General features: G+C 56.6%; 1 protein-coding gene across 1 annotated transcript; it reads left to right on the top strand.

Annotated features, from left to right (window-relative positions):
* Positions 1-30,790: 30,790 nt before the first annotated feature.
* ADRA2C (adrenoceptor alpha 2C) lies at positions 30,791-32,660 on the top strand. The gene has a single exon (XM_057547143.1). It carries the CDS (start codon positions 30,791-30,793, stop codon positions 32,165-32,167), a length of 1,377 nt encoding a protein of 458 aa, XP_057403126.1. The 3' UTR covers positions 32,168-32,660.
* Positions 32,661-70,344: the final 37,684 nt, after the last annotated feature.

Here is a 70,344-nt window from a genome sequence, read left to right as displayed (position 1 = left end):
AGTTTCTTGTTTCATAGAACAAGGGGAGGCTGTGGGCTCCTGCAAACAGCCCTGCGCCCTGCTCCTTGCTGAGCCGTGACCAGCCTCGTGCAGGGGCTCAAACCCAACAGCTCGTGCGCAGCCCCTGGGGTGGGCAGGCCTGGGCACCGGGAGCCGTGGAGGCCCCGGTGGAGGCTGTGCGCCTCCAGGGCGGGAGAAGAGCTGCTGTCATTTCCAAGGGAACTTTGCGGGCACTTCCCCAGGCAGCACTGGCTGTTCACCGTCGTGTCTCCTCCCCGGGCTCACTGAGGACAGAGAGGCAGCAAAACGGAAGATCAATAAGAGTGTGTTTCCGGACGCTGGACTGCTCGCCAGCTCAGCAAGGCGGTCGCCGCAGTCTCAGGGCTGGGTGGGCTGTCTGCCTGGTGGGGCGGCCACACCTGGTCCAAGGGAACGGGGAGGCTCGGACACTGTGGGAGCCTGGGTCCCCTCCAAAGGGCACATGGCCTGGGCTGAGAGTGCAATTCCCAGCTTACCCAGCACGGTCGAGACTGTGAGCCTGGAGGCAGACTGTGGGTAAAAGGTATAAAGGTCGGCTCTACCACTTCCGTGCTGTGTGTCTCCAGGCAAGTTTCTGAACCTCTCTGGGCCTCTCTCCTCATCTGTGAAATCGGGATGATCATAGTATCTACCCCAGAGGGTTGGTTTGAAGGCCAAATGAGTTAATGGACGTACACGACATCCCCTGGTTTAGAATAAATTCTCAATAGAGATTAACCGGGTGCTGAATGAGACAGTTACTGGCCCGTGGGGAGGGTTAAATGTGGGGAGGCTTACAGAGAACTTCCCCGGTACACGTGCACAGTAGGTGTTCCCCTGCCCTCCTGGCTGTTACCTGCCCTCCTGGCTGATACCTGCCCCCCTGGGAGGGTCTCTTGGCAGGATGTCTGGGCAGAGGTGGTTTTGAACCTTGGGGATGGCAGGATGGGCCTCCCGAGTAGTCTGGAATGGAGCTCAAGGGAGCAGGGCCCCGTCTCGGGTGAGGACTTGTCTGAGCAGGGCTGGCCAGTGGGCCCTGTCCTGGGGAAGGAGAGGCTGAAGTCGGGGCCAGGGAACCCTGACACCTGCAGCCCTCACCCACCTGCCAGGGGGCGGGGCTCTGGGTACGTACACAGCGTGCTCAGGACTGGCTCGGCACAGGAGGGGGACCACAGAGATGCTTCAGAAACCAGAGCCGGGCCTGTCCTGGGGTTAGCAGTGGGGGCAGGTCAAGGGCCACCCAAACGCCCCTCCCGCCTCCTCCCCGTCCCCCGCCCCGCCCCCCAAATCTTGCTTCAGACTCAGCACTGACACGTGTCCCAGGACCTCTGGGTGGGCGCCTTTCCGCGGGGGAGGCCCCAGGCCTGGGAGAAGGGCTGCCACCTCCTCCCCAGACAGCCCTGCATCCCCAACTTCTTCACTAAAGAACATAAAGACAATCACATTTAAAAAAAGGAAGATGTTTGCTCCTTCTAAAAGGTCCAAAGGTGTAACTCTGGGGAGGAAATTTGGCAGTTCAAGCATTTCATTTGCCTCTGGAGCGATCTGGCCAAGTAATGAAAAGCAGTTAGGAGCCTGGAGCTGGGACAGAAGCGGCAGGGCTGCAAGCGACCGGAGTGGTTCAGAAGCCATCGATCCGGACGCAGCTCTAACCAGAGCCAGCAGGGTCTTCAGGACGCCTCACACGTCTCGTCACCCAACATCCAGATGAACATCAGTCCCGTTTGCAGCCTCGCAGGTGGATGTCAGAGACAAACCCACTGGTAGAGACGCAGCTGGAGCAAAGCGATCTGGGTTCAAATCCGGCTGAGCCTGTAAGGCGAGTTCCTCACCTGCCTGAGGCCAAGGGGAGGGGTTGCGCCCATCCTGAGGGGCTTTAGGAATTAGATAAGATGAGGTATTTCTGGCTCGGCCACAGCGCGGGTCCCCAAGAGGTGACCGCCGTGCTGGCCTGTAGCCACGGCCAAGATCCCTCGCGGGCAGAGCTGCAATTCCCACGGTGCAGACCTTCGCGTGGCAGTGGGGGACCACGGGGTGACCACGCCCGTCATTCATCCGTCGTGTGCCAGGCTCTGCTTGGCACCCACCGCAGACAGGGACCCGAAGACCTGTGTCATCGCAGCTGGAGTGCGAGGGGCTCTCGTGAAAGGTGGGGATGAGGTGTGGTCCCCCCAGGGAGGGGTGTCCCCCAGCACGTACCCACCAGGACCTCTTGGCTACGAACGCCGAGACCAAACACAGCCTGAGGTTTCACGGGCCCATGTCACTGAGGATCTGGGGACAGGACAGACCCGGGCACAGCAGGACCCTCTCTGTCCCACTGCAGCTGCTGTCCCTTGGGTCACCACGTCACCCCAGCTCAGCAGCACCGTGGCTCTGGAAAGATGCCCTGGGAAGATTCGGTTGACTACACTCAGGGCAGTCACCTTGGGGGGGAGTAAAATCCAGGCCACATGACCAACCAGAGACCTTGGAGCCGTGGGGATCAGCCATCTCCAAAACTAGGGAAACAGAGGTTGATGACCAGAAAAGAGAGCAAAGACCACAAACAAGGTGTCCATTCAAGGTTCCACAAGTGGCAACGGGGGCCACTCCTGGAGGCTCAGCCATGTGGGGGGATGGAAAACTTCACCCCATTCTAGACTAGAGGTGTGGAGATTTCACCCAGTTGTTTTCATAAAACTTGGCTCAAAAACTGGACCCCAATTCCCCCTCAATTAAGGCAAAGTGTAGGGCTTGGAAAGACGATTTCACCAGGTTCTCAGTGGACAAATCCAACTTACTAGAAACTAACGAGTTGGCCGACGGCTTTTGAGCACCGCTTGCTTGCCAGGCACTGCCCTGAGCTCTTAGAAGCCACGAGTCCGGTCTGGTGCCCTTGGGGGGCCCCCAGTCCCCCTAGAGGAGAAGGTCCAGCCATGGGCAGATGGCAAAGGTGAGGCAGTGGGGAGGGGGATCAGGGGAGGCTCACGAGGGGATGTGTGAGGTGCACCTGAAGCAGGGAGCCCAGCGGTGGGTTTGGGTCTTGGGTTTGACTTGGTATCTGGCCTTGTGGTTGTGACCAGCTCCCCACAGATGACCCGGCGGCCGTTGTGCTTGTCCTGTCCTGTCACCCATGAATAGCGGCCAAGCACCCGTCTGGCCCCAGACTCTGTGTGAGGGCCCAGGCAAGAGGGAACCAGGGCTCCTCAATGGGGCTTGTGTTCTGGTGGACAGACAGACAGAAGCCCAAAGACAAGTGCACAAGTGATGAACAAAATCACTGTAAACTGGTGTCCCCGTTCCCTGTGCCCCTTCTGTCAGCAGCACTATTTATTTTTATGCTGTCAAAGTGGTTGACATTCACACCCAACCCCGTGACCACACCTGACCCTAGGTTGGCTTGGAAACGTGAAAATCAGTGAAGAACATTTAGATTGTTCTGATGGTGTAAACACTCTTTGGAGCTGGCCTGGGCCAGTGCTGAGATGACGTCCCCTTTCCACAGGTCCCTTGTCAACAGGCCCTGAATTTCCAAGACTTCCCATGATCCCAGGGCAAATGCATTCTTTCTACTCATAATCCACAATTGCTCAAGGTCACATCTCTTAACTGTTCCCCAACCCTCTAGTACAGCTTTCTTGTTTTCCTGGAGTTTTCAATGGCATTTATTTTTAGATATGTGCTTTATTATATCATCATTTCCTCCCTCAAAATGGTTGCTTCTGCCTTATAACATCCATTCTGCAAGTCGCCTTTTCCAGAGACTTCCATCTCTGCTCCAGTGTGGACCAGTGGCTGGCCAGGCCTGTTCCCGGTGCTGCCTTGGGCCTTCCCTCACCTCCGCACAGAGCCGGGCTCGCTGATTCTCCATTTCCACATCTTCCTCCATCTTGGTCTTACTCCCTGCTTTCACTGGAGTACATCTTTGAGAAACTTCCTTGCACCAGATGCATGAAAAATAGTGTGCTCTTGCAATTCTGAAAATGTTTTGGGCTCCTTCAATAGTCTGTTTCCCTGGGGTCAGTTTTTCCTTTGTAGGCTGTCGGTCCACCTGCCTGCAGATCCTGGTGATATCTTCCTGTTTAGGAGTGACCACCTGAGTGCTTGGTGTCAGGTTCCTCTGCTGTCGTCTCAGTAGCTGTTTTTCCTCTGGGCCAGATGAGCCATGGCCTCTGGAAGCTTGGCTTTAGCAGAATGACAAGAAACCACTTTCAGGACTGGCGATCCCGAGAGCTGGAGTGTGAAAGGCTTTTTGGGGGACCACTAGCGTCTACTGAAAGTTCGTTTTTGTTGTTTGGACATCTTCCCCAGGTAGTATTTTATCACCTGGGCGTGCAAGCGGCCTGACTGCCCTCTGAGTGAGGAAATGGGTGGGGCTGGGGGCAGTGGTCCTCTCCCACCTCTCCCTGCTGTGGACTCTTGAGCCCAGGGCCGTCGTGCACTCCTGTTGGGCAGGTGGGCTCCCCCACCCCTGCGGCTCCTCCTGGAGATTTTAGGCTCTAGATCTCCCTTCTGTATCATCCATCAACCTACTCGCATCCTTTTCATGGTCCAGATGTTTACTGAAACTTCCCATGGTTGGTGACCTGTGTCTCTCCTAAGCTCTTCCCTCCTGAAGGCTTGTTATTGTCAAGCCTGTAGTTCTGTGGGGTCTCATGGGGAGATGGGAGGCAAGCACAGGGCCTGGTCTGCCATCTGGAGCAGGACGTCTCCTGGGGTTTGACAAGCAGGGGAGGGCGTGATGAGGCTCGCATTTTAGGGGGAAGCAGAGTCCCTTGGAGGCCCCTCAGAGAATGGTCTGGATAAAGAGACACTCAGTGGGAGGAGGGCAGGGGGGCTACCCAGGTGTCCAGGGGCACGAGGGTGAAGCTGACCGCGGGCTTGAGAGGGGATCTCAACATGTCGGGTACCGAGGATGGACCGAGGCTGATCTTCCTCACTTTCCCCCTGTCTGGGGCGAGGCTGGGCATAGGCAGGCAAAGAAGTGAAGGAAGAAGGGGGTAAGGGGTCCCCAGCTGGAGGCTCCACGTGGACCCTCCGCAGAAAGGATGGTGAGAGCCGGGGGCAGGGTAGGGGGCCCACACCAGCAGGTGATGGGGAAGGTGAAGTCAAAGGAAACTAGCCGCGGCCAGGATCACCCAGGCCTGAAGAAGGACTGTGGCCAAACCCCAGAGACAGGGCTGACCCGGAAAAGCTGCAGCCTTGGCTAACCGGCCTGGCAGGCAGTGAACCAGGGAATAAACCCCGATCTCTCTCATCCCATCCTGTTCTCTCCGTGGGCTTCCTACTGGCCAAACACAAAGAGAAGCTGGAGGCAAGGGGTCTCTTGAAGTGGCCACACCAGTCAGAGGGCAGGGGCGGGAGGGGCAAGGGGGGGCCAGGCGGGCAGCAGGCAGCTCGCAGCTGAAGCCCTGCTCCTTGGCCCACAGCAGTCAGCTCAACAAGAACCGTGCACAGCCTGTGTGAAAGAAACCATAAAACACTCTTGTGAGACACGAAGAAGACCCAAAATAGAAAGGTTGGGACATTGCAACATCATCAAGATGTCAGCTCTCCCTAATTTAGGGCATAAATTTAATGGACTCCTAATAAAAATTCCAACGAGCACTTTTTCACGAAGCTAGGGTTGATATTAATATTCGTCTGGAAAAATAAACAGGCAAGAATAGCTAAGAGAGTGGCGAAGAGGAGGGACTGAGGGGTGGGCGTTACGACACGCTGGGCAGACCTCTCCTGAAGACAGCGCGGTGATGACACAGGCGCAGACCCACGAGCCACCGAGCCACCGAGCCACGGAGGCAGACCGCGGCAGGGGAGTCTGGCGTGTGATGAAGGATGTCTTTCAATTCCCCACAGCCATCATGATCTGTCAAGTAAAATGGTGCCAGGACAAGAAGATCCTTGTTTGGAAAAAGGTAACATTACATCCATTTCTTACACCAGGCAGAAGAATAAACTCACAAGATCAGAGCTCTAGATGTACGAAGCTTCAATATACAAACACCAGAAGCAAACCCAGGTGAATCCTTCTGTAAGCAAAGTGTAGAGAAAGGCTTTCTAGCTGTGAGTGAAAACCCAGCTCCAATAAAGAAACTAGTGATAAATTTGTCTGCCAGAAAAACCACTTTTGCATGAAAAAATAAGCAAATTAAAAGACAACCTAGGAGAAAACATCTGGAACTTCATAGATAAAAGGTGAATGGCTCTAATATACAAAGAACTTTTAGAAGTTGAGAGACAGAAGCACAAAAATCATGCAGAAAAAAGAGCAAACTACAAGAAAAACAGTTCCCCAAAAAGGGATAAAAAAATGGCCCTTGGAAAAACGAAAAGGCATTCAACTTCTCCATATAAGAGAGATACAGACTGAAGCCAGGCCGAGGTACCATCTCTCATCCATCCAGTTGGCAAGAACGCAGAAGTCTGACAACACGCCCTGCTGGTGAAGCTGCTGGGAAACAGGCAGGCTCAGACACTGCTGGTGACAATGCAAACTGGTGTCCCCTTTGTGGGTGGACAACATCTCACAAATCCACGTGTGCTTTTACTCTTTGACCCGGCAACCCCACTTCTAGGAGCTCATCCCGAAGATATGCCTCTGTCAACACAAAATACAGAGGCATGAGGTATTCATTACAGCATCATTTGTCACTGCAAAGCAGTGAAAGCTACAGGCGCAAGGGGGGACAGGGGACCAAGCGTCACACACTCATAGCGGGGCGGGGCTAGGACACCAGTGAAAGCGGTCTCCTCCAAGCACTTTGGAGTGATTTCTAGGATGTATTATTAAGTGAAAAACATCTAAGTGCAAAACTGCACAAAAGTGTGCTACCTTGTGTGTCATAAAGAAAGGGAACAGGATAAATGTATGCAGACTGCCTGTCTTTACAAGAAGACACTCAGGGCAAATAAACAAGGCAACGATGAGATTTGTCCCCTGCCAGGGGAGGGGTTCAGGGGCCACTCTTCTGACGACACCTTCTGTGCAGTTTGCCTTTGGAAGCAGGTTCATGTTTGACACATTCATCTCAATTCGTTAACGAGGACGAGAAAGGGGAAGATAAAATTGAAAGCAAACTGGTAAAAACCAAACTCCATTGTATTTCACATAAACAACAGAGGCACACTGAAAACCAAAAAGGAAATAAAAACAAATCCAGGTGACTTTTGAACAGAGTGCTGGTCTAGACGCCCTGCGTCTTGGGTGGGTCTGGGGGCGGGGCAGGGAAAAGCAGGAGCAAATCAGAACAGCCTTTCATGCGGCTGCTGAGAAGGGGACCAGGCAGCTCTGGGGATGCTGAGGGCACTTCCCCCAGGGACGCTGCTGTCAGAAGAAGAGACACAACCGTGGAATGGGGAGGGCGTGGTCCAGGTTATCAGTGTGAACTCACCATCTCTAATGGTGTCCATGGAGTGCATTTGCACGTGTGTGTGCCTACTTGTCTACCGGGTACGTACACACGTGCACCTGTGCACTCAGTTCCTATATCTGTCTTTTGACAGGTCTGAGAGTCTGTATCCGTGACCCCTGGCACCCAGACCTTGGTTTGTAAGACATCTTCCACTGAAAGGAAGCAGGCTTCTCGGAGAAATGACTGATTTTAGGGCTGGGGCAGGAAAAGCACACAATGAGCCTGGAACCTCTTGTTCTGCAAGAAAGTAAAGAGATGCTAATAAAAAAAAGGTGGGATATCACAGAGACCCAGGAGCTGGCTAGATGGGACGCTCAGCTGGCCAGAGTCTGGAGTGATTTGAGCATCGAAATAATGAAGGACCCCAATGAATTATAAATGTTCATACTGATAATAGATAGATACCTACGTACCTACCTACATACATGATATATAGATGGATAAATAGGTAGATGGTGGGATAGATCCATCCATCCACACATACATACCTACAAACCTGCATACCTACATACATACATGATAGATAGATGATCTATAGATGGACAGACAGGTGGATAGACGGATGGATGACAGATAGACAAGACATAAGAGCTGTCTCTTTCCTCTAGGACGCTGGATGCCAACTCTTAAATGTGCAGGAAGTGCTGGGTCGGAAAATCGACATTTGTCAATCTAAGATTGGATCAGCAAGTCGTTAATGAATGCTAAATCTAGGGGGAGGTTTTGATGAGAAGCAGATTACTTCCATGGTCTTAAAGTGTCTCCTTTCCAGACTGTGTATTAGTTGCAAGGAAATAAGGAGTATTTATACAGCAGGTAAATCAGACAATTCCTTGACCAGCTCATCAAAAACAACACCACCGGTGAGAGGCAGGTGCATGTGCTCTAGTTTTGGAATCTGGGAAGACACATCATCTATGCGGTACTGCGGCGAGAATCTAATCATGAGGAAACATCAGACAAACCCCAAGGAGCACCGTTCTATTTAAAACAAAACTGGAGTCTTCAAAAATGTCAGTGACATAAAACACAAAGAAAGATTATGGAAATGTACCAGATGAAAGGGAACTAAAGAGACAGACAAATAAATGCAATTCCTGATCCTCGAGTGATCCTGGGCTAGGGAGAGAGGGCAAGAAAGGACTTTGTTGGGTCAATTGGCAAACTGGGAATTTGAGTGGCAGATTAGATAAAGGTATCAGAGCAGTGTTGATAATTTCACTGACGTTATACGAGAGAACATCTGCTCTCGAAGGGTGAAGGGCTGTGATGCCTGCAGCTGGGTCTCAAACAGTTAGAGAAAAATCACACAGTCTCACAGGGAGAGAGAAGGGGGGGGGGGGAGAAAAAAGGAGGAGGGGGAGGAGGAGGAAACAACAAATGAAACAAACGGGTAACACATTAGCAATAACGGAATCCAGGTCAATGGTAGGTGGTGTTCTGTGCTACTTTTATTCTCGTAACTTTTCTGCAGTTTGAGATTATTTCCAAATGAAATTAAAAAAAAAGCAACAAACTGCTCTCTACCAGTATCTAAGTGAGGTGTCTAGATACCGCTTACGTGTAAATCTCTGCTGTTTGCAGCCAACCATACTCCCACCCAGCAGCCCCTTCTAGGAACCCTTCAGATAAACGATGCCAGAACGCCCTGCCATAATAACAGTACAACGTATCTAGTAAAAACAGTAATAATCTACTATAATAATAAACTCCTCTGTGCGTACAGCACTTAACAGTTTATAAAGCACTTACCAGACCCTATATGATCTTCACAGCAGTTCTGAGATACACTTACAATAGCTAAGATTTGTGTTATATAAATTATGCTTCAAAAAAGTTGTTGTAGAACAATTTTTAAAAGGGAGGGTTCATAGCATTTATTTTGCTGGGCTGTGGTAAAGATGAAGTGGAATCACACGGCTGTAAGCCTTGGGAATTCTAAAGCAGTTTCTCCAACTGTGGTCCCTCAGTCCACTTGCGATCAACCAGGGAACTTGTGAAATGCAGATTCCCGGGTGACATCCTTGGATCTCAGGACCGGGGACTGGGGTCTCCACGTTAGCAGGCTTCCCGGAGAAAGCTGGTTCAGAGCAGAGTTGTGGGAAAGACAGAGACCGGGTGCCCCTGCTTCCCCCAGCTGGGGCCTGACCAGTCCCCTGGTTGCCTGGGCTGGAGCTCGGAGCACAGCCCAGGAGCAAGGTTACACACCCTGCATTCCTGCCCCTCCTGCGAGGGGCCGGGTGGCGCTTCCTTCTGTTATTACCAGATTTCTCCACTGAGAAGGTGCCGTCGGCCAGCTGGGGCCCCGCACACCTGTCTGCCAGCTCAGCAGGGCCCAGCGGCAGGGGCCACCCCCCAGAGCCTAGGACCCCTGGCAGCCCTGGTGGAGGCCGGCTGTCAGAGGGGGCGTTCATGCCTCTTCTCACCTGAGACGCAGGGGGCCTTTCCCTTGTATTTTACTTTTAATTGCGGTAAAATACACATCACATAAAATGGACCATTGAAGCCATTTTTCAGTGCGTGGGTCACCTTGTCTGGCATCATGTCCAGAACTCTGCCCTCTTCCCAGTCTTTGGGGTTTTGTTTTGGGGGCCCCAGCAAGCTGACATAGTCTTATAGGAAGCGGGGTCCCTCTGCACAGACGAGGGGGCACGGGATCGCCAAGCCATCGGTGTGGCTGGGGAGTGAGAGAGGCAAAGGACAAAGACGGGAGGCAGGTGGGAGGGAGGGTGTGATCACGCAGGGCTCGCGTACCATCGAGGAGGTGGAGAAAGGCCAGCCACAGCGGAGAAATGGTGACTGTGAGACCTGGCGGCCGGGACAAAACGGGAACAAGAGTACGAAGTCGTCGGGGTCTCATCAGGGAGAGCGGACCCGACCTTTTGGAGAGAAAACTCCTCCTTGGTCCTGAATTCTTCCACGTCCTCCTTATGCCAAAAGGATGAACCCGAACCGGTGGGCATGCGTGTCCAGTGTGTCCCCCGTCCCACCTCATGCTTCAGCTCTTCTGCTCAGCATTGATGGAGTTTTTTTTTTTAATTTATTTTTTTATTTTTATTTTTGGCTGTGTTGGGTCTTCGTTTCTGTGCGAGGGCTTTCTCTAGTTGCAGCAAGCGGGGGCCACTCTTCATCGCGGTGCGCGGGCCTCTCACTATCGCGGCCTCTCTTGTTGCGGAGCACAGGCTCCAGACGCGCAGGCTCAGTAGTTGTGGCTCACAGGCCCAGTTGCTCCGTGGCATGTGGGATCCTCCCAGATCAGGGCTCGAACCTGTGTCCCCTGCATTGGCAGGCAGACTCTCAACCACTGCGCCACCAGGGAAGCCCCTGATGGAGTTTTTTTAAAGGCGAAGTACAGTTGATTTACAATGTTGCATTAGTTTTAAGTGTACAGCCGGGTGGTTCAGTTACACATGTACATATCGCAACCTGTTTTCATTTCATGGCTGCAGTGCCTTCTCTCACCCCTCCGACAGCGTCTGTCTAACTTGGAAGGTCTATTCTGATTGTTCCATTAGCTCCGTTCTCAGGGGGAGTTTGTTAATTCTAGTTCACGGCCTTGCCTTTCTTCAAAAGTCTCCTGATTCTTGGCCCTGCCGTCCTCTGCCTGCGCCGTTCTAATTCCCACGGTGACGTCTAGCTCTGTCTTCACTGCCTGCTCCACGGAGGGCTGAGAGCCGTGACCGCGGCTGCACATCTCAGAGTTCTGGTGAGACTGGGGGACAGACTGGGTATCCCGGTGTCCGGGGCTCCTGGGCAGAGGCTGCTCTTCTGAACGCGAGTGTTCCCTGTCTCTGCTCCGAGCCCCTCTTGGCTTCAGGCTCCGGACTCGTTCCGCCCACCTGGAAGCGTGACCTGCCCTCTCCGCTGCGTGGCCCCGGCGAGGAGGAGGGGGGACAGCCGGTCGGGGTGCCTGAAATGTCCCTCGAGGCACGGTGTGGGTGGGCCGGGCACCTGGCTCCTGGCTTCCCACACCTGGCAGGACAAGGACTTCCTTTGTCCTTTGTGGCAAAAGCCCCAGAAGCGCTGTGTGCCGGGGTTCCCTCCCCAATCCAACCCTGTCACCTTCCCCTCTCGGAGCATCTGGTCCTTGCTGCCAAGCGTGGAATGTACTCACTTGGTTAATACAGCTTTGCCGTTATCTGTGGGATTTGGAGCAGGAGGTAGCGGGGGTGTATGCAGCCTGCGTCTTGAACGGAAGTCGCTGGATGCCAAAGGGCGGGAGTCAGGGTAGAAGTGCCTCTGTGTGGGTCATCCTGTTCCAGACCTGGGCTTCTTAGTTAAAAAAGTCCCACAAGGGCTGCCCTGGTGGCGCAGTGGTTGAGAGTCTGCCTGCCAAGGCAGGGGACACGGGTTCAAGCCCTGGTCTGGGAGGATCCCACATGCCGCGGAGCGGCTGGGCCTGTGAGCCACAACTACTGAGCCTGCGCGTCTGGAGCCTGTGCTCCACAACAAGAGAGGCCGCGATAGTGAGAGGCCAGCGCACCGCGATGAAGAGTGGCCCCCGCTCGCCGCAACTAGAGAAAGCCCTCGCACAGAAACGAAGACCCAACACAGCCATAAATAAATAAATAAATAAATTAATTAAAGAAAACAAAACAAAACAAAACAAAACAAAAAAACCCCACAAAGCAGATGTCCACACGGCAGTCCTTAGAGGTCGTTATTTTTATTCCTACTTGGCCCACAATGACCCTGAGCGGGGAGAGCCCGCTACCACGGGGAGGAGTCAGGATTTGAACCTGGGTTCCACAGCCTGACGGGAGTGCCATCTGAGCCCCGATACATGGTCCAGTCTGCATGGCCTCGTGGGGCTGGTCTGGGGAGAGCCCTGGCCTGTCCCTCTTCCCAGCCACCCCCCCTGGACGTGACTTCATTTCTTCACTGCCCGATTCGATTCAGCTTTCTTCACCTTGATGAGCAAGTCTCCCGTGCCCTCCTTGTACCCCATCATTGAAGGCAGGTGAACACAGGCTGGACCTCACTGGGAGTGGGGCGTTCACGGTTGGGTAGAAGATTGGGCTCCGTGTCCTGGCGGCTCCTCCCAGGCCAGAGGGATGGGCTGAAGGCAAGTGGACGCGTGCCCGCCTCTGAGAAACGTTGGAGCCTCCGTATTTCTCTGCTTTCCCTTTGGGGTCACCTCGATTCTACCCTTTTATGACCTGATTTGTCTTTCCTCAAACTAGTGGCTTTTGAACCATCCCTCGGAAGGGCAGCTCGGAACTGGGGTGCACAGGCGGTGCACAGACCCCAGAGGCAGGGAGAGAAGGCCCTGGCTGTACCCACGGGAGTGTTCGCACCCATCTCTCTAACGACGTGTCTGTCCCGGTGACTTGCTTTTGTCCCAAGCAGCAACGCCGGTGATGAACGAGCAGGACGTGAGTGAACAATGAGACACGAGTGATTTTGTTCCCAAGCTGAGCAGCCAGCCCTTCACGGAGGCTCAGAACAGCTGCTGCCGGGGGGGGACCCGGCCAGGAAGAAGGTTGGGGTCTAGCTAGGAGCAACCCGCCTCTGGTGCTGTGGGCATAGCTCCCCGGGCCCCCAGAGAGATGCAAACCACGCACGCGCACACGGGAGGGACCCCTGCTCAGGCCTTTGTATGGAAATGAGGTGCGCCTGCACTGTGCTGGGGGCGTCCGCACACCCCCGTACAGTGAGGACATCGGGGCTTTGGGCGGTGAAGCAGCAGAGCCAGGACCCAGGCTCTGCCCTGTGACCCCAAATTCTGCTCGGAGGGCCGCCAAGACCGCCTTCAAATAAATGAAGGGACCATGCCCAGGACCTTGCACCTTCTACCGCCAAAGATGGCTTCCCACAAGAGACCCCCAATTCTGGAGGATTTTATGTACCAAACACCACTTGCCAGGTGGTAAGTAGCAACAGTTAAAACGAATGCATTTTCCTTTTACAAAATGTAACCTCGGACCGAGGTCCAGTGCAGAGAGCCCCTGGTCGCTGGAAACGGGGCCCAGCTGGAAAGCGGGCACCCCTCGCCTGTCACACAAGGCGTACCCGGGGGGAGCCAGAAGCCAAACCACTGGTAGACGACCTGCTTCCTATGAAGGAGAGCAGCTCCCGCACCAGGGCGGGCGACTGAGAGCCAGCCCTCGGGGGGCACAGGTGCACACATACAGATATACACAGCGGCACACACGCATGCACACCCATGTACAGTACACCCACAAACATACATGCACACACGCACGCACACACATGCGTGCACGTGCACACGCACACTCCAGCAGCATCTGAACAGCACCTGGGAAGCAGCGAGGTCCCCTGGGAGCACAGCCTGGCATTGGGCACAGCTCAGGCCTCCAGGGGGCCTCGCACTCTGGTAAAAGATGGAATTTTCCGAGAAGTTTCTGATGACCGGTCCCAGCTCCCTGACCCCCACCTGGGCCCCAGGCTGGGATCCCACAGGACATCCCGTTCAAACATGCAGCCACAAATGCAGAATTGCACGCGGGCATAAAGTCCGGAAAGTGTGGATGGGGTGACATGCGCCGCTGGCCTTCACGTGCCGCTGGGAAGAGCATGTCCCGGGGCTGCAGCCGGGCTCCCCTGGGTCCTCATGTAGCACCGGCAGAGCTCCTTCCGTGTACCAGGCTGTGCCAGGCCCGGGACATGCTCCGCCCCGTTGCCCCCGCCACCAGCAGCTTGAGGAGGTCCGGCCATGGTCTTAATGTCTGGCCCCCAGAATTCACAGGTTGAAATCCTAGCCCCCAGTGTGATGGTATTTGTGGCGGGGCCTGGGGGGTGCTCTAATTCACTAATTGTGGATGGGATTAGTGTCCTTGTAGAAGAGGCCCACAAAGCCCCCTCACCCCTTCCGTCTCTCGAGGACTCAGTGAGAAGACGCCGGCTATGACCCAGGAAGAGGGTCCTCACCGGGACGTGACCTCACATGCTGACACCTGGTCCCAGGCTTCCAGCCTCCAGAATTGTGAGCAATAAACGTCTGTGCTTCATAAGCCACCGGGTCTGTGGGATTTTGCTGCAGCTGCCTGGGCAGACCAAGACAGGTACTGTGAATAGGCCCAATCAAGGATGACCCACAGGTCACGGGCAGGTCACTCGACTGCTCAAGGCCACTCGGCCATCGTGTCCAGGCTGTGGGAGTGGGTTTCCCTGCCCCCCATGGGAAGAGCCGCTTGCCCAGCCAGATCATCTGGGGTTCACGTTCAGCCTCTGGGCTTGTGGAGGAGGCCCCACTCCCCTGAACCTTTGTTTGTTCCATACGACGGGGGTGACGGTGACTAGATCGTGTGGGTGAAAGGTCCAGGCCTAGGTGTGTCCTCCCCAAAGTGACTCAGTCTCCCAGGAGCCCCCAGGCTGGTCATGGCAGGAAGCCAAGGTCTCCCTAGCACCCTGCACCCTGTTAATTGAATAAATATTCATCTGCGTCGAGTACCCAAGTACAGTGGTTTCCATGGAGACCCGCTCCTAGTGGCTTAATTAAACAAGGGCACTGGTTTTTCAAGGCCTGCACGAACACCAGCGCTGATGCGAGCATCGCCAGCCCACGGGGCGGTCCCTGCCGACTTCTGTCTAGAAACATCAGAGAGGGGAAGGGGGGAGCCTGCGAGTCCTGGAGCGGAGATGAAACACAGAGAAATCGGTCCCCACCATATGTCGCCTTGGGAATGTTTCCGTTGAACCCGACCCCAGCGCCCTGAGTCACTGGGACCCAGCACCTGTGCCGTCCTGGACGCTGCCTGTCCTGCCTCCCTTCCCCCTGCGGTTGGTTTCCACCATGAGCCCAGCATGTTACATGCTGGGAGCGGGTGGCCCAGAACCCAGGCCTCCTGCTGCCACTGCCCCAGCCGCCCCCAGAGCCTCGGTGTCTGGGGTGGGGGTGGGTAGGACCTGCCCCCTCCAGGCCTCTGGGCGGTATCTGAGGGGTCATCGCCCCACACCGTCCAGTCCTGTTCTGACCTCTGTCCTTGGCCTACCCTGGCTTCTCATGCTGGCCAGTCTTGGATTCTCTCTGTCTGTCTCCTAGCTGACACCAGAACGAGCTGCGTGAATTTGATGGTCAGTGTCAGGGGCTGCAGGAAAGCCCGAGTGCTGGCCGCTGCTGGCATCACCAGGAAGGTGGAGCCAAGGACGTGTCCGGTCCAAACAAACCTGAGAGCCTGCCCACCTCTGCCCAGGGAGCAGACCTGAGCCACGCCCCTCCACCCTCCAGACCTCATCCGAGTACTTGCCCTCGGCAAGATCCCATCAGAGACCAGCTGGGAAGGATGTACGTCTGGGGAGTGCAGGGGAGAGAAGAAAGAATTTTGTGCTGAGGTGCCCACAGACCTTCTCACCCTTGACCCAGGACTGCCCTGGACCTCCGTTTGCCCCTCAGGAAATGAAAGGTGGGAGATCGAGCGTCCTGCCAGCGTGGACGGCCCCTGGGCCGAGGGGGTCTCTTTGCCTGTCTGGAGCAGGTGGTTTGCACTGGCCAGGAGCCTAGCTCGGCTGCCGGTGAGGCCTGCGTGCAGCTAGCGGGCCGGGCAGGTGCCACCGAGTCGGCGAGTGCAGATGCGGGGAGATGGCACCCCAGTCCTTGACCTCTCCCCACGGGCCGGCCCCTGGCAGCGCTGGCTTCCTCATACACAGGCAAGTGCATTTACTGTTTTCACTTAAACAGCGCGGGGCTCAAGCCAGGATGGCCGTGAGCAGGCCAGTCATCTGGAACGCGTCCTCCACCAGGGAAGCTTCCGCAGCAGAATTTATGTTAAACTAAAGCGACAATGGAGAGAGGTTGGTGCAGCCTCCGAATCCGAGCAGGACATTCAGGCGGCCGGGGGTCTACCTCGTGGACCTTGTCTAATCCTCACAGGAGCCTGCAAAACAGGCATCACAGACTCAAGTTCACAGGTCAAGTGCAAGCCCCACGGGCGTGAGAGCCGGTGCCCTTGTGTCTCCAGGAAGCCTGGAAGGCCCTATCGGCCACATCATACATGTTAGGTGTGGATTTAGCTAAATGGGCATTCCTAGCCCAGGCCAGAGTGGGTCAGCAAACAGACAGCACACTCGGGGGCGGGGGGTCACAGGGAGAGGGCAATTGTGCAGAAGGAGGGTCAGCGATGGTGGGGCGGCACCCAGCCTGGGCCGGGAGGGCCGGGTCTGGAGACACACACGTGGGTGGGCTTTTCCTGTGTTCCTCACTAGCTCGCTCACTCATGTATCCATGCAACAGTCGTTCCGAAGGATTCCACCCTGTAACGGACCTGGGATGCTGCAGGTGAAGCACCCGGGTTCCTGCCCCCAGGATCCCTGAGTGCACGAAGGGGCACCCAGGAGAGTGAGATAACGAGCTCTCATGATGGGACCTTGGCAGCCCTTGGGTGTCCTGAGGAGCCCCGGGAGGGCTTCCTGGAGGAGGTGGCTGAGCTAATTTTGATGGATGAGGAAGAAAGGGCTGTGAAGGCCGTGTTGGGAAGGTTTCTCTGGGCAGGCGGCGTCCCACTCATGAAGGTGTGGAGGTGGGGAAGCACGGGGGCCTCAGGGAAGAGCAGAGCAGTTGGCATTCCTGGAGCAAAGTGTGTGAGGCCAGGATGGATGATGGAGGTGCCAGGGCCCAACCACACTGCCAGGTGAGTTCTGGGTACCAGCTCGGACTTCCTCCTGCCCTCGAGGCGGCAGGGAGGGTGTGCTCAGAGTTCCATCTGGAAGGCTCCCTCTGGGGCAGCGGGGAGGCTGGAGGCCGGGCCGCAAATCTGGTCTGGGCTCAGGGCAGCTCCCATGGACGGTTGATGGAGGGTAGGGTGAGAATCGATGGCCAGGCCATCACTGGGGGCTGAGGATGACATCCCAGTCTAAGGCTTGAGACCCACTAATTCTCCTTCTGTCCCCCCAAAGCTTCAAGCGCTGGGACAGGTCCGGAGGGGCGGGGCCTTGAATGTCGCCCCCTCCTGGACACCAGCCCGCCTTGCAACCACACCAAGTGATGATGCTTTAAATGTCCGAAATGCACCTGATTTCCTTATCTCCTCCAAAGCGAAGGGCCGGAGCCGCCGAACCCCCAGGGCCACGCGCCGGGCTTCCTGTTGTTGTGCGGCTGTCCTACCTCAGGAAGGGTGCCTTCTCAGGAATGAAAAGTAGGTATTTGCTTCCTCCTGGGATTCATATATTTTTTCCTGCTGTAATTGAAACAATATCTGGAATGAGGCATCTAATTTCTCCTCTTTCCTCGAAATTGAACGATAACGTGTCCTGTCAATAACAAACCTTTTGTGAAAGTCACACACGGTTTCCCAGGGCAATTCCTGTGAACACGGCAGTAAAAAGTATTTGGGTTTTAAATAATTTCTCTAGGTATAATACCAGAGCCTGACGCTATCTACTTCATCTTTTGTTCTGCTCCATTTTTAAAAGTATCTTTGTACTCATGTGTTCCTGCATAACAATAGCTCACAATTGGAGCCTGGAGAGGATCCTGCCTAATTAGAATTTTTAGAGCTGGGAGGGCCTTGAAGAAATCAGAGCTTAGCCACTCATTCAGAAGGGTAAACTGAGCCGCAGGGTGTGGTGAGACACCAAGGGTTACAGAGCATTCGATCAAGGTAAGACCCGGGTGCTCAGTGGTCGGACCAAGGGAGCTGTGGAGAGACACAGGCTGGTCTCTGCGAGCCGGGGAAGCCACAGCGATGGGCCTGGGTTCCAATCCCAGCTACGCCCTCCTTAACCCCACCTCAGCCCACGCCATCCCTGACCCCCACCTGAACCGAATCCTACTCTTAATCCAAACCGCATCTTAAATACTGGATCTAACCTCAAAATTAACCCTAACCCACCCCAACACAAATTCTCTTTATAAACTTAACCCCAACCAAATCCCAGCTAAACGCCAATCTAAATGCTTAACTTTATACTCACTTTAAACCCTAACTAAATCTTAGCTCCAGCCTTAATTCCAACCCTAACCCTAGCCCTGACCCCAGCCCAACCACCTTCAAAGCAGAGGAAAGCTCACCATCACTGCAGAGCTTTGCACTTTTCTGAGTGCTCTCAGGTCCTTCATAGTTTTCTGTGTCCCCTGGTCCCAGACGGGGCCAGACACACCGTGATCCCTGCATTGTATTTGCCAGTCACCGAGTGAACCAGCATGGCATCAACGGCCACTTGATGTGCACACCGGTTTAGCAGCACCCATGCGGGCAGGCCTTGTCCTATCCCCAGGAAAACTGATTCTCCCCTTTTGCTAGATGAGGAAACTGAGGGTCTGAGAGGACCCAGCAGCACTGCACACAGGCTGCAGCAGAGCAGGAGGGACCTCCGACTATATGTGCTCAACACCAGTCCTGCTCCCGGCCGGGTTCTGGGGGGTGACAGGCTTGGACGGTGGTGACTCGTGACTGGAGTCGTCTGTCTGGCCTGTCTCGCTGTCTCAGTGACCCCAGGTGCAAGGGTCTGACAGCTTTGCATCCACTTTGTGCAGCTGGGATCAAATGACACGCTGACGTCAGACCCACAGACCAGCCCATCAGGCTGGGGGTGTGGGCAGGGGGCTCCAGGAAGCCCCCCAGCCCAGAGACACAGACAGGCGTTGGCCCACTGTATTAGTGCCCCGCAGCTGCTGCACGAAGTACCACAAGCTGGGCGGCTTAAAGCAAGAGAAATTTAAGCTCGCAGTTCTGGAGGCTGGAGGTCAGATCAAGGGGCTGGCAGGGCTGCCTCCCTCTGGAGGCTTTAGGGGAAGGTCCTTCCAGCCTCTTCCAGCTTCTAGGGCCTCCAGGCATTCCTTGGCTTGGGGTTGCATCACCCCAATCTCTGCCTCTGTCTTAGGTGGCCTCTTCACGTGTCTCTTCTTGTAAGGACACCAGCCCTGTCGAATCAGGGCCCATCCCGGTCCAGTACGACGTCATTGAACTTGATTGCATCTGCAAAGACCCTATTTCCAAATAAGGTCACCTTCACAGGTTCCAGGGGTTAGGACTTGAGCGTGTCTTTTTTTTGGGGGGGACACAATTCAATTCATAATGACCATACAGCTTCTTTCATTTTTAAATTAGGTGTCATCAGTAAGCAATTAGGATATTTCGCATGAAAAACTGGCCTTTTCCAGCACGACACTGGCAGAGTGGAACCCAGAGGTAGCTGTCCCCTCCTGATGGGGCTCTCCCCAGCCCAACCCAGCCCTCCTCCTGCCTGCGTGCTGTGAACACTGGAGACTGGAACCCTTGATCTGGCCCAGTGGTTCTCAACTAGGAGTGATTTTGCCCCTGGGGACATCTGACAATGTCTGAGGACATTTTTGGTTGTTGCAACTGGGGGATGCTACTGTCATTGGCAGGTAGAGGCCAGGGTTGCTGCCAAACATCCTGCAATTCACAGGACGGCCCCCATGACAAAGAAATACCCAGCCCCAAATGTCAGTGATGCCCAGGTTGGAAAACCCTCAATACATTCATCTTGGCTCAGGGCTGCCCTGTTAAAGACTACATTTCCCAGTCTCCCTTGCTGTAGGTAAGGCCATGTGACCACGTTCTAAACAATGGGATGTCAGCATAAGGGTTACGTGCAAAATCCAGTTGAGGATGCCTTGTGATTGGCAGACCATGTGCCCTCCCACCCCACTGAGCGAACCATGGATGTGATGGCAATGGCCGGAGCTAGAGCAGCCAACTGAGACCTTGAGGTGGGAGCTGCCTGCTGGGGATGGCCAAGGAAAGGTGTAAGGCACCAGGATCCTGGACCCCATCAGGCTGCCATGCTGGCCCTGCCCAGACCTGTGTGTGGAGAGAAATCAACCCCTCTCTTGTTCAAGGCACTGTGTTTTGGGGTCACCTTGTTTCAGCAGCATCACCTGTACCCTGACTTACTCACAATCCTAAATCCCAGGCCAGTCCCGTTCCCTCCCGTGACAAATTTCTGGTTTCAATCAGAGCCTTTCTGGGAAGGAAAAACTTGAGAAGAAGACATAGCTGATCTTGCTGAGTTTGAGCCCGCAGTCCAGGCTCCAGCACAAACATTCCAGTACTCCGGGCAGTGGTAAGGATTGCTGGGCCTGCCCTCTCCTTCTAGAAATACTTGGGAATCAGGGTCAAGTCAACAGGAGGCTGGAGCAGCTTCACAGGGTCAGGGTGGATGTGAGCATTTCTTAGCTTATTTTCCCAAACATGTCAAGGGCTCTTTTACATTTTCCTATCTGAGAAAAATCAAAGCCAAGCAAAACGAAAAACTCTCTGAACCCCCTCCAGCTCTGAGGCATGTATCCACGGTCAGATTCACAAATCGTGGGCATGAGACTGCTTTCATTTGTCTAATCTTTCCCACCAGGCATGTTCCCCAGATTCTAAGAGGGGGCACTGCGGTAGGAGGTGTCAGGCCTCAGGATGGTGAGGGCAGCCCCTTAGTGAACACAGGGATGCCGGACACGGTACCCAGATACTCCTGGGCGGCCCAGCCTGCGCTTTCCCCTCACGCAGGAGAGCGGGCAGTGTCCCAGGCTCCCGTCACCTCTGGTTACCGTTAGGGACAGGATTTGTGTCATTCCCTCTCCCCCTCTGAACCCTGCATGTATTTGGTGCTCGGCGAACGGGAAGCAGCAAAGCAGAGGGGAAAGGACATGGCTTTAACTGAGAAGTGAGGCTCGCAGTCTCTGGGCCTGGAGCGTCTCAACCATGAAGCAGGAACAAAAGAGCCTTCCTTGCACAGGGGTCTACGGAAGTCCCATTCATTCTTTCATTCATTCATTCATCACCGTTCCAGGTGCTGGGATTAAGGGTTGATTAGCACCGGGGTGCCGGTCCTAAACAGGGGACAGGGAGACAGCAGCCTCCAGCAGTGGGACAGAAGTGGTTAACTGGGAGTCCCCAGAAAGACTACTTTGGGGAGAGAAGCCCCCCAGTGGAGCCAGGCCCCCGGGGGTCTCTATTGGAGTGGGTGGTCACCACGGAGGCGTCCACTGTGGGCAGTGAGGCCGGATGGGGTAGGGGCCTGAGGCTGAGCCCCAGTCCTCCAGGACGCTCCCTGGGGACCTGGGCTGCCACGTCTGCCCCCAGAAGCCTCTGTTTTCTCATCTGTCTGCAAAGTGGGGGTGTTGATGGCGCCCAACTCTTAGAGGTCCCGTGGAGAGTAAGATAAAATGTGAGGCTTTAAATCTGCTGAATATCCTGACATCTCCTTGGAGGCCTCCAGAGAAGAGAGCCTGGATCGGGGGACCTGGTGGTGGCCTGGCCGCTGCAGGAGACCCAGTGCCAACTCCGGGGTCATGCTGGGAGCTGGGAGCATCCTGGCTGAGGTGGGGCAGTGGGGAGAGCTGCCCGGAAGCAATTTGCTTGTTGGAGGAAGTCTCCCCTCTCCTGTCAAGGGCAGGTGCAGATGCCCCCTCTTCAGGGAGCCCCCCTCACTGCTCAGCCCCTCCAGTGACCAAGCACCTCCCTCAACAGCAGGCACGAGGCTGATTTCCCTGCATCCCCAAGGCCAGCATGGAGGGGCACTGGGACCACGTGCTCAACGTTGAAAATAATCAGAGCTACCCTACGATGAACTGGGCTGTTCAGTAGTGAGTTCCCCGTTGTCGGGGTGTGCAAGCAGAGGCTGGGGGCGGGCCTGAAGGGACATCGCAAAGGGGACTCACTCAGCTGAGATACAAGATAAGAGTGATCATCATGGTGATTATATCAATTATAATGTACTGAGAGCTTGCTAAGCGCCAGCAAGGGGAAGATCTTCGTTCTCTTTTGTTAGATTTTTTTTTTAATTTGCCAAAGTAACTCAAGCTCTCAGAAAAAGTTAAACAATACAGAGATATATAAAGAAAAATCTAACATCAGCCCTCCTCCGAGGCCTCCTTCCCTCCCACAAGCCAGGTACCCCAGGCTGACAGGCGAAGGTGTTATCTTTCTAGGCACTCGACATAGAGAATCCCACTTAATTCTTCAGATGCTATTAGGAGGCTCAGAGAGGGGAAGCCATTTGCCCAAAGCCCCCCAGCTGCTTAGAGGTTGCGGGCCAAGCAGGTTTAAGTTGCATCTCCAAGCTCTCCTAGGAGCCCTGAGGTCCCCAGCTCAGCCTGGCTCTCCTCTCCTCTCCTCCCCTCTCCTGGTGGCACCTGCCGGCCTGCAGGAGACACAGACCCGCCCCCCAAGATGCCCTAAGACTCCTGGACCAGCCCAGCCAAGCCACAGCTGACCAGCCCATGTGCCCACAGACCAGCCCCCACCTTCCAACTTGGCTTTGGCAGGGCTGGCATTTTGATCTCCTTCTATTGGACTCTCCGGCTCCAAAAGGGCCCTCCGAGATTCAGGGTGCCTGCGAGGGCCCAGTGAGACCACTGAGTCCTGTCCCTCAACTCACAGGCGGGGCAACTGAGGCTCAGGAAGGGCAGGGGACTTGTAACATCACACGAGGACTCAATGGTTGAAACAGGGCTGTGGTGATGGCAATCCCTTGTGTTTAACTTGATAATTTACGAAGTTCCATTGTATCTACTGCATTCATTCACTCATTCATTCATTCATTCATCCATCCCCAAACACCCATGGGGTCTGTATTCATTTCCCATTGTTGCTCTAACAAATGATCACAAACTTAGGAGCTTATAACAACAAATTTATTCTCTTACAGTTCTGGAGTCCACAAGGGTAAAATGGACTGGCAGGGCTGGTTCCCTTTGGAGACTCTGGGGAGAATCTGTTTCCTTGTCTTTTCCAGCTTCTAGAGGCACCCGCATTCCTCAGCTTGTGGCCCCTTCTTACATCACTCTGCTCTCTGCTTCTGTTATCACCTATCCTCTAACTTTGACCCCCTTGCCTCTCTCTTTCACTTAGAAGGACCCTCGTGATTATGTGATTACATGTAGGGTTCACTCAGATAATCTAGGATAATCCCCCATCTCAAAGTCCTTACCTTAATCTCATCAGCAAAATCCCTTTTGCCATGTAAGGTCACTTAGCCACAGGTTCTGGAGATTAGGGCGTGGATGTCTTTGGGTGTATTATTTTACCTACTGCAGACTTACACGGTGATTCTCAAAGGAGGCAGGATAGGGTTGTGGACAGCAAATCAGCTAGGATGCGTTCAGTTGCAAGTTATAGAATCCTCCTCCCAAAGGGCCTTAAACAGTGAGGCCACTTAGTGTCTCCCTTGGCAGGAAATCTGGCCAAAGGCTGGCTCCATGGTGGGTTCATTTGGAGGCTCAAGAACAACAGCATTAGGGACACAGACTCTTTCCTCCTGTGACTGTCATCTTCATCATCAGCTCCTCCTGGTCCCAAGAGAGCTGCTGCAGCTCCGGGCATCACATCCTCACACATACATGACCGAATAGGAAGGAAGGCAGTGAGTCTTCTTGCACATTTCTCGCTTGTCATCAGGGAGGTCTTATTGGCTGAGACTGGGTCATGTGACCTCTCTCCTCCAGTCACAGGGGAAATGGAAATGGGTCTGTGAAAATAGACTTAGTGGCATCACCATTTTCCCCCAGAACTGGGAAGGGAGGTCCCGCTTTCCTGGGTACATCACTGTTCCTCCACCAGAACAAACTAGGTATGCAGGTGTATTAGTTATCTAGGCTGCGAAACAAAGTACCACAAATTTACCAGCTTAAAACAACACATTTATTATCTCAGTTTCCATGGGCCAGGAGTCCTGGTGTAGGCTAGCTGACTCTCCTGCTCATGGTCTGGAAACTGAAATTAAGATGTCAGCTAAGGCCATGTTCTCAGCCGAGGCCCAGGGAACCCCTCCAGGCTCACACGGCTGTCGGGAGAATTCAGTTCCCTGAGGTTGAGTGGCTGAGATGCGTTTTCTTGCTGTTTGCCGGGGACCACTTGGTCCCTAAAGGCCATATTCATGTCCTCGCCCCGGGGCTGCCTCTCACATCGTTGCTTCATCTTCGTGGCCAGGAGGAGAGCACCTTTGATGCTTCATCACCTTGTAAAGGCTTCACCTGATCAGGTCAGGCCCAGCCAGGAGAATCTGCTTTGATTAACTCAAAGTCAGCCGGTTAGGAGCTTAGCCAGGGCAGCGATGGCCCTGCCAATTCACAGGCCTGGGTCCCTGGGGGCATCTGAGAAGCCTGCGCACCTCAGGGGCGAGGAGGGAGTGAGTGCCTCCTCACCCTCCAGTCTGAGCTGAGCCCTGCTCCTTCCAGAAAGTCCTCCCTGAACCCCCCGGCAGCCCCCCTCGGGCCCCACCAGGTGTTTCTTGCTCTCCCGGCGCCTCCCTGGAGGTCGGGGCCTGCGCCCCGTGCCTTCGGCTGGGCCCGAGGGGTGCCGCACTCTGCACAGACAACGGGCACTGTCCGCACCTGACACAGAGCAGGTCTCAGTAGATGCGCGCCGGATACACGTGGAGTCTTCACGTCACTGGGAGAACCCTGAAGCCTGGAAAAGCGATGGGGGGCAGGCCTAGAATTCTGGGTCCAGGAGGGCAGGGAAGGTCCTCCAGGGGTGGACGGGGCCATCAGGCCCTCCAACGCTCCCCCTTTGGGCCTCTGCTTAACGGTCACTCCCAAGAGCCCTTCCAAGGCCCCCCACTGACTGAAGCCAGAGGCTGGGGAGACGGGAGGCAAAGGCGAGAGGATGGCAGGCAGCGTGGCGACAGTGGGGTGGGGACCACGCTGCCCCAGGCTCATACCCACACGTGATCTTGAGCAGCCTGGGCCCCCACCCTCATCTGCGGAATGGGACGGCCACACAGCACACACCCTGAAGGGACGCCAAGAGGGTGAGGTGGGCCCACCTCCCACGGACTGCTCAGGACAGGACACGGCCTAAGGGTGGCTCCCATGGGCACTGCTGATGGGCAGGGGCCAAGGGACGGGAGGGTGGCCGGAGTGGAAGCTGCATCGTGACGCTTCCCGGGGAAGTGACTTCAGGAGATGCTAAGGGTGCCCGTGGGTGCTGCAGACCGTGGAACCCTGTGCGCCATTCCTAGGAGGAGCCTGGTGCCGAGGGGCATGGAGCTGCGTCTCCCACCTGCTCAGGTGGGTGACAGGCAGAGGCGGGAGCAGGTGTTCTAGGTCCAGAGGTGGCAGAATGCCTGGGCACACAGGGCTGAAGGCTCTGCGCACATCACTCCGGAGAGCCTGCACTTCTGCCGTACGGGAGGGGCTCCGTCATCCCCGTTCACGGGCTCGGATAGGGAAGCTCATGTAGGGACACCTGATTGGTCTGAGCCCAGAGTCCAGGGTCGAGGCCAGGCTTAGGAGGGCCTCGAATGCCAGGCTCAGGCATCTGGGCAGCAGCAAGGCCCCGGAGGGAGGACGGGTCCAGCTTGCAGCGGCCGGCAGACGGGAGCCCTGAGGAGGCCACGTGGTAGCCAGGACAGGTGATGGGTGGGTGCAAGCTTGAACCCCAACAGGCCCCGGGCTGAGCGAGGTACACAGCTGGTGCTCAGAAAGACAGGCTGAGCCACTGCTGCAATCTATTACACCCACTGCAAGTCAAAGACGGTCCCCAAAGCAGTTCTTTCCCCAGAGTTCCTCCAGCTCGGGAAGAACTCAGCAGTGCCAAGTCCATCAGTGTGATCAATATTGCAGTGGAGTTAGTACACGGAGAGCCAGCCTCCACAGGCGGATCCCAGCCACTTTCTCACAAGACCAAGCGGTTCTGGAATTCTTCAGGGAGGGACAGGGAGAGAAGCAAGCCTCATTTTCCCCTGCCTCAGCTTTAAAAATGAAATTTCAAATAAAGTGGGGCAAAAGATATCCTCAGCCCAGTTGAGGAGAAAACAAGTCCCTGGGTCCGAGACTGGGACGCCAGGCCAGTTCTCCTCTGTTCCGCACCAGCCAGCTGAGTGGAAGGGCTCTTCCCCTTCCCTGCAGGTATCCACCAAGGGCAAAGACAGCAGGCAGACACATCACCAGCCCCAGGAGCTCGAAGCCAAGTGGGGGCGGAGCCGGCACTGACCTTAGAACCATCCAGTCAATCTTCCCACCTTATGGATGGGAAAACTGAGGCCCCTGGAGGCCCCTAAGGCTGCCTGACAGAAGGTAAGGGGATAAGTGGGAGCTTAAGTCCAGAACCTCCACACAACGGATGCAGAAAGGGCCTGGTGGGGGAATGCCGGGTCTGGCTCTGGGCGAGGTACCACTGTGCTCTGCCGGGCCCCACCTGTACCGGCTACACCGCAGGCATCCAGTGTGGCTGCGGAGGATGGAGGATACCAGGCCCTTCGTACCACCCATCCCTCCCCCACGCTTTGATTGAGCTCCTACTGTGAGCCGTGAGCTGGTCCCCGCACCAGACTGTGGGACAGAGATATGGCCTGTCTGCAAGAGCCCACAGCAGAGACGTGGTCTGATAATGGCTCGCCCCCGAGGGGCACACAGGAGGCCAGTGAAGGGGGCCCTACCCCAGGCTGGGAGAGCAGGGAGGCCTCCCAGGGAGGAATCTCATGCCACATGTTTTCAAGGAAGAGGAGAGCCCTAGGGATGGACAGGGCAGAGTTGCCAGCCTGGAGAACACCATGTGCCTGGCCCGGAGTCCATGGCAGGCAGTGACAAATGGGCTCCCAGCCTGGAGGGAGCAGGCCGAGGAGGCGAAGCAGAACCTAGCCTGAAATCTGGCAAGAGCTGCTCGCATTGGGGTAGCAGAAATACACCCTCCCTGCAGCCTGAGAGGGTGAGCGAGGCCACAGGCACGTGTGCATGTGTGGGTGTGCGCACGTGTGCTGGCACATGGGTGGGTGTGTGCAGCAACGTGTGTGCACATGTGGACATGCACGCCTGTGTGCTGGATGCTTGTATATGCACAAGTGAGGTGTGCAAACTCATGCATGCATGCACATAGCATGTGTATGTGATTTTGTGTGTGGATATGCGTGTGCCTGGACACATGCACGAGCATAGTGTGTGCGACATGTGTACACATGTGGGTGGGTGTGCATGCATGCTGCTTACAGGTGCACGTACAAGTGAGTGCACGCATTGTGTGTACACGTGGATACTTGTGTTAACGCACTGTCACGTATGTCTGTGCGTCTCATGGTACGTATTCCTGGATGCATGTGTGAGGATGCGAGCATAGGTGTGCGTGGGTATGTGTGCATGCATGTGTGGCTACGTGTGCGTGTGTGCGCACATATAACTGTGCACGCGGGGAGGTGGCTCAAGGAGACAAGCCCCTCTCTACCTGAGCTGAGGCCACTCGTGGAGCACGGGGCACTGCACCCAGCAGGTGTGCATCCAAATTCCTCCTCTCAGCGGTGGGCCCAGGACCCAGTGTCCCAAGGCTGTGGGTCACGGGTGGGATGAAGGCGAGTACACCCTGGTAGCCCTAGGATGCTCACTTCCGTATGATTTCCTTCTGAGATGGCCTACACCCCCTCCCCAACGACCCCACCCCCTACCAGTGCAGCCTGACTCCCCGAAGCGCCCTCCCATCATCCCTCCTGGTCCCGCCAAGCCCAGGCCTGGCCGGCAGCGACTCCTCAGCACGAGCATTCTTCCCGGGCACGTGGTGTTTTGTCTGTTCCAGGGCAGTTGGGAGCAGTTTGTCAAGCCTAATCTCCAGCGTCGGGGTAAGAGGCCTCTCCAGCTCCTCTGTGAACAGCTTGGTCCCTGGGGCCTCTGGTGCACGTGAGCAGGCGTGTATGTGGTGCTGCCCTGAAGCCCAGACAAGGGCTCTCTACCCAAGGACTCCTCAGGGGCCCAGCCCTCTGCCGCCCCTCAGCTCTGGGCCCTGGACCCACAGGAGAGGCGCTTCTTTCTGCTTCCTCCTGGGCGAGGCCAGCTGGGGTAGGCGTCCCCAGGGGCCTGGGTCACTTGGCTGGCCAGGCACTCCAAATGTCCCCAGTTTGGCCTGGCCAGAGAGTCACTGCCTGGGCAGTGGGACGTCCTGTCTGCTTTGGGCCCCCTGGAGCTCTGGGTCCTTTTCCTTCAAATCCCTCATGCTAGACTGGCCTGGCTTGTGAGCTTGTGAGGCATCAGGATCCTTGGATGCATCCCCCAAAGTGCTTTTCGAAAGTTAAGAACCACCCAAGGTCAGGAGGAGGCCCACATGGCTGTCCAGCTGCTGGCAGAAGGACAGATCTCTCCAAAACCTACATCTGACCACGGCCATGTCCCTTGTTTGGACATACCCACCAGGACAAAGCCCACCCCAACCCCAGGGAGCACAACCAACAGGGGCCTCTCACTCCCTAATAACTCCTCTCACTCTCCAAACACAGCCCAGAGGTCACCTCCTCCAGGAAGCCTTCCTTGATAACCCCACTCCCAGGCTGGAAGAGGAGCGCCAGGGCATTGATGGCATTTACTGCACCCATCTCAGTGTGTGGTACCATCCACCTCCCTGGGTTACACACGGTCATGGCTTTGCTCCCAAAATTGCATAAATGCCAAGGATTGGCTCTTGTTGGGCAGGTCTGCCATCTGGAGTGTTTGATTTCCAGTCTGGTCCTGGCCTCCTCCTTGGTGTAACGTTGTTAACAAGGATGTCAGAGCTCCACGTGGGCATCTCTGCTAAGAGAGCATGCTCTCCTGGTAAGGCCTCTGAGCCCTTCCAGAGCTCAGAGAAGAAAGAAGCGGCCCCCAAGCCACGCACGTTTCTAGGCATCGCTGGGGGTGTGTGGCTCTAATCCCTCCCTGAGACACTCTCTTAGTACCCAGAGGCTTCCCACAACCACAGCTCCCCCCGCCGACCCCCGCCACCTGAGGATGCAGGGAGAGCTGCGGGCCAGCCTGGGTGCGGTTCTGCTTTGCTGGGAGGAAAGGTCCTCCGGCTGGTCTTAGTGAGAAATGCCAGGCCTGGGGACTCCAACCTCCTCCCCAGGGTCTGTCTCCCACAGACCTCAGGGTGTCTGGAGGCGGGGACCAGCACCTGACACGGCTGGGAGCAACAGTGCACGTCTGCAGAACGAATGCACTGGGACGTGGGACAGGGGTAAGCGGGGGTTACCCCAATAGCTCGCCCCTAAGCAGGAATGAGGCTCCCACGCCAAACCGCCCCTCATCCGGCAATTCAGTTTGGGGCGTTTGTCAGAGGCGGTGATGCTGAACATCCCCCAGCCTTTAAAAGCAGGGCCACAGAGCATAAGAATTAAACTTCAATAATTGTCAACATGGGTGCAGAGCCTGGGAGCCTGCCCAGGGCTTCCACAGGCACTGCCGTCATGATTCACGCTCCAGCAGCGCTTGGAACTGAGGCCGGGGGTGGGGAGGTGGTTCTGCGCCGGAGAATCCACCAGAGATGGGAGCCGGAGCCGGACCCGCACTCGGCAGCCCCGGTGCGCACCCAAGCAGCGACGCGTCCTCCGCCAGGCTGCGAGTGGCTGGCTCTCCAATCAGGCCGCGGACCCCGAGCCGCCCGTCCGGCACGCGAGTGTGCGCGCCCGCGTGTTCGTGTGTCCGGGGGAGGTGAGGAGGCTCCTGCCTTAGAAAGAGCAGGCTTCTGGAACTCACCGCCCAGGCCAGCTGGCACTCGGTCCAGTCTCGCAGGCTGCAGACGGCCCTGGAGGGGGCGCCCTCGCCGAGCGCGCGCGCCCCACGCCACCGCCCCGGGCTCCTCCCCGGCGCCGCGCGGGCAGGTTCGCCGAGGCGGCCGCGGGCTCCGGCTCCCGGGCCCGCTCCCCACGGGCCGGCGGCGCTGGCCTGCCCGCCAGGCCGCCCCCGCCCGTCCGCGCCCCGCCCCGCTGCGCGACTCTACCCAAGTTGGAAGCCGAGCCCGAGCGGCGACACTCGCGCCGAGCGCACGGCGGCGGTGGAGGAGGCGGCGGCGGTGGCGGCGCAGCTCAGGCGAGCCGAGGCAGGCGAGGCGGCGCCCGCACGGCCGAGCGCGGACCGCGGGGGGCGCCCGCGCCGGAGGCAGCGGGAGGAGGAGCAGGAGGAGGACGCGCGGCGGCGCCGGCGCCCTGCCCGGGAAAGTAAAGTTGGAGCCGGAGGCGGCGCGCGGGCGCGGGGGCCCCAAGGAGCGGCGGCCCGCGCCCCGGCGCGCCGAGCCCTAGCCGGCCGGATGGGAGGTGGAGCGCCCGGGCCGCCGCTGCCGCCGTCTGCAGCCTGCGCCCCGGCCGCGCGCTGGGGCCGCCGGGCCGCCCGGTCACGCCCGCTCGGGCGCCGAGTCGCCGTGGGCTCGCGGCCGGGGCGCTCCCCGTGAGCGGGGCCAAGGGCGGGGCCGCGCGAGTACCCCGGGACCTGTCCCCTCCCCCCCACCCCCCCCGCCGCCGCCGCCGCCGCGTCGCCGCTCTCTCCGGGCGCCTCCTGCTCTGCACTTACGCGTGCGGCAGCGGCGGGGAGCCAGGCAGCCACGCTCTCGGGAGCGCCGCTCGCCCGCTGAGCCGCCACGGCCGAGGGCCGGCTGCGGGGTGCCGCGGTCCCCGGCGGGCGCGCCCGAGGAGCAGGCGGCGATGCGGGCGCCGACCCGGGCTGGGGGGCGCCCGAGCTGCCGCGGCTGCGCCCCGGCTCCAGGCGGGACCGCGTAGCTTGCGGGAGGACCATGGCGTCCCCGGCGCTGGCGGCGGCGCTGGCGGCGGCGGCGGGCCCCAACGTGAGCGGCGCCGGCGAGGGGGGCAGCGGCGGGTCCGCCAACGCCTCGGGGGCTGCCTGGGGGCCGCCCCCGGGCCAGTACTCGGCGGGCGCCGTGGCGGGGCTAGCGGCCGTGGTGGGCTTCCTCATCGTCTTCACCGTGGTGGGCAACGTGCTGGTGGTGATCGCTGTGCTGACCAGCCGCGCGCTGCGTGCGCCGCAGAACCTCTTCCTGGTGTCGCTGGCCTCGGCTGACATCCTGGTGGCCACGCTGGTCATGCCCTTCTCGCTGGCCAACGAGCTCATGGCCTACTGGTACTTTGGGCAGGTGTGGTGCGGCGTGTACCTGGCGCTCGACGTGCTCTTCTGCACCTCGTCCATTGTGCACCTGTGCGCCATCAGCTTGGACCGCTACTGGTCCGTGACGCAGGCTGTCGAGTACAACCTGAAGCGCACGCCGCGCCGCGTCAAGGCCACCATCGTGGCCGTGTGGCTCATCTCGGCCGTCATCTCCTTCCCGCCGCTCGTCTCGCTCTACCGCCAGCCCGACGGTGCCGCCTACCCGCAGTGTGGCCTCAATGACGAGACCTGGTACATCTTGTCCTCCTGCATCGGCTCCTTCTTCGCGCCCTGCCTCATCATGGGCCTGGTCTACGCGCGCATCTACCGGGTGGCCAAGCTGCGCACGCGCACGCTTAGCGAGAAGCGCGAGCCCGCGGGCCCCGACGGCGTGTCCCCGACCACGGAGAACGGGCTTGGCGCGGGCGAGAACGGGCACTGCGCGACCCCGCGCCGCCCGTGCGCCGATGTGGAGCCGGAGGACAGCAGCGTGGCGGCCGAGAGGCGGCGGCGCCGAGGCGCGCTGCGGCGGGGCGGGCGGCGGCGCGCGAGCGGCGAGGGGGCCTCGGACGGCGAGGGGTCGGGGCCCGGGACGGGGACGGCCGAGCCGGGCACAATGGCCGCCGCGAGGTCCCCGGGCCCCAGCTGGCGCCTGTCGCGCGCCAGCTCGCGCTCCGTCGAGTTCTTCCTGTCGCGCCGGCGCCGGGCGCGCAGCAGCGTGTGCCGCCGCAAGGTGGCCCAGGCTCGCGAGAAGCGCTTCACCTTCGTGCTGGCGGTGGTCATGGGCGTGTTTGTGCTCTGCTGGTTCCCCTTCTTCTTCAGCTACAGCCTGTACGGCATCTGCCGCGAGGCCTGCCAGGTGCCCGGCCCGCTCTTCAAGTTCTTCTTCTGGATCGGCTACTGCAACAGCTCGCTCAACCCGGTCATCTACACCGTCTTCAATCAGGACTTCCGGCGCTCTTTCAAGCACATCCTCTTCCGACGGAGGAGAAAGGGCTTCAGGCAGTGACCCGCGCACCCTACCCGGCGCAGAGACCTTGGACAGCTCCAGTGGAGGGGGCGGGCAGGCGTGGCCTCCCAGGAGAAAGTGGGAGCAACTTTCCCGGGGGACCCAGGGATGGATAGGCCTTCAAGGCGCAGGGGAGGGCGCTGCACGGCCGGAGGGAGGGCTGAGAGACTGCGGGGCCCCCGGGGAGGGGGAAGGAGAGAGGGGAGACCCCTCTGCCTTCCCGTCTCAGCAAGGGGCTGCTTCTGGCGCTGCAGGCCTGGCTCCAACTCCGGGGGCCGCGCCAAGGTGGGGCTGTGAGCTGGCACACGCATCCTCCCAAGCTGGTGAGAAAGGAGCGTGCCCTGTCCCCCACCACAGGCCGCCACCCCATCCACCTCTGAGCAAGGGCTGACTTCCCGGGACCTCGCGGGGTGGCTTTTCTGGGGGAGGAAGGAGGGCACTGACCATCTTTGGTTACTGAAAGTATTTAAATGTTTGCCAAAAATGACTGACAGCCAAAATAACCAAACTCTTTTCTAAATAAACCTTTGTAATCTAAGTGGTGGGTGCAATAGTCAGTCCTTCAGACCCTCACCCTGCCCGACCTCCCACCAGAGGTGGCAGAAGGGCACTCCAGGTCGCCAGATTCCATCCTCCCCTCTTGCATGAGAAGGAGGGGGTCTTTGCTTAAGGGTGACTGTTTTACAGACTTACAAAATATATACTCAGAATTCTTGTGCTATAACTGGCCGAGAGACCAAGGAAATCAAAAGGCTCTAAATTAACTCCAAATTTAGATGCTGGAGGGCTGTCCTCCCTTCATAACCCCCTCCGCCCCCCGATCTGAGTCTAGGCTTCCCCCAGTGTAGCCCAGCCTTGCCCCCTTGCTCAGCCCTGACCACCCCCAGGGAGTCCATGCTCACCCCGCACTAAGGCTTGAGGAGAGAAGGAGGGAGAGTCAGGTATCAGAGAGGGTCCCTCCCTGGCTCTTCCAGCCCTCATCACAGAGCCCAGAAGCTCCTGGGATAGCTGGGGGGAGGGGCAGGAACAGGACCCCTGAGACACACACATACACACACAAGCTTAGTGGGCCGGGGGGGCTCACGCCAGGGATCCCTGCTGTGAACGTCCAACGCTCCTGTCCCTCTCTGTGCCCCTCCTGGCCTTCCTGTATGTCACCCCTGTCTGCCAGCCTAGCTCTCTCCTGGATCACCACTCACCTGTCTTTGGCCTGGGGTGGCCATGGGTCTCTCTCTCGAGGAGAAGTCAGCCCTGGGTTCTGCATTTCAAGCCCCCGTGCCCTGAATCAGCAGGCCCCTCTCCTGGTCTGACTTGTCAGGGCTGTCCATTGGAGAAGTCCTCCCCTGCAGCTGCCTGGCCTTATCACCCCAAGTTATGGGTCCTCAGGACACCCCGACTGGGAAGAGCTCTCCCAGACTCGGGCAATGGTGGGGAAAGCGGTGGAGGAAACGGCCGGCCAAGGCCGACAGGAGCATCCCTGACCTCCTGCCAATGGGCAGGGGCCTGGACACGGTGTCCGTGTCGTAGGCCCGGCTCTGTTGCAGGATTACTGAGCTAGCTCAGATAAACCCCTGCCCTCTCTGGGCCTCAGCACCCTTCCGGTGAAGTGGGACAGGGGCTGAAACCTCAGGCCCTGCCTGGCCTGTAGCCTGTGGTCCAACTTGCCAGCTGAATGGGGGGGAGCAAAGAGGGGGAACTTTCCTTCAGGGAGAGCCTGGCCAACACTGGTATTGCCTCCCCGGGGCAATGGGGTAATGCCATACCCTCCCCACGGCTCTTGGGGGATGAACCCCGGGACTCCAGCAGGATCACGTAGCTTGGAACACGGCTCACGGAAGAATGTCAGCAAACCTCCTTTCTCTCGCCTAATCCCGAGAATTGCACCTTCCAGGGCTGTGGCTGGGACTGCAGCCGCCCGGTGCTTAATACCCCATTCAGCCAACAGATGTTCACCACTTCATCGTAATTGCTGCCTGGAAAGACTTTCTTTTCAGCTGGATAAACAGAGACAGAACCTGGCTTCTCACCCCTCCTGCCGCAGGAAACGGGCCAGTCGCCTTGCTCTGAGTCTCTGGCTCCATCGACGAAGCGGGGGCGCTGACACCCCCGAGGATGCCCGTTGGCGCTGACTGCTCCCAGCGCGGTCCGGGAGGCGTCGTGCAGGGGGATCTCTCGGGGGTACAGAGGAGGGGCCCGGACCTCTGCCCACCCTCGTCCAGCGGGTCCGTCCACTGCGCACCATCACTCGCGCAGGGCTCTCCTCTTTTAGGCGCGTCTTCGTGTCTACTCCACAGTGCCATCACTCTCAACCCCGTCTGTGGCTGAGGAAATGGAGGCCCAGAACTGACCACCTGGGCCAGGACCCACAGGCGTGAAGGGGCAGAGCCAGCCACGAGCCCAGAATCGCCCAGGTCGGGAGAGCTCTGCCCCGAGCACCCCGGCTCCAGTCCTATGAGCACCGGCGATCTCTGGGCCTCGCTGATGGAGAAGCATTGTACACAGCCGCCTTCCTGCCTCAGGCTTCCCCTTGGCTCTCGGGAGATTTCCGGCAAAATAAAAAAACACCCACGACGAGATGAAGGAGGGCAGGCCCCCGAGCAGGGGATCAGCGCTGGCCCCGGCTGGCCGGAGCCCACCGCTGATGTAGTTTTCACAGACATGCGTAGATACACATTCTTATAAATTAATTCCTGTATTTTTTAAATTCAGTTGCTGAGTTTGTAGAAAAGGGGGAAAAGAATAATCCAAACATTCTGTTACAGCTCAGTATGGAATTCAAAAAAAAAAAAAAGAAAAGAAAAACACTCGGAGCAGGCAGAATTGTTAACACTTTAGAAGAGCAGCTCCAGTCTTTGAATCCTGCCCCCAGCTCTGGGGGTGGGGGCTGAGGGATGGGAGAAAACCCGTTGCCGAGGCACTTGCTGGCGAGGAAGTGGTCCTTCCCGGCTGTGCTGGCAGCCGGCTATATTTTTATATCGCATCCGTCGGCAGGGCTCAGATATTCCAGCGCAGACTCGGATCAAAACACTTGGCGCCTGCAGGCCCGTCTTGAGTCTGGCTGGGCAGCTGCGGTGCTTTGCTGAGTCGAACCCCGGCCTCCCGTCCCCTGCAGCCCCCCTGCAGCCCTCCTCACGCAAGGGGGGAGGCAGAAGGCAGCCGGGCTGAAGATGCCCTGCACCCTGCCAGGCTAGGAGGGTATGAGTTCTGCGTTAGTAGAAGCCCAGCTCATTGGAGCTGAGGAGTAGAGGACAATTGCGAGACCCTCACCGGGGACCCCGAGCCCCTGCTCTGGGTCTGCCATGAGCACGGCCAGGGGACCTCAGCATGCGCCCTGCCCCGCATGCCAAACAGAAGGTCAGCCTCCCATTTGACCAGCTGGACTGTTGAGATCATCAAATGCAGCTGGGTTGGGGATGAGGGTGAGGGGTTTGGATGGTAGAAACATCCAGTTTGCCTGAGAGGGACCCGGCAGGCACCCTAGGTCTAGCCCTCTGCATGACCCCCACCCCATCTCCCACCACCTGGCTGGGTGGAAGCACGCGTGTGAGAGGGTCCGTGACCTCCAGGCGGGGCACAGTGCCTCTGAAATCCGCCCAGGGAGCAGAGTCAACTGCCAACCGTGAGCCAAAGGAAAGCCCTGGGGACCAAATGCATTTCTTCCTGCCAGAAGGATTTATGGCTGCTCCCAGTAAAAGCCTCGGGCACAATGGGATCGTTATGTCAAGATAAGGGATTGCCGTGTAGGGCGGAGAGGGAGCGCCGGCCCAGAAAGCCCCGCTTAAGGGCATCTGCTCTCCTGGCTGAGCATAAAATGTGCCCTGAGCTGCCTGGCAGTGACAGAGAGGAAGGAAACAGGATGCGCACCTGCCGTGTGCTGCCAGGTTGGTAGGAGGAGCGGGGACCAGTGCGTCGGCCTCCGGAAGGCCACCTGTAAGACCGCCTGTGCCGGGTGTCATCCTGCAGGCCACTGTGCTTGTGGGTGTCTGCCTGTAAGGCTGGGGACTTTGGGGACCACGCAGAGCCCCAGGGGGGCATTCACACCATAGTCCCTGTTGGGGTGGGGGAATAGCCAGTTCCCAGCCCCCTGGATCCAGCCTCCATCACCAGCTGCACCAGACAAGGCCACTTCCTATTCATCCCACCAACCCCCAGCCTGCACCTCCCTGAGCCCGGCCCTGGCTCAGGGCTGCGAGGGCTGAGGAGCAGGGCAGTCACGGGGGAGGGGCCTGCCTGGGGTCCGAGACTGTGGCCTCCTCACCCCAGTGTCAGGGTGAGTCCTCGGGGCCGCAAAGCCGACCTGGTACAAGTCCCCCATCCAGTCAAGCCCATGCTCTACCACCGGCTCTCAGGCTGGCACTCACCCACCCCAGGCCCCCGCTTTGTTTATTCTCTGCTTCTGCCAGGAGTGCCTTTCCCATCTTTTCCTGAGCTCCCCTCATAGGCCCTGTGACACTCAGATCCGGCTTCACCCCCAGAAAACCTTTGGGAGCCCCCTCCAACCCCCCACCCTCCCCAGCTGCAGGTCCTGAAGCCTGGCTGGGCACAGCCCCTCCCCTTAGCGCAGGGAGCCCAGCATGGGTTGGGGGTGGGATGGGGGCAGAGAGACTCTGAACGTGGGGACAGTGTGTCATCCTGGCCAGGGGAACGGCCAAGCAGGCCTCCCTCGGGGATGCAGGGCTGTCCTTCCTCTCCCACGATGAAGCCCCCAAGGATCATCCCTGGACGCCCAACCGGAGAGCCGCCCAGGGCACGTCCACCATGCCAGGACACTGTCTCACAGGCCGTGCAGGGGGTGCTGAAGTGGACACCCTACATCCGCTCTCAGGCCGTTGGGGAGAAATTTCGAGCAGCAAAGGCAGGAGAACTGGCCGCTGCTCGGGCCCGGGCTTGCGGGCTGGGCTCTGGGGCTGCGGGGGACCTTCCACTGCATGTGCAGGCCCGGCTGCTGCACCCGTCTGTTCAAATATTGGTGGGTGGGTTTTCCCCCCCATTTAATTAGCTGTTAACTGACTGTGCAGCAGCTTTGAAAACAGAAGAATCTTCATGCAGCCTTTGGGGGTGGGGCTGGGCTCCTTGGAGAGCTCTGGGTAGACGTTACCCAATGGGTGGTCCGGTTCAGTAGCCCCCTCCCCATTTTACAGAGGGGCCCAGAGAGGGGAGTCGTTGCAGAGAATGATTGTGAGCCTGGCAGCCAGTGTTTGCTATGCGCCTTTTGCTTGCCAACTTTGGGCCGGGGCTCTGAGTGTTTGCTTCTCAGGATTCTGCCAGGTGGGCGTGGATGGTCCCATTTTACAGACAAGAAAACTGAGCTCCGGAGAGGGTATGCCGTGATGAGACGCCACCTCGAAGCCAGACGCTGGGCTGTTCGCATTACTCTCCCCACCTTGTTGAAGCCCCTCCAAGTCCTCCAAGTGGATGTTGATTAGCCTCATTTCACAGAAGAGAAAACCAAGTCTTGGGTGTTCTGTGCACAGAATCGGCCTTTGAGCCATTTTTCCATCCTTTTCCACTGGGAACAACCCTTAGGTTAAATGTTACACCAATAAGATCTGACAGGGCCCAGGAATTACACATCTCTGGCGTCGCTTCCTTATTTTTGATGGAATCCGCCCTCTGAAACCTCAGCTGCTACATAAAACCTACCACATCCCTATCTCTTCATGATGTGAATAAGGGGCTGGCTTTGTTTTTATTCTGTCGGCTTAGAAATGATTCTGAATAATGAACCCGCTTTTCAAGATCACCCCACCCAGGATATAAAATGCCAAAATGTTTGTGGTGAAAAATAATTCAGTTACCCGTTTCCTAGAGTGTGCTGCTATCTCAAATCGAATTGAAAGCAAAATCAGTCCTCTTTTAATTGGTTCAAATGAAACTGTTATTCAGAATTGGATTGCTGTTGTTCCTTTCCGCAAGGATTCAAGTAGAAGCAAAACAATGGAGTGATTCTCTCACTTTGGGCATTGCTCTGTAATCGACAGGGCCCAGCAGCCCCGAGCCTGGGCCCTCGCAGCCAGGTTGGGATTTGCCCATCACGGCCCTGGGTAACTGCAAACATGCCTGGAGTCTGGTCCCGTGCCTGGCGCGGGGTAGGTTTCCCGGGGTGGCTATGGCTGGGCGTGCAGTGTGATGTCAGGCTTCCTGAGGCCCCAGCTGGGCTTGGGACCCGACTGAGCTGTGTCATCTCTGAGCCTCAGTTTCCTCCTCTGGAAAGTGGGCACAAGCCACAGTGTCCCCCCTTCTGTGGAGAGCCGGTGAGGACCTGGAGACCCCGGTGACAACTGTACCGCGTAGGAGTGGAGAGCCTGCTCGGCTGGGCATTTCCCTTGGGCAGACCTAGCCCGGCTTTAGCCCCACAGGCATTTCCCTTGGGCAGACCTAGCCCGGCTTTAGCCCCACAGGCGTTTCCCACTGGGTTCTGGGGGCTGGCCATTAGAGGAGGTGAGTGGCTTCTGAAGCCCTGGGCACGGGGCGGGGGGGTGGCAGGTTCACGGGCCCTCCTCTCCAGTGGTGGGACTAGCCCCTCAGCGGCGGGGAGGGGTCCTTGGATGGCAGGGGCTCTGGCCCTGTCGCAGGACAGAAGGGGGTGTTCAGGCCGGGTCACTGGCCTCCTCCAGGGCTTTTGGGCAATTGGAGCTCAAAGCACTCAGAGACCACCTGGACTCATTTTACTGATGGGGAAACTGAGGCTCGGAGAGGATCAAGCACTGGTCTAAGGCCACTCATCCACTCAGGGGCAGAGTCCAGGCCACGGGGTCGTCCTCCTCCCAGCTCCCCCTATTGGCTCCCTAAGTAATCACAAAGCCACAGAGGGGAGGACAGTGGGGGCTTGGAGGGACAACCTGCCTGACCTCACCCTGTCCCCTCTGTGTCTGGGGCCATGAGGCTACAGCAGGAAGACATGGGTGAAACAGCACAGGCTTCGGGATGGAGGAAACCCATAGGTCCCACCTCCCTGCCCCCAGACGGTCTCCTCACCCTGGGGTTGCTCATCCCCTCCCTCCTACATACCTCCACTGATGGAGAGCTCATTACTTTCCCGAGACAATCCAGTCCTTAGAAGCACTGCCCTGACTTTTTCGAGTTTTCCATTTCATGAAGGGGGAAACTGCCACCCTGAACTTTCAACCCTAGACCTTAGGATAAAATTCCAAGAAAATTTGGGGGCCAGAAGAACTCCAGCCAACCTTGCATGTATGTCTTTCCCCCTCTCCCTTGTTTTCTTTAAACCTGTTTTTGTGCCCATGCTGCGGCCAGAGCAGGCCTGGGAGGTAGGAAGACAGCTCACTGGGCTATCCCCCACTGAGCCACTGGGGAGCACAGCCTGTGGGAGACCAGGTGTCGGGACCCCGGGGAGGAGCTGGCTTGCCTGTCAGTGGGCTCAACGCCAGGCCGCTGAGCAGCCGGGGTGGAGGAGTGGCCGGGAGGCCTGAGGAAGCCCTGAGCTGGGGTCATCTGGCTGTCACAGGTGGGTTCCCTTGGGCATCAGAGATGGGATCCCCTGGGTGTCAGAGATGGATTTACCGGAGGCAGGGCCGATTACATAATTTGTGGGCTCGGCGTAAGAAGCCAATGTGGGGTCCCAACTGGGGGATGGGGAGGCCACCCCTTAAGGAATTGTGACCTCAAAGCTTGGTATGCTCAGTACCCGTACGGGGGCGGGCAGGGGCCCTCACCAAGGCGCCCTTTGCCAGCCAGGACAGGGTGACCTCTCCCTGCCTGCTCTGAGATGCTGCAGGACACCCAGCAGCCACTGCCCTCCCAGTGCCTTCACCCAGAGCCCCTCCAGGGCTGGAGGGCGACAGGGTGGGAGACGGGAGTGGGGAGCAGGAACCCATCCTGGGGAGACGGAGGGAGGGGGGCACACGTGGGCATGGAGCCCCCATCATCCCAGTGGACCTCACACAAATGCAACGTCAAAGACAGTTGTGGAGAAGGTTGAGAAGTTCAAGACGGCGACCACAGAGCATTGAGCCCCCAGCTGGGCCCTTTGGGGCCCTCCAGGCTCAGGCCCAGTGGGACATGCTGGTCACACGACAGGAGCATAACGGCTTTTCTCTGAAGGCGGCAGAAAATCCAGATCTGACGCTAATTCCAGCAGGACTTTGTCTCAAATGATCCAGATCTGTGAGGCGCCCGCAGTCACTCTGCCTCTGGTGCTCTGGCTGAGGTCACTGGGGGTGGAGGGGCATTCATTCATTCATTCATTTGTTGGTCCATCCAGTTGCCCACTTCACTCATTCAAGAAGCATTTATGCGACCCCAGCTGCACGTGGGCATGTGGGAAACGCCAATGAGATCCTATAAGAACTCAGTGCCCTCCTGTAACGATGATTGTCATTATGGCAAAAATAACGCACACTGATCATCATTCCTTTAAAAAACATCTGCTGAGAGTCCACAGCCCACCTGGAACCAGGTTAGCAAAATAAAGATACCCCCCTTGCCGCCATGGAGTTTGCAGTCTTTGCGAGGACAGAGGCCACAGAACCACTCAAGCAAATATAACGTTACAAACTGTGCTGTGCAGTGTGCCGGTGACCTGACACTGGGAGAGCGGTGGGGCTGGGGGACCAGCTGAGGTAAGCAGCACCCTCCTGGCATGTCTGTTTGGGACACAGTCTTACCTGTAGATGTAGCGGCTGGAGCACGGGCTCTGGGGTTGGGCCTGTATCAGTGTCCTGGGGCTGCCATAACTCGGCACCCCAGGCGGGGGCTTAAACAGCAGAAATGTATTTCCTCACAGTCCTGGAGGCTGGGAGTCTGGGATCAAGGTGTCCACATGAGGGACTCCTCCTGAGGCCTCTCTCCTTGGCGTGTATACGGCCGTCTTCTCCCTGTGTCTTCACGTGGTCATCTCTTTGTGTCCTCATCTCCTCTTCTTATGAGAGCACCGGTCAAATTGCATCAGGGCTCACCCTAAAGCCCTCATTTTACCTTCATTAGCTCTGTAAAGGCCTTCTCTCCAAATACAGTCACATTCCGAGGTGCTGGGGGCTCAGGCTTCAACAAATAAATTCGAGGGGACACAGCTCCTGAGTCCATTTCCGGACTGCACACGTGGCATGTGACGTGGGCAAGTTCCCGTGCTCTCCTGCCTTGGTTTCCCCTCTTGTAGCCCAAGGACTGTTTACCCCTGTCCCATGGGGGGTCCCAGAAAGCACTGGAAGAGTGCCCGGGGCTTGGTCTGCCCTCAGGGGAGGTCAGGCTCCCAGGGCGGCTGTTCTCAGTCTGCACACCAACCCTGAATGGGTGGGGTCCTTGGAGCGCTTCAGGCAACCCCCCAAGGACTCGCAGCTGGATCAAGGCCGGGCCGGGAAATCCCATGTTCACATTCCTGGGTTGGTAGGAAACCGGTGGGCCTCGGAAATGGCCACCAAGCCAAAGAGGCTCGTTGTGTGTGGAGCTGGGCTCTGCAGCCCACCACCTCTGTGACCCCCAGGCGGTTAAAAAAAATGTTTATAACAGCTTTATTCATAATAACCCCAAACCGGAAACTATTCCAAAATCCATCTGCTGGTAAGTGGATAAATAAACTGTGTTGCATCCAAGCAGTGGAAAACTATTCAGCAGTACAAAGGGACAAGCTCCGGACGTGTGCAAAACAAGGCGGCTCTCTAACGCCTTATGTAAGAGAGGGAAGGCAGACTCAAAAGGCCAGACTCTAGGGTTCCATTCACACGATTTTTTAAAATAGACTTTATATTCTAGAGCAGTTTTTAGGTTCATAACACGATTGAGCAGAAAGCACAGCGAGTTCCCAGACGCCCCTTGAGCACCGGCTGACTTCTCCAAGGTAGGTTCTCCATCTGTAAAAGGAGAGACAGACGTGGATCCAGCAGGGAGAGTGGGAATCCCACCGGGTAGTCTTTGGAAACTTACAAGTGCCACGCCCAGGGCCAGGGTAGTTCTCAGAGGCTCAATAAACACTTAGTGGAGGTGGCTGGCTGGCCGGTCCCCAGGGCTTATAGATGGTGGAAGAGGCAGGCTCCCGAGGGTTCTGGAAAGGTGCCCCAAGCCAGGTTGCTCAGAGCCGACGAGGAGGGATCCTTCAGCCCTACTTGGCCTCCTGTGAAGTTGATCATTTGTTATAATGATGGAAAACTACCAGCTTGTCCTCAAGGCTCCAGCAGGAGCCAGGCTCTTATCTCCCATCAGCAACCGGCGAGGCCAGGAGAGCTTGGCTAGAAGATGGGGCCCTTTCTGCTCCTGGAGAACCAGGGCGGCGTTGCTGCACATGACCTCTGGCGGCTGCCACCATCCGTAAGGGCTAGACTCTTGCCAGGTCCCCACCCAGCTGGGCTGCAGGCAGATGCCAGGAGCCTGGAGCGTGGGATGGCCTGTCCTCAGGGATGGGGCTCAAGCCCTGGCTGTCACCTCCCCGCTGTGTGACGTTGGTACCTTCCTTCACCTCTCCGAACGAAGCTCTCCAACTAGGGTGTTTCTTCAGCACCTACCAGCTGCCAGTGACATAGAGACCAACGACTCCCCCAGGTGCCAGGGAGGCTGAGACCTGAGCAAATGAGGGGCCCACCCAGGGCTGCTCGACTCTGAAGCTGGGGTTTGAACCCCGATCCCAGGGCCCGTGCTCCTGTGTAAGGTGCACCAGGATCCTTGCCGCTCGGGATGATCTGCTCGAGAAGCAGGAGACGCCCCTTCCCCTCGCTCCCTCGGTCTCCCAGCTCCCAGCGGAGCTACTGGCTTTGGGGGGCCCCGGGCGGATGCCGCAGGGATTTCTGTCCCACAGATCCGCATCCCCGCGTCGCACGCCACCTGCGGCTCAGAGTTGGGGCCTCAGCACTGGGGTGTCTCAGGCACAGGCAGGGCACGGGGATGAAGAGGTGGTGACGCAGTTCCTTCCAGGGGCACACACTTCCGGTGCTCTGGGCCTGCACTGGGGCCTGCTGAACACGTGGCTGACCGCCAGCTGGGAGACACATTTCGGTGTGAGCCGCGGCTCGGCAGACGTTTCCTCAGGCCTCTGCTGTGCAGCAGGCTGGGGGAGGGGAGAGCATTGGAGGGTGAGTGGTGGTGGTGGGGGGTAGCTGAGGACACTACCAGACAAAACAGCACCCACCAGCAACCAGAGTGAAACCCATTCACGTCAGCTTAAGAGGAGAAAGCTCGAGCGAGGGGTGTACCTGCATCAGGTGTGGATGTCACCAGGCCTGTCTCTTTCCATCCCCCTCGCTGCTTGCCTGCCTTCTCCTGAGAGTCCCCCCTGGGTGACGGGATGTCCTCCCAGCTCAGCAGCCCCAGGACGGTGGGTTCTGGATCAGGTCCCATATGCCTAGCCCAGAAGCCCGGAAGGGGGTCAGCTCCACTTGACCACCTGGACCCAAGGTGGGAATGGAGATAATCCTGCCCAAAAAAGTCAGGTGTTCTGGCCGGGAGGGCAACGGGCAGTGTGGGGATGGAAGGCAGCCCCACGAGGGCCCCTGCTTTGCCACTTTCTCCCTGACGCCCCTCTGGCCTCTGGGCAGCAGCAGGCTGGTCACTGGCTGGACCTTAGATGTCCTTGTCCTGCAGAGAGCTCTCTTCTTGCCCCCCCAGCTGAGGCACCCCTCAAGGGCAGGCATCTACGCCCCTGGGAGTATTGAGCTGTTTCTGGGGTGATGAAAGGTAAGCCAGCCCCTGGTCCGCTTTGCATCTTCACCTGGAGAAAGTCCTTCTTTAGACCACACTGGTGGGTCCCTGGTGGCAGGGCTGTCCCCCTCCCAAGACCCCCCCTGAGGCCCCTCTTGGAGTGACCCCTCCCCAGGACTGGGCCTGCGCCCCAGCTCCCCACTCTGATATCTCTCTGCACAGGGGCCAAGGCTTTGCTTGGCCCTGGGAGGGGACTCAAGCTGCTGGAGGCTGGGGTCCCAGCCACAAAGCCTGTCGGAGGCCCACGCTGTTCCCGGTCCCCGGTCCCCAGTCCCCAGTCTGGGAAAATCCAGACCGCCCTGAATGAGCCCCCGCTGGGCTGCTAACCCCAGGTCCCCGGACGATGCACGGCTCTGAGCAGCAGCATCCTGGCGGGGCCGTAACCACTGCCCAACGGTTCGTGTTCGTCCCTAATGAACAGCTTTCGTTTAAACTCTGAGAAGGCGCCAGAGTCGATGCCCTGCCGCCCCCCGTGCCGAGCATCCACGTTCCCTGGAACCCTGCGCGCCCAGCAGAGCACTTTTTCAACTATTTTTGTTAATTGTGGTAAAATACACATAACATAAAATTTACTGTCTTCATCATTTTTTTTTAAAGATTTTTTTGACATGGACCATTTTTAAAGTCTTTATTGAATGTGTTACAATATTGCTTCTGTTTTGTTTTGTTTTGTTTTTCATGTTTTGGTTTTTTGGCTGCGAGGAGTGTGGGATCTTAGCTCCCCGACCAGGGATCGAACCCACACCCCCTGCATTGGAAGGCGAAGTCTTAACCACTGGACCGCCAGGGAAGTTCTGTCCTCATCATTTTTAAGTGATAGTTCAGTGGCATTAAGTGCATTCACATCGTTGTGTGGCCATCACCACCATCCATCCCCAGAACTCTTTTCATCTTGGAAAACTGAAACTCTGCCCCCCTCCAACTCTGACTCCCCGCCCGCCATCCCTGGCAACCACCTGATAACTTCTGTCTTTATGATTCTGACTATTCTAAGCAAGCCTAAGATTTTGTTGTTGTTGTTTTGAGCCAAGGAGGAGACTTCCAAGAAACCAAAATTTGTGCCGATCCATACGTCACAGCTGTTCTTGCAGTGTCCCCGCTGGAAGGTTTCCAGGTGCTCTTGCTTACCTCCAACGACAGGGTGCTCACTCCGTCCTGGCGCGGCCCATCGCTGAGACTGAAGGAGAGGAAACAGCGAGGGTCAAGACGACGGGCTCCCCTCCTTCTCTCCACGGATCCAACAAGCGTTTGCTGAGCTCCTATGACATGCCAGGCCCTGCGCCAGGGCTGGGACACATGAGCTCAAGGCAACTGCTTTTGGGGAGGGGTCTGGCCCGTGGCAGGGAGCGAGCGGCACCCACTCAGGGGCCCGGGCTGCTGGGCTCTGACTTGCCCACTGTGGGCACCATTCCACGGCCCACTTGTCGATTCTGGTCATTTCTCAGGAGTGCTGAGTCACTTCTGGTCCTCCGAGAAGCACATGGGAGGGGGCATTCCATGTGTGGGATTGAGGGAGTCGCTGATGGAGGGGAGGGAGCAGGTGATGGGTGGCTTGAGCGAAGACTGCGGACAGGGGACACGCACCGGGCAGGGCTGGCTCTGGAACCACCAGCACGACACCCAGATCGGGATCAGTGCTTCAGATGCGGCGGCTCAAAGGAATCAGGATCTCAGGGGCCCGGGGGAACCCTGCACGAGAGCGGGACCAAAGTCCCCACTTTACAGAAGAGTGGGAATCAGGAGGCAGGTCCTGCTCCGGCTGGGACACAGACACGGGGGTGGGAACCTCCTTCAACACCACGCACGTCCACGGCAGCACAGAGCGCTGGGCCCACTGAGCGTGCCCATACTGTGCCCTGTCAGGACCACCCAGCTCTGGGTTTAACGAGAAAAGGCCCCATTAAACAAACACAAGGAGCATATATGGCTCTGGTGCAGCAACTCGGCACCTCCCTGCCTGGATCCTGGAAGGCCGGGGCCCGAGGAACCGACCTGATGGACCAGAGGCTCGAAGAGGGCTTCCCTGGTCAGATGGTTCTCAGGGTGCACAGGGCCAGCCCAAGGCTGCAGGCGGATGGGAGTTCCGTGTGGCCGGGGATAGACCAAGGAATGAAAGGTAAACATGTGAAAGAATGAGTGAGTGAGCGAATGAATGAGTGACTGAGGGACACTTCAGGGCCTGTGGTTAGAGACATGCCGGCCTCCGGCTGAGCTCCCTGCTTGCCCTCCCTCTGCCCCCTTCCCTCATTTCTACCTCTTCCCAGGGGCCCGGGGTGTCCTGGGCCTCCCTCACTGCAGGGAGATGCGGCCCACGGGAGCGTGGAGAGGCAAGCCCGGCTCTGTCTGGATTTGCCGTGCACTCGCCCAGGCAGGCGCGGGGCAGAGTGCGTGCACACCCCCGCTGGGTAAACCCTGGGGGGCCTGTCTTCAGCTCACGGACACAGCGGGGAGCGGGCACGTGGGGACCCAGGCCTCACGGGACAGCGTGTTGGGAGGAGGAGGGAGAGTCTGGGGCAGGCGGCCCCTCGGGGCAGCGCTGGCCCGATGTTGGTCTGCGGCCCCTGGGATGGGCCCGGGGGGCAGCACCGCGCTCCCAGCTCCCCTGATGCAGCTCAGAAGTGAACAATAAAAGCCTTTTTGTTGCCTTTCCAGCCCAGACAGAATCAGTAAATTCTGGAAACATGAGAACAGCTGACCTCTGAGATTTCTAGCACAACTTCAAAGTTTGGTCTGGGCTCTGGCTCAGGGCTGGGGGCCAAGTCTGGAAGTGCTGGGAAGCCCCCCGTGCACAGGGCCCCACTCCGGGCTTCGGCAGAGGCAAGGGGTTGAGATGAGACCCGCGTGGGCTTCCGAGGGCCAGGCCGGCTGAGGGTGGATCCAAGCAGGCCGTGTAGATGAGCCGCGCCCTGGGGGCTGTGCTATGGCCTCTGAGGCTTTGGCGAATCCTCAGCCCCCTCCCTGCCCCGAAGGTCGGTGGGCGGCGCTGGGAGGGGCCGGGGCCTGATGCCCGCTGCTCCACTCTGCTTCTTGCTCGGCTCCCAGGCTGGCACTCGGGTCACCGTGGGCCGTGGACGCATCCGGGGCCCGGCTTGGCGACTGAGTGCCTCGTACGTGCTCCCGGCCACGCTGGGGACGGGGAGACACCGTGGTCCCTCCGCTCCAGGGAGCTCTCGGAGGCCGCGGGAAGCAGACACACCAACAAGTGCCAGAGCCGGTGGCGGGCAGCCCCGCTGGGGGCGAAACCACCCATCTCTAGGCCTGCGGGGCCTATCCCTGGACCGCACAGCCACCGTGGAGGCCCGGGGGGCCGGAGATTGGTCAGGGGGGTCTGCCGAGCCTTCCTAGAAACGGTGGCATTTGGCCTGAGCTTTGCAAAATGTGCGAACGTCTCTGGGAAGCACTAGTCTGCAGGCTGCTGGGTCTCCCGGGAAGGACGTCTGGGGGGTCCCAGAGGGCAGGCCGGTCAGCACCCTGCAGCCTCTGTGGCGGACACGCCCGTGGCAGACACGCCCGTGGCAGACACGCCCGTGGTGGGCATGCTGGGTCCGTCCTGGGAGCAGGGGGGAGGCGGAGACAGCGCAGCACCGACCCCTCCCCCCTCGCCCCTCGCAGGCTGGGCTCCTGCCCTCCCCAGGGGTGTTTGACGCAGCCCCCTGCCCCCAGTGCTGGCTCTCCCGTGGTGGGTCCTGCCCCTCCGAGAGCCTCCCTACACCGGGGGCCCCGCCCCCTCCCCGCCCCCACCTTCTGGGCACCCCTCCTGGGTGTCAAGCTGGCCCCCCCGACGGGACAGGCCCTAGACGGAGCTCTTGGTTCCCCCCACCCCCAGCAGTTGCGGCCCCAGCGCGCGGTGTGTCCCCTTCCTCTCACGGCCCTCGCGTCCAGTCCCCGGTTCTAACAGCGATGTGGGGGGACAGCGCAGGGCTTTGCCGACGGGTCGGACGTGGGTCTGAGAGCAGTGTGGAGGGGTCTCGTGGAGGGCAGGCTGGCCAGTGGGACGCGGGCAGACTCGCTTGGCATGCCAGCAGGAGGTGGTCGCCAGGCGCGCAAGGTTCATGCAAGGAAGGGGTGGGCTGCACGCGCACCTGTGGGAGCCCCAGGCACGGCGGGCAGCGGGGGTCCCGGCAGCGGGGGTCCCGGCAGACAGGGCAGCACAGGCGCCGCACCTCGGGGCTCAGCCAGACGGTGACCTGGAGGGTCCGTACGCCCGTGACCACACGAGCCTGTGAGGCCAGCACTGTTGACCAGTGTGGACACTGAGGCCGGGAGATGGGACGTGCCTACTCATTGTCACCGAGGGAGGGGTCCCAGACCCCGGGACTTCCCATCGCCCTTTACCGGAGCTGCCTGTGCACGGAGGGGACCCCAAACATGTGGACCAATTAACTAGGATGAACGGAGAAGCCCCCCAAAAATAGGTGTGAGGGGGCAGCAGGGCGGCTGGGCTGTCCACCGCAGCCGAGCCGCCGGCCCCTCTTGACCTCAAGGTCTCAGAACAAGCCTTTCTGAAGAGCACCTGATCCTGCCTTCATCCAGCCCGGGTCAGGCCTCTGTGGTGGTTTGGGGGGGCGGCTCTTTCTCGGACATCCCGCCTCTCCAATTCCAACAGGAAATGAGACTGTTACAGGACATACAGGATGGTAGCTGTGGGTTTCAGCTCAGATGAGGCCTGAATGCACGTGCACGCGTGTGCTGGAGAAACCGTGCAGGCATGCGGGCCTCTCACGTGCGTGTGCGTGGTGTCCCGGTGGGCGTGCATGTGGGTGCAGACATGCCTTTTGATACGTTCATATCAATGAAGCGTTTCCTTAGGTTACGTATCCAGAGGTAAGATGCAGGCAGCATTTTAAGTTTCTCTTTTCTCAAAAAGACCAAAACAAACAATTCTGTCCTCTGCCAACCAACTGCAGAGTGCTTGCATGGGCAAAACGGAGCCCGACCGACCACGACGGGGATCTCACTAACTTCCCAGCGCAGTAGAGCAACCTGCCCTCTGCCGGCGAATGTGCGCTCTCCCAATTTTCCCGATTTTTCCCGAGTGTCTGGCATCTGCGTCCACAGGCACCCCGTGGTGCTCTCCATTCTCGCCTCCCGCCCTCCTCGTCCCTCTCCTTTCCCTGTATATGGATGAATTTTTTGTGTCTTTGGTTTACAGAGAAGCAGTGTCAGATCAACCCCTCTCCTGAGACCAGCTGGGCCAGCGCCACCTCTGCGCGGTGAGAAGATCCAGAGAAAACCATTCCCTTTGTCCCTGACTTTTCATGGCCGTACAATCAGTTTAAAAATAATGTCACGGGGACTTCCCTGGCGGTCCAGCGGTTGAGTCCACGCTTCCAATGCAGGGGACGCACGTTTGATCCCTGGTCGGGGAACTAAGATCCCACATGCCGCGCGGCGTGGCCAAAAGATTAAAAATAATAACAGTAATGTCACGGGCCGCTGTGATGGAAGAGGAGTTAGGCCGGGTTGTTCAGTAGGTTTCCAATTCCACGCCAAGGAATCTGAGGTTGCATCTGGGGTCTGTGGGAGAACGTGATCGTAATCGACTAGTGATGTCTGCCAAGGGCAGGGGTAGGAAGTGGGGGGCAGAGGTGCTATGTGCTGAGCAAGACTGAGTTGGGCATTATGGGTGTGGCTATGAGGAGTGAGGGCAGCCCTGGTTCCTGGTGACATCCCAGTTCTCTAGAGTATTACTAGAGCACTGCTGTGCCTCAGTGCCTTTGCACTTGCTGCTCCCTCCACCTGGAGCTCTGTCCCTCACCCTGTGACCTCACTCATCCTTCACTGTGAAGCTCAAGTGGGTCCTTCCACCTGCCACCGCCTCAACCATCCCATCCCCAGAAGACACCAGGCCCCTGGACCCTTACTGTTCTGTCTCCACTGTGTCTGCCCTACACCCCTGCAGGACAGGGGCCCTATTGGTACGTCTTGGTGCCCAGTGCCCTCCAAGGAGTCTGGCACCAGCACCAACCACGGGTGCCCACCTTCTGCAGCTGGCCCTGACTTCCAGCTCTGGCTCCAGGCAACCAGCCTTCCTTGGCTCCCCAGAGCCCCCGACTTGCCTCAGATGAACCGCATCTCACTCTGGGGTCTCTATTAAATTGATCAATCATTTCTAGATATTTGAGAATCACTTCAACTAGGTTGTAAGTTTTTAAAAGAAAGCTCTGGGCAGGCAGGTGCCCAGTCATGACTGATTTTGCAATTCACAGGGGCGCATTGAACCTGTGGGCAAGCTCCTCTGGCCTTGCGAGGCCATGGTCACGCCCCTGGACTTTGAGATGCAGGAGAATTCCTGACTGCAGTGTGGAAGGCCTGCTGGGCAGGGACAGTGAAAGTGGGGATGGGGCCAGGGGACAATCAGGGACCACCAGTGGCCTGAGTGCAGTGGAGAGTCTGGGCAGAGTTCAGGTAGGAAGTGTCTTCCACAGGGGGACCGAGCAGCGCTGCACGGAAGGGGCAACGTTGACACTGACTGGAGAGGGGGCTTGTGATCCAGCAGGTTGCAGGGGTGCATTCTAAGGGGGGGAGGTGTGTAAATGGAACACGTGGCCAAGCCCCACAGAGGGAACGGCATGGCCAAGGCTGGCGCCCTCCCCGAGGCAAAGGGGCAAGGGTTACTCACCAGGGTCGTCCAACTGTGGGGAAGAGCAGCATCCTTCACCCAAGGGCCACGTAGCATGGTGGGGCCAGGCGGCCATGCTCACATCCCCACGTGGCTATTATCGTTCAAATGCTTACTCTCCGGTCGTCCTTCCCACTCAGGAGTGCGGCACAGCTTCCTGTGGCCTATGAAAGGCGGGTGAATTTGACGCGTCCCACTTGGAGCAGAAGCTTGAATTTCTCTCTTTCCCTCAGCAACACCCCCCCATGTGTCTGCCCAGCAGCCTGGGAGCTGGAACGGAGGGGACAGAGGTGCAGCCAGAGCAAGAGATAGACTTTTATTGCTCCGGGCCACCGGGAGTGGGGGACTGTTTGCCATTGCAGCTTGACTCAGCCTTTGCTGCCTGAGACACCAGGCTTCACAGTTACATAAGCAGTCTGGCCTCAGCTTTCCCAACTGTAAAATGGGGTAATGACAGACCCACCTCCGGGGGTGAGCGTGAGGATGAACGACTTCTTACATGTAAAGCACTTAGTGTGGTGCCCTGTGTGAACTAAACGCTCTTAGCAAGAAATAAGAGCAAGAAAATGTCTCTTTTCTGTCAAGAGCTCAGCCTCAATTTGGGTCACCTCAGTCCAGAGACCCATCCACACAATAACTGTCCAAACTGAGGAGCACCACAGAATACTCTTCTTCAGGATGTTAATAGATGCACCATGAAATATGTATCTGCGTTCAATAGTTTGGAAAATTTTGAGTTCAGCCAAATTAAATTGTTGATTTTAATTGCCAGGCTTCTTGGAGCCTTTAATATGCTAATGCACCTTTGAATTTCCAAGAGACTATTTCCTCAATATGTGATCATGAATGTGTGAATATATGTGTGGGCGTGTGTGTGCTTGTGTGCACGTGTGTGCATGCATGTGTGTGCACGTGTGCACACACATATGTGCGTCACATTGATTAACTTCGCCCAGGACTGTGTTCCGTGGAACGAGTTTGGGAAAGGTGGGCTTTCTGGCACTGCCTCGTGGGGGGTCCTTTAGTCAGCTCAGGGGGCTGTCCAAAGATGCCAGGACACTGGGGGAGGGGCCAGCGTTAGAGAAGCTCAGACGGGTCTGTACAGAACAGTGGTTGCAGCTCTAAGTTACCTGGACTTTGAAGGGGGAGAAATGCCACAGGAAGAGGAGCCGGGTGAGAGCCCCGCTGAACCCTCCCCAAGTTCAGGGCCAGGCAGGGGCTGCGGCAACCTTGGAGGGAGGGAGAGAGGGGTCCTGGAAGCCAGGCAGGGAGGGAGCGGTGTCTGAGAACACCGGACTCAGGGGCTGGGGGAGTGGGCGAGCCCTCGGGGGTGGGAGGGAGCCTCAAATTCTGACCCAAGGGAGGAAAGAGGGAGGAGGAGACAGAGGTGGGGGGAGGAGGGAGGAAGGGGGTGCTTGAGGGAGTGGCAGGGAGTAGCCGAGCAGAGAATGTTCCAGGGCTGGGAGACCTGAGCCTTTGTCTTTAAAGAAGGAGGGGACGATTGAGGGCAACCAGGAGTGCCAAGGTACGGCTTGGGGGACACCTTGGGCACCGGGTGGGCGTGTGTCTGGAAGACAGGATGGCACGGGGGCTCGGGGTTTGGACCTGCCAGATGCTCGCCAGGCCAGGCGGCTGCAGGGGGCGGTGCAGGGCTGGTTCCCGCCTCTGGGTGATGGCCCAGCTTCTGCTTCCCAGAGCCTGAGGCCGTGCACGCGCAAAGTCTGGCTTGTTCCCTTGCTCTTGGCAAGGGGCTCAGGCAGTAGATAATTGGATCTGTGAATTTGGTGCGGCTGTTTACAGAAAGCTTTTAGTCCCCAGGACAGGGTGGAAATTGGATTTCAGGCTCCTGGCTTAAAGATGCTCCCTGATTCCGGACTCCCATCCTGCCTGCGTGCGGGGGGCTCGGGCAGCGGCCTCCGTCCAGGGCAGATGATAAATTATGCATCCATTTAATACCCAGTTCAGGCCAGGTCGGTGCCAGGGGCTTGGGCTGTCCAGCATCTCTCATCTCTAAACAAATCCATTTTGTTTACATGAGCCACTGGGCTCCAGGCTGGTCCAAATCTGGCGGTCATCAGACAATTATCCCCCGTATGAATTTTCCCCAATATGAATACTAGACTTGGGTTGTACGTATGGGTCTGGGAGACCCCATGGGGCAGACCTCTGTGGACTGAGCTGCCAGATGGGACCCTTGGAGGAAGGATGGTTTCTTCACAGAAACACATAAAGGTCCCTGGGAAGTTAGTCTTGGCAAAGACGCTTTAAATGTGCCAGCTGAAGTTTTGGAGACCATTTGATCTCCATTTGAGACTCTTGGACTGTGATCGTGTGCCTGCCCTGTTCTTTCCCATTTCAAGCTGAGAGGCTGCCTCCTTCAGGAAGCCCTCCATGAGTTTTCTCTCTTCTCTGACCTGTCCCCATTGGGACCACTCACTGACTCAGACACAGGCTGCCCGGGGATGCCTTTCTCATCTCAAGTATGAGAGTGTCCCGAGGGTCATTGGGACCCTCTTCCCGGGTGGAGACCCCTCTATCTCTCTGGAAACCCTCCTTGAGCCAAGAGAGGCAGAGAGGGGTTCTCCAGGGAGAATAGGGGCTTGAATGGATGGGGAAAAGAAAGAGAAGGGGAAGAGCAGGACTCCACTGCCTGCCTGGAGGTCCAGGCCTGGCCACACTCTCCCAGCTTCCGTGAGAAAGTTCCAGCAAGGTATGTTCTATGACTCCGTTTGGAAAGGGAGGAAACTGAGGCCCAGGAAGGAGAAGGTTTGGCCAAGGCCATCGATCAGCAGCAGCAGGGCGAGCTCCCTGCCCCAGGGGCCTCCCAGCTACCCCAGCAGCCGGCTCTGCTCCCACTGGGCCCGCCCCTGCTCCGTCCACAGGCACCTTTGTGCAGAGGGCCCTGCAGCCCCACCTCCCAGGTGCAAACACTGAGTAGACAGTGACGTGGCTCAGGGGACAGAGTCATGGCGGGGACCAGACCCCAAGGCCTGCCCGGGCTCATCCCCGGGACACGCTCAGATGCAGCCGTTTACACACACATGCGCAGTGCAAGGGCATTGCGTGCCAGCCGGAATTATGCAAATGTGCAATGGCTCTATTAATATGATTAGCTTTACTTTGCGGCCAGAGCCTCAAATCATCGAATCTGGGGACAAGTCGCTTTACCTCCCTGACTTCTCCGCAGACCAAGCTTCAGAGCGTTCCCCACAGGGCTGGCGACAGCAACAAGCATCTGAGAAAAGACGCTGGAAACCAGACAGGCCAGGAACGTGAAGGGCAGGCCTTTGCGTATCCCCATCAAGGTTGCCATCTGCTAAGCACCTACTGTTTGCCCAGGGCTGGGCCGGAAGCCAGGAGCAGAGGGCGTCCCTGGCAGCCCTCAAGGGTCTCCTGTTGTTACAGGGGATGAAGTTTGGGGCACCGGAGAATGTGCCTGCTTAACTGCCAGGCTCAGGTTCAGCTGCGAGGAGAGAGGAATGCAGATGAGGTGCAGGATCGGTGGGAACGGCCACGTAAATGTGCCCGCAGTTTCTCCCCTACCTGTTGTGTCGGCAAGACGGGCTCTGTGGAGAGAATGGCTTTATTTTTATTTATTTATTTATTCTTAACATCTTTTTTGGAGTATAAATGCTTTACAATGGTGTGTTGGTTTCTGCTTTATAATAAAGTGAATCAGCTATACGTATACATATATCCCCATATCTCCTCCCTCTTGTGTCTCCCTCCCACCCTCCCTATCCCACCCCTCTAAGTGGTCACAAAGCACCGAGCTGATCTCCCTGTGCTGTGCGGCTGCTTCCCACTAGCTATCTGTTTTACATTTGGTAGTGTATATATGTCCATGCCACTCTCCCACTTCGTCCCAGCTTACCCTTTCCCCTCCCCGTGTCCTCAAGTCCATTCCCTACGTCTGCGTCTTTATTCCTGTCCTGCCCTTAGGTTCTTCAGAACCATTTTTTTTTTTAGATTCCATATATATGTGTTAGCATACTGTATTTGTTTTTCTCTTTCTGACTTACTTCACTCTGTATGACAGACTCTAACTCCATCCACCTCACTACAAATACCTCCATTTCATTTCTTTTTATGGCTGAGTAATATTCCATTGTATACATGTGCCACATCTTCTTTATCCATTCATCCGATGATGGACACTTAGGTTGCTCCCATGTCCTGGCTATTGTGAATAGAGCTGCAGTGAACATTGTGGTACATGACTCTTTTTGAATTATGGTTTTCTCAGGGTATATGCCCAGTAGTGGGATTGCTGGGTCGTATGGTAGTTCTATTTTTAGTTTTTTAAGGAACCTCCATACTGTTCTCCATAGTGGCTGTATCAATTTACATTCCCACCAACAGTGCAAGAGGGTTCCCTTTTCTCCACACCCTCTCCAGCATTTATTGTTTGTAGATTTTTTGATGATGGCCATTCTGGCTGGTGTGAGGTGATACCTCATTCATTGTAGTTTTGATTTGCATTTCTCTAATGATTAGTGATGTTGAGCATTCTTTCATGTGTTTGTTGGAAATCTGTATATCTTCTTTGGAGAAATGTCTATTTAGGTCTTCTGCCCGTTTTTGGATTGGGTTGTTTGTTTTTTTGTTATTGAGCTGCATGAGCTGCTTGCAAATTTTGGAGATTAATCCTTTGTCAGTTGCTTCATTTGCAAATATTTTCTCCCATTCTGAGGGTTGTCTTTTCATCTTGTTTATGGTTTCCTTTGCTGTGTAAAAGCTTTTAAGTTTCATTAGGTTCCATTTGTTTATTTTTGTTTTTATTTCCATTTCTCTAGGAGGTGGGTCAAAAAGGATCTTGCTGTGATTTATGTCATAGAGTGTTCTCCCTATGTTTTCCTCTAAGAGTTTTATAGTGTCTGGCCTTACATTTAGATCTTTCATCTACTTTGAGTTTATTTTTGCATGTGGTGTTAGGGAGTGTTCTAATTTCATTCTTTTACATGTAGCTGTCCAGTTTTCCCAACACTACTTATTGAAGAGGCTGTCTTTCTCCATTGTATATTCTTGCCTCCTTTATCAAAAATAAGGTGACCATATGTGCGTGGGTTTATCTCTGGGCTTTCTATCCTGTTCCATTGATCTATACTTCTGTTTTTTGTGCCAGTACCATACTGTCTTGATTACTGTAGCTTTGTGGTATAGTCTGAAGTCTGGGAGCCTGCCAGCTCTGTTTTTCTTTCTCAAGATTGCTTTGGCTATTCGGGGTCTTCCGTGTTTCCATACAAATTGTGAAATTTTTTGTTCTAGTTCTGTGAAAAATGCCATTGGTAGTTTGATAGGGATTGCATTGAATCTGTAGATTGCTTTGGGTAGTATAGTCATTTTCACAATGTTGATTCTTCCAATTCAAGAACATGGTATATCTCTCCATCTGTCTGTATCATCTTTAATTTCTTTCATCAGTGTCTTATAGTTTACTGCATACAGTTCTTCTGTCTCCTTAGGTAGGTTTATTCCTAGGTATTTTATTATTTTTGATGCCATGGTAAGTGGAAGAGTTTTCTTAATTTCCCTTTCAGATTTTTCATCATTAGTGTATAGGAATGCAAGAGATTTCTGTGCATTAATTTTGTATCCTGCTACTTTACCAAATTCATTGATTAGATCTAGTAGTTTTCTGGTAACATCTTTAGGATTCTCTATGTATAGTATCATGTCATCTGCAAACAGTGACAGCTTTACTTCTTCTTTTCTGATTTGAATTCCTTTTATTTCTTTTTCTTCTTTGATTGCTGTGGTTAAAACTTCCAAAACTCTGTTGAATAATAGTGGTGAAAGTGGACAACCTTGTCTTGTTCCTGATCTTAGTGGAAATGGTTTCAGTTTTTCACCATTGAGAACGATGTTGACTGTGGGTTTGTCATATATGGCCTTTATTATGTTGAGGTAAGTTCCCTCTATGCCTACTTTCTGGAGGGATTTTATCATAAATGGGTGTTGAATTTTGTTGAAAGCTTTTTCTGCATCTATTGAGATGATTACATGGTTTTCCTCCTTCAATTTGTTAGTATGGTTTTTCATATTGATTGATTTGCGTATACTGAAGAATCCTTTCACCAATGGACAGATCATCCAAAATGAAAATAAATAAGGAAACACAAGCTTTAAATGATACATTAATAAAGATGGACTTAATTGATATTTATAGGACACTCCATCCAAAAAGAACAGAATACACTTTCTTCTCAAGTGCTCATGGAACATTCTACAGGATAGATCATATCTTGGGTCACAAATCAAGACTTGGCAAATTTAAGAAAATTGAAATTGTATCAAGTATCTTTTCCAACCACAACGCTATGAGACTAGATATCTATTACAGGAAAAAATCTGTAAAAAATACAAACACATGGAACCTAAACAATACACTACTTAATAACCAAGAGATCATTGAAGAAATCAAAGAGGAAATCAAAAAATACCTAGAAACAGATGAAAATGAAAACAAGATGACCCAAAACCTATGGGATGTAGCAAAAGCAGTTCTAAGAGGGAAGTTTATAGCAATACAATCCTACCTCAAGGAACAAGAAACATCTCAAATAAACAACCTAACCTTACACCTAAAGCAATTAGAGAAAGAAGAACAAAAAACCCCTGAAGTTAGCAGAAGGAAAGAAATCATAAAGATCAGATCAGAAATAAATGAAAAAGAAATGAAAGAAACAAGAGTAAAGATCAATAAAACTAAAAGCTGGTTCTTTGATTAGATAAACAAAATTGATAAACCATTAGCCAGACTCAAGAAAAAAGGGGAGAAGACTCAAATCAATAGAATTAGAAATGAAAAAGGAGAAGTAACAACTGACACTGCAGAAATACAAAGGATCATGAGAGATTACTACAAGCAACTATATGCCAATAAAATGGACAACCTGGAAGAAATGGACAAATTCTTAGAAAAGCACAACCTTCCAAGACTGAACCAGGAAGCAATAGAAAATATAAACAAACCAATCACAAGCACTGAAATTGAGACTGTGATTAAAAATCTTCCAACAAACAAAAGCCCAGGACCAGATGGCTTCACAGGCGAATTCTATCAAACATTTAGAGAAGAGCTAACACCCATCCTTCTCAAACTCTTCCAAAATATAGCAGAGGGAGGAACACTCCCAACCTCATTCTACGAGGCCATCATCACCCTGATACCAAAACCAGACAAAGATGTCACAAAGAGAGAAAACTACAGGCCAATATCACTGATGAACATAGATGTGAAAATCCTCAACAAAATACTAGCAAACAGAATCCAACGGCACATTAAAAGGATCATACACCATGATCAAGTGGGGCTTATCCCAGGAATGAGAGAATGGCTTTAGATCACTCGCTCATTCATTCCTTCGTTCCGGCCACGCTGCCTCCGCTGAGCGCAGAGCCTGGTCCTGACCCGCAGGAGCTCCTGGTCCCCTCGGCTCCAGCAGGGCAGCTTAGGAAGTGACGGGGCCGCCACGCAGAGGAATCGGGGTGTCAGTAACCACAACCACGGAGAAGCACCTGAGACGACCAATCAGAAAAATGGAATTTGAGTCGATAAGAGGGGAAACTCATAGAAATGCACATGGCACACAGCAAAGACTAGAAAGTGATGTTTCTAAAAGCCGAGCTGGGGTGGTGAGACCACAGGCACCTTCTTTCTCACCTCCTCCCCAGCCCCACCATCTTCCCCCGCCAACGAGGGATACAGCAGCGGGGTGGGTTGTGTGTGTGTGTTTCCATAGAAGGGACAGGAAGCATCATTGCAGAGCTGTCTGAGCTGAGCTGCGAGCTCAGGAGCTGAGGGGGTTCCTCCTGGGGGAGAACCGCCCCTGGGCTGGGAAGACCCACCCCATCGGGGGCTGCGAGGGTGCAGGTGGGAACGGCAGAGACAGGACAGGCAGGGAGTTACTCTCACAGGGAAAAACCAGGAATGAGTCTCCAGAAGAGGAGACAATTAAAAAAAAATGATCAGGGCTTCCCTGGTGGCACAGTGGTTGAGAATCTGCCTGCTAATGCAGGGGACACGGGTTCGAGCCCTGGTCTGGGAAGATCCCACATGCCGCGGAGCAACTAGGCCCGTGAGCCACAACTACTGAGCCTGCGCGTCTGGAGCCTATGCTCCGCAACAAGAGAGGCCGCAGTAGTGAGAGGCCTGTGCACCGCGATGAAGAGTGGCCCCCGCTTGCCACAACTAGAGAAAGCCCTCGCACAGAAACGAAGACCCAACACAGCCAAAAATAAATAAATTAATAAAAAAAAAAATGATCAGGAGTGGAAGATGCTTGCCACCTGGAACTGGGCATGAAAGATGCATAATAAATGTCATTCTTTTTCTGGAGGTGACAATTCAAAACTGTGACTTAGTAATTACCCACATGTCTTTATTTCATCCTTAGAAGGGTCCCACAGATAGCTCACATCATCATGCCGGATTTTCAGAGAGACAAGGAAAAGTCGAGACCAGGATGGGAAGGGCCACCTGAGGGGCCCTCAGATGTGTCAAGAGCCAAGTGCTGGGTCCCACCAACAGTCCTTGCATCACTGCTCATGCCAACAGTGCTCCTTTTTAGAGATGAGGAAACTGGGGCCCAGAGAGGTTGAGTCACCTGCCCAAAGACCCACAGCAAAAATGGCCAACCCAGGATTCCATCCTAAGACTGTGTCACCCCAAAACCTGCGCTCAGCCTTTGAATTTAGTCCAAACAAGAGAAGGGGGTCCAGGACAACACTACCTCCCTGCTGCCCACCAGATGGAGACCCTGGTCAGCACTGGTGCCCTGGGAACCAGAGATTGAGCCTGCCGAAACCCTGAGTTTCCAGCAGGACAATGGAATAAGCCAGATTTACCAGATGAAGATATAGGACACCCGGTCAAATTCCAATTTCAAATGAACAATGACTAAATCTTAAGTATATTCCATGCAATATTAGGAAATACGCTAAAAATGCCTTCCTTGCTTATCTGAAATTAAAATTTAACTGGGAGTCCCTTTTTATCTGGCGGCCCTGTTAGGAGAGAGGCCGGAGTGAGCATTATGAAGGAACTGCTTTCAGGGTGGCACGAAATCCTCCGGGCAGCTGAAGGGCTGCATGTAAGGCAGGCTTTGTCCCCGCGGCGCTGTGTCCAGCTCCAGGCTGCTGGTCCCACCCCGTCTACAGGATGGGGATGGGATGAAGAGCCCTTCCCTCCTGGAGTGCCTGCCACGGATCTGCCGGAATGTCCTTGTTTCCACGTCACCTCTTTTAGCCCAGGATGACCCAGGGAGGACAGTTTTTATTGTTACTGTTATTCTCATCCTCCTTTTGTACAGACAGGACGCCGGAGCTCAGAGGTGGGGGACGTGGCTCACCCGACACCCCCCAGCAGGGAGGGGGCACCCAGCTGTGCCCCCCTAGCCCAGGCCTTGGGGAGGGGCACCTTGGCCAGGGGGGGTTGGGGGGCTAGGTTGGCGGCACATTCACGGAGCCGTCGTCTTCTGGGGTCCCCGAGTCCTGGGGAAACTCCCCTCCCCGCCTGCTGACTGGGCGGGGGGCGGTGGTGGAGTTGGGGAGCTCCTGGGACGCACCCCCGGGGCTGCTCTGTGTTCCACAATGAAACCCGGCTCTGACGGGGAAGGTTGCCGTCTCCACAGCCAGAGAGAGAGGTGGGCAAACAGAGCAGCAAGGGAGGCTTTCCAGCGCTTAATTCTACAAAACAAACACCCACGGGCAGTAATGGAAGAATAGCGGCTCCCCTCCGCCGCAGCCCTCCTCGTGCATGGACTCGGGGTTCTCCGGGGCAGGGGAGGAAGGCAGGGTCCCTCCCGCCGAGCTGCAGCTTAGCCCTTCTGCCAACTCTACTGCACCTCCCCCTCGACTGACAGGCCTCAGCTCCACCCACACCCCGGGATCCTGGGCCACTTGGTGCACTCGGTTTCAGGCCCGCTGTCCCTCTCGAGAGCCAGCGGCTCTGTGTCCTGGTTGGAGGGTGGTCCTCAGGCTGCTGAGGCCTTCTTGGTCTGTGCAGTGCCCGGGAGGGCCCGCCAGCTCCCCCAGCCCACCCACCAGGCGGCCGACATCCAGGACTCGTGGGTGCAGAATAGGTCCTCCAGCTTCTCGGCTTTGGACGCCCTGGGGGGAAGCTCCGGGGGACGGTGCAGTCCCCGAGCTCGCAGGGCCCACGCTTGGGGCTCCACGCTCTGCGGTCCTAACGGTTTTATCTTTTCCTAATATATAATTTTTATTGGGGTATAGTTGACTTACAATGTTGTGTACAGCAAAGTGAATCCGTTATACGTATACATATATCCACTCTTCTTTAGATTCTTTTCCCATACATGCCATTACAGAGTATTGTGGCTTTTTGAATGAAGTCCCCTGGCACCTGGAGCATGCGTGGGGCCAGTTCACGGGGGTCCTGTCTCCCATCACCCCTGGATTGGGACTCACAGGGATGGGTTCTGGAGGCCCTCCCTCTGCCCCGCCCAGTGATCCCCTCCCCCTCCCCCACCCCCCACCCCCCATCCCCCATCCCCCCTGGGCAGGGTCTGGTTGTCCCCAGTATTGGGGTGGGGCTCTGGGGTCCGCACGCACCCCTCAGAGGCCCCTGCCCCAGGGATCATGTTGAGCGGCGCATAGGAAACATCTAGACAGGTCAAGAGAGAGGCAGGCAAAGGAGACAGGTTTCTTCCTGCCTATTTCTTTTTTAATTGAAGTAACACTGATTTATAACGTTATATGTTCACGTTACAACATTATATTTCTACTTCTGTATACATGACAGAGTGTTCACCACCAAAAATAGTTTCCATCCATCACCATGTGTATAGCTGACCCCCGAACCCATTTCACCCTCCCCTGAGCCCTCCCCTCTGGCAACCGCTACTCTGTTCTCGATCTATGTGTTTGTGTCTTTGTTTGGTTTGGTTTGTTCATTTATTGTTTTTGTTGATTTGATTGTTTATTATTTTAGCTTCCACATGTGAGTGAAATCCTACAGCGTTCATCTTTCTCCATCTGACTTACTACATTCCACTTAGCGTGATGCCCTCAAGGCCCCCCATCTTCCTGCCTTTTGAGAGAAGGACCTGTACTTTCACTTACGCTGGGCCCAACAGTTTTTGCTGTTGAAGCCACTGGTCCGGTGTTTTGTTGTGTGGCCCACAGGCTGGCACAGTTGGCAGCCTGGGGCAGGACTCCTCTGGGGTTCCGCTTGGGGAACATCGTTGCGAAAGCTGGCGTTGGCATGTGCACGCCACTGTCCCATCGCAGCGCCCCCCTCCCTTCCATCCAAGCCCGCCCGGTGGAATGAGGTGGTGGTGACTTCCTGGGACCCCCAAGCCGGGTCATAAGAAGCCGTGCACCTCCCACCTGATGTCTTGGAGCACTTGCTCTCAGAACCCAGGTGCCATCCGAGGGAAGCCCAAGCCACGCAGAGAGGCCACGTGGAGGCTCTGTGGCCAGCAGCCCCGGCATCAGCTGCCAGCCACGCAAGGGACTAACCTGGGCGTCCAGGGCAGCCGAGGTTTCAGACGCCGCCGCCCAGCCAACCTCCCACAGTACCACGAGGGAGAGCCTCGCAGCTGACCCCACTCAGCCTACAGAACACTGGGAGATAGGGATAAATTGGTGTTCTGGGTTATTTTAAAATAAATTTATTTATTTATTTTTGGCTGCGTTGGGTCTTTGTTGCTGCACGTGGGCTCTCTCTAGTTGCGGCGAGCGGGGGCTACTCTTCTTTGCTGTGTGCGGGCTTCTCACTGCGGTGGCTTCTCTTGTTGTGGAGCACGGGCTCTAGGCACGCAGGCTTCAGTAGCTGTGGCGCGCGGGCTCAGTAGTTGTGGCGCACGGGCTTAGCTGCTCCGCGGCATGAGGGATCCTCCCGGACCAGGGCTCGAACCCGTGTCCCCTGCATTGGCAGGCGGATTCTTAACCACCGCGCCACCAGGGAAGCCCCCGAGTGATGTACATTTTTAAAACAATTTCAGTTTTTAAAAAAATTCACTGATTTTCTGTCACCCATCTTAAAAATACCAGAGAAAAAGAAAGAATATACAGATTTCACCATTTAAAAATCAAACTACTTTCTCTTCCAGGGTTTGAATCACCACTCCCCAACTCAAATGTGGGTTTTCTGAGAATGTCTCATTCATTTAACTATTTTCCATCCTGGAGGAAGAAATTGTCAGTCACACGCTATTTCGAGAACAGAAGCTCCTATGGAAGATGCTGAGGGAGCTCTGGGCGCTGTCGCCAGGGACAGAACCTCGCCCTGTGGAAGCAGCACAGCCGCGGGCTTGCGGAAGCCCCCCTGCGCACGGCTCCTGGCACAGAGACTACCCGACTGATTGGATTGACCTCTGGGGACCCCGTGTCCCCAGCCCTGTGGAGCCCAAGTCTTCACAAGTTTGAGAGACATGAAAGAAGGATGTTTATCGTAAAGATCTAGGCTCACCACCTCCTGTGATGGCTTCATTTTGGAATTGCAAAACCTCCAGCCACTTAGTAAGACAAAGAAAGGACATGTTTTTAAGGGCAAAAGCATGTCGGTTTAATCTCAGAGCTTTAAGAGAGGAGGTCCAGCGTGGATTTAATTGGTTTTAGCATATGCTGCTATCCGTGTGAGAAATATGAATGTGACCCCACAGGCGGCTTTTCTGGACGTTTTAATGCATTATATAAACATGTTTATATAAATGTTTTCCTGGGTTGGATAAATAGTGCTTTTCTATTTAAATTTAATCTGGGTCCTTGAGAATGAATTTTACTGTTCTTTTTGTAACCCTGGAGATTTATCCTTGATGCAAATTTCAAACGTGAAATGAATTGTCACTAAGTTCATCAGTCCCTAGCAAGACCCTCGGGAAGCATTCAAGAGAAGGATGGACAGGAGGATTCGTGCCACAGATGTGTTTTGAGCAGGTACTATGTCTGTACGTCCTGTGCAGCAAGAAACAAAGGGCCATATACCTGCACCCTGGAGCTTCCATTCCAGCTGGAGAGAGGAATGGAAGAGAGGCTGACCATAAGCCCGCAAAGCGTGTGCCAGGAGGAGCTGCGTGCTAAGGGAGTAACCAGCGCCGGGCAAAGTGGGGTCACGGGCAGTCCCTTCACTGTGGAGGGTCACTCGAGCAGAGAATTAAAGGACGTGATGGTGAGCTATGGTGGCATCACAGGAGAGGGCCAGACAGAGGGAAGAGCAGGTGCAAAGGCCCTGGGGCAGAAGCTGTGCAGTCAAGAAATAGCAGGCGTGAACAGGGGAGGAGAAGAAGGGGCAGGGTCATGTCCTGCGGGACCTCAGGGCCGTGGTAGGGACTTTGGACCTGGCTCTGAGTGGGATGGGAGGTTCTGAGCAGAGGAGTGGCACGTTTCTGCTTTCTGCCTCCCTGTGGTGCAGCATGGAGAAGAGCTGATCAGGGCACAGGTGAGGAGACCAGGGCGGCATGATGGAGGTGGCTTGGACCTGGCTGGGGGAAGCAGAGACGGTCGACCCTAGATATGTATTGAAGGCAGAGCCAGTTGGATTTACCGGCAGCTTGAAAGTGGGGTGAGAGACAGAGGAATCAAGGATGGCTTCAAGACGTAGAAGAACAGAGATGACACAGGCTCAGATGAGGTAGACTGGGTCAGGTTTGAGTTGGGAATTAAAAGATTTGACTATTTTAAGGGATGCTTCTTAGACCACCAAGGGGAGATAGCCAGATATGCAGGCCTGGTGTTTCTGGGCAAGGTCCAGGCTGGAGGGGCAATTCAGGGTGGATGGAATGCATACACCCAGGAGCCTGGCCAAGGGCAGCTGGGTGCGTGGGAGACGAGCCCATGTAGACAAGCCAGGATGGAGTGAAGGGGTTAAGAGCTCAGATGCTGGAATCAGTGAGCCTGGGTTTGCCTGAGTTTTGCCACCTCCTACCTGGGAAGTGCAAAGGCCCTGGGGCAGAAGCTGGTGCAGCTAAGGAACAATAGAGGCCTGGGACTCAGCCTCTCTCAGCCTCTGCTTCCCCAGCTTGAAATGGGGTACAATGGGGTAGCACGTGCCTCACTGTGCATGAGGACGAGGGGGCGTAGCGACCTGCACGCAGGGAGCGCTGTTTGTCATCCCTGGCTGGCGCATTCCAGTTCTCCCTGCTGGGAGGGTCTGGAAACTTCGTGGAAGTGGGCAGGGGTCTCACAAGCAGCTTGGAAGGAAGGGAAGGCACAAGGCACCCTGGAGTCAGAGCACGTCCGGGGCCAGCGAGGCAAATCAGAGGGTCTGAGGGCAGAGGCCCGGGGTGTGATGGGGGCCAGCAGGACTGGTCAGAGACCAAGTTGACTGCCAGACCATGCCTCTGGGGCTTAGGTGTCCAGTGTGGGAGTGACAAGGCCAGCTGGATCTCGCTCTTCAAACCTGGCATGTGCTGAGTGCCCAGTGCCTGCTGCCAACTTGATGGCTGAGTCAGGGTAATGGGTTCATCGCTCTGATGGCCCTTGAGCCTTGATCCTGCCCACCCCGTCCCAGTCTTAGCCATCATCTCTCACGTGGCTCTCTTGTGACCATTCACGTGGGATTTGGGGGCATGGTCATCTCATGTGACCCTCACATTGAGGGTTGCAAAGCAGAGATGGGATATTGAACAGATCTGAACAGATCTTGGAATAGAGGCTCAGAGAGGTTAAGTAACTTTCCCAAGGTCACACAGTGAACAAATATAGCAACAGTATATAACGCAGGTCAGCATCTCCCAGGATGGAACCCAGGGCCAGTGAGGAGCCCATCCTGGAAAGTCCCCGGCCATTAAGCACCTACTGTGTGCCCAGCCTGGTGGGAGTCACAGACAGATAACTTCACACGTCATTCTGCCTGTGGGCACACTGACTCCCAATCATAGGCAAGGAAACAGAGTCTGGGTGTGGGGCCTGTCCAGGTGCCCTGGAACCCAGGGCCCCTGGGACCTACCAGGCTCCTGCTGCATCTGGGAAGCCCACCCAATCCGTCCCAGACTGCAGGACCCCTGGGAAGCAGCGTGGGTCCTGGTGGGAACGCCTGCCAGAGAGCCGACGGCTCATGCCAGCGAGGTGGTCCTGGGCAAGTCTGCCCTCCTCGCCGGTATGCGGGGTTGGGGGCAGTGCGGATCCTTCCAGGTACCTGTGGAGGGCGGCCAATCCTACCATAGTGCCTGGGCCGGGCCGGCAGGGTTCGCCTGCCCTGTGCTGACCCGCCCGCCTTGCCCATGTCTTCATTGCCTAAGCCTTGGCTCCACCCTCCCAGCTGTGGGACCTGGAGAAACCCTGAGTCTGGTTGTTTCTACTGGATAATGGGCATGTACCCCACAGGGTTACTGTGAGGATCAAATGAACACACGTGAGCGTGAGGGCCGTGCCCCAAGGGCCTGTGTGCCCCGCTTCTGTAGTGACGACAAGGGTCCCGGGCCCGTGGGTGTGCAACCCAAGCCTGTGCTCACTGCTTGCTCCACCTGGTGCGCTGCCTCCTCCTCCTTGACTTCCCCTCCCTCCCACCTGCCTTCCCCTCCCTCCCACCCTCCTCCAGCACCTCCTCCAGCAGGCCTCCCTGATTGCCCCCGTCGGCCCCAGCCTGTCTCGCTTTCTCCGGGCCCTACTGGAAGGGATGCTCACCTGCCCCCTCTGTGTCCCCCGTACCCCAAAGGGGGCCAGGAGCCCAGGAGTTGCTCACTCCAGGGACGACTGATGAGTGAACAGGGCTGGCGCAGGGATGTCACCAAGTCAAGGGTACGGCCCCAGCCCGTGTGGTCCTCCCTGCCTCCCTGTGGAAGGAGCAGCCTCCGAGCTTGCTCCCTTCTCTGCCCCCCTCTACAGACTGTGCTCAGCACCGTCGGTACCTCATGAGGCCCATCGACCCGACACAGGGCTGGCACAGGGCATGGGCCAATTCCCGAGACACACGTCACACCCTGGCTTGCGGTTTCCTGGCTGTGGCCCAGGCAAGGCTCCCCTGAGCCTCTGCTTCCCCGTCTGTGGAATGGGGGGATGTTAGTACCCTATGGGGCCGTTGAGAGGATAGAGCAAGTGGTGCCCGTAACACGCGGCGCCCAGGGCTGGCAGCACGGGGTCTCGATTCTGCAGTGCGGGTGGTGTTTAAGGAGCATTCCAGCGACACCGGCCCTGTGCCAGCCCTGGGTGGACGTCGCGGGGGCTCATGGCGTGTTCGGGAAGATGCAGGTGGGTGACCTCAAGCTCGCACAGCACAGCCTCCCTTGAGGTGCACCCAGGGCTGGGGGAGCCCAGCAGGGGTCTTCTCACAGGGCTTCTCACATCAGACGTGGCCTCCGGAGGACGTATGAGGAGAGGCCAGGGGGCCAGAGCTGGTCAGTCCAGGCCAAAGGGAGAGCATTTCCGGAAGCTGGTGGCCCAGCAGTGATGGTCACCTGGGCACGAGCTCAGGGCAGAGGTGGGACATGCGGTAGGGGAACACTGGGTTCCCGTCAAGGGGTTTGGGAATTTTTTTCTGAGAGTGACAAGGAGCATTTGGAAGTTTAAGGGGAGAAGTGGCCCCCCCCCCGATTTATTCTGGAATAAAGGTCTGATTAATTTGCTTTGAGTTTGAGCCCAATCCGTCTCTGGTGAAAACACTGGGTTGGTCGCACTGGCCACGCAGATGTGCTCCGAGGTCACCTCGTCCATGGCTGAGCCTGGATCCCATGAGGAACCGGCCTCGCCTGGATGGCTTCCCCGTCAGCGCAGGAGCCCTGGGACGAGCAGAGGGTCAGGCTGGAAGGGCTGCTCAGTGCCCTCAGGTGCCCAGCTGATTTGATGCCATGATGGGCTCTCTGATCAAGGGCCTGACATTTAGGGGGGGGCCTCCTTAGATCCAGAATTTCAGAGAAAGGGTCTCTCACGGCACGCGGCATCAGACGAGCCGCACCCCCGCTCCCCGCAAGGCACGTGCCTTCCTGAGGCTCTGCTGGGGTTCAGCGGTCACTCTCTTCCCATGCCTGAGCCCCATACCCCAGGGACACCTGCACAGACCTGGTGTCATTGCCCGCAGGAGCTGGCGTCTGGGGGTGAGACCCGTATTCCCCATTTTCAAGTCTCCACCGCCTCTGATTCCCGTGGTAACCCCAAGACACGCTGTTGTGGTCAGTCCCATTTGAAGGCTGGGAAAGCTGAGGCCAGGTAGCCAGCTCTCGTGTTTTCATGGATCCAGAACTTGCATGTGGGCAGCTGGCAGGACAGCGGCCCTTCAGACACATGGGTCCTGGCCGAGGAGCGGGGTGGGCTGAATAACGGTCCCACAGAAGCCCAGGTCCTGGTCCCTAAAACCTGTGAACATGTCACCTTACAGGGCAAGACTCTGCAGATGTGATTAAGGACCTTGAGATGGGGACTATCCAGGTGGGTGGGAGGGAGGTGGGGGAGTGGACACGTGCCAGAGGCGGGGAAGTGACCACGGAAGCAAGAGGCCGGGGAGCCGCTGGCCGGCAGCTCGGGAACGCAGGCGGCCTCCAGAAGCTGGAAGAGGCCAGGAAATGGATGCTTGCCCAGAGCCACAGACGCCTGGATTTCAGACTTCTGACGCCCAGAACTGTTAGAGATTAAATCTGTGTTGTTTCAATCCACTACCTAGGAGGCGATTTGTTAGAAGAGCCATAGGAAACTCACACACAGAGGAAGTGGGAAGTCAGGCTGGGGAGCGAGGGATGGGGTAACGATGCGTCCTGGGCACCGGCGTTTTTAATGCAAATGAGAAAATTTTCTCAAAGCCACCGGAGGTATTAGAAATAGAAACCCAGTGCCCTGCTCCATCTAGCTCTGCCTCCGGACCACATAATCCACCGTAATGGTTCTGCCTGCCCTGGGCTCGGCCTCTGTGGGGCGTGAGGAGTGGGACCTGCCCTGACCGCCAGGGATCCCGTGGCAGGGTGTGGGCTGGGGTCTCACAGTGGCAGGTCCCCTGTGCTTCACCACTCCCTTGGCCGCTCAACACACGGCATGCGGCCAGGTGGGAGCCCAAAGCCCCACGTGGGATTCCTGGCCATTGCCACGTGCTCACACCAGCTCGGGGAGATGCTCAACGCTCATCAGAAAGATATTCAACCCACGGAGATGTCGGAGCCCCGCGGAGGGTGCCTAGAGAGTGTTCATTAATGTTCTGATAATAATTATAATTAGAATGTGACACGATGCCGAGGCCGAAAGGACACGCTTGTTGGGGAAACACCCAGTTCAACACGCCGAGACGCGCAGGGGCCGGGGTCGCCCGCGTGTCCTTCTGTCTCCTCGTTCCTAAACCGCCCTGGGCAAGGAGCCAGGTCAGCTCTCCGTCCACTGAGCACCTGACTTTTCAGCGTCCAAGGATGCAGCTGCTCACCCCCGAAACCCTCTTCTCTTGGTTCCCAGGACCCCCAGCTGCGGTCCCTGCCCCAGCTCCCTGGCTCTCCCTTCTCCCTCCAGCTGCTTCTCCAGTGTCTCCCTCTTCTTCCTCCTCGGTCCTCACCTCGGATCACACCCCTCCTTCGAGCTGTCTGCACTCCCGGCCTCAGAGTTTTAATACCTGTGGTCAAGGACTCCCCAGTGCGCACGTCCATGTGGGCCGCTGCCCCAGCTCCAGACCCGCGCCCACGGATGCCCCAGGGGCATCTCAGACCCCAGCCCGCAAGCCCTGGTTGTCCCACCCAGCTGATGGCCGTCCTTGGACTTGCTTAGGCCACGTGAGGTCTGTTTTATAAGATTCGAAGGTTCTTGGGTGGTGGGACAGAACACCCTGACCCGCTGAGAGACGAAGGGCCGACCTCGGCTATGTGCATCTCCAGAGGAGAGAAGACGTATGAACAACATGTATTTATCTCCCACAGTCCTAGATGCTGGAAGTTCAACATGAAGGTGTACCCAATCCAGCCCAGTCCCATCACAGGCAGGGAGACGGAGGTCCAGAGAGGCCAGAATGGTTGGGTTCTGGCCTCTTCCTGGCTTGTAGGCAGCTGCCGTCTCGCCGTGTGCTCATGTGACACGCGTTGTGCGCCCTCGGGAAGGGAGAGAGTGAGTGAGGGGGGAAACTCTGGCATCTCTTCTTACAAAGGCACTGATCCCATCACGGGGGCAGGGGGGCACGGCCGAGGTCTCCGGGCCCGACCCCAGCAGGGCCGGCTGGCAGGCTGCGGTGGGGACCTGGTGGAATCCCGCCTGGTGGCCCAGGCTCTCTGGGGAGGATGAAGGTAGGACACAGCCAACGGGCTGGGCTTTGGGGTGCTGGAGTATAAGGGGCCTTTTGCCCCATCTCATCATCTCTCCCCCAAATCCACGCCACAAAGCCACTCTTCTTTCTCTGACTCCTGCGAGCCTGGTTCTGTGTCGGGCAAAGGAGACATAGCAAATCAGGCCCCCGGCCGCTGTGCAGAGCCCCCTGGTCTTTCAGGGGCTACAGGACTAAGCAGAGTGAAGCAATTAAGTAAAAAGGCAAACCTGATTTGCCCTGAAGCCTGCTGCCCTCAGCCTGGACGTGACCTCTTGGGGCCTGGCTATCCCGTGTCCCCTTGGTCCTTGGTCCCTGGGGAAGCTGCTGCAGCCTCTCCCATGCTGCCCACTCCCCCTTCTCCAGCCTATACTCTCATCCCTCCAGGCTCCACACCTGGCAGGGGCTGCCCTCAGGTGTCCCTGCCAGCACCCTGCCACCCAGACATCAGGGCCTGGCTCAGTGCCCATCCCCGGCCTCCCCTCCCTCCCCCTCGGTCCCTCTTGGAGTGACGCTCGGCTGATACCGAACGAACAACCAGAAACGAAGTCACCGTGTGCCCCGGACTGCACGCCTCCTTTTCCGAGTCCAGTGACCATGCCCTGGGCCCGCCTGTGTGGCCCGTACCCGCCACACATGAGCGTCGTCTGAGCTTCCCATGGCCGTGGTAATAAATCACTGCACACCTAGAGGCTTAAAGCAACACAAGTGTAATCTCTTACAGCCTGGCGGCCGGGAGTCCTA

Source organism: Balaenoptera acutorostrata, chromosome 5, assembly GCF_949987535.1.
Source record: "Balaenoptera acutorostrata chromosome 5, mBalAcu1.1, whole genome shotgun sequence".
Taxonomy (NCBI): Eukaryota; Metazoa; Chordata; class Mammalia; order Artiodactyla; family Balaenopteridae; genus Balaenoptera; species Balaenoptera acutorostrata.
The sequence above is the reverse complement of the archived record's forward strand: the minus strand, read 5'-3'. Positions and strand labels throughout refer to the sequence as shown.

What these genes read in the sequence shown, in the direction of transcription:
- ADRA2C (XM_057547143.1), top strand. Translation starts at nt 30,791, where the DNA reads ATGGCGTCCCCGGCGCTGGCGGCGGCGCTGGCGGCGGCGGCGGGCCCC.